Raw genomic sequence first — 70,779 nt, 5'->3', positions numbered from 1 at the left:
CCCCCAGAAACTCATTGTGAAAGGGGATAAATAAAGACCTTCCATCCTAAACCTTGGTTATAAAGAGGGGAGAAATATCCAAAGACTGCCAGGAGGGGATGCCATAAGAAGGCCAGACTTCAACGGAAGGATATCCCAGGAGATTATCTTGTTTGTAATTTATGAGAAGATTCCCTTTGAGCTTCAACTTCCGACCTGAAGTACAAGGAAGAAATGACAAAAATTGGGCTTTCCCACTTTGTCTTATCCTGACTCCTATAGGAAACAGAGCCTGAAGCAAGGATTATGGAGGTAATGATTTATTTGGGAGGTGCAAGCCCAGGTCAATCAGAGTGAGAAAAAAGAATGGAGTCAAGGAAAGATGCAATGCCGTGTGATCTGTGATATTACCACAGCCGGCCATACTTCCCAAGTTGCTAAGGCAAGTGGCTCAGCAAGATCAGTCACTCAGCGTCAGGAGTTTCTCTAGAACAATTGCAGGGAGTGTCTCAGAGAGTCTGGTCCTGGACAGTAAGGACTAAGACATGAACTTTTCCTGGAGAGAGGCCCAGGAAGGAGTTATGCACAGAGAATAATATCCCAGAATATCAGTTCTACCTTCTCAGTTATTCTTCAAAAATAAAGAAATTCCTTGAGCCCAAACTACTACTCCCATGTTGTCCCCATATATTTTTTATTCTGGTTGTCTAAAACATGGAGAAGAAGCCAAAGCTTTCTATCTGTCCAGCCCCATGATGAACCGTCACAACAGCCTTGTTCACTGGCACTTATCACACCTGGACCCTCTGCCTAGTAGTGATTTGCGGGGGCACCCTTCCTGGCAGGAGTGGAGCTTGGCCTCTCTGCCCTGATGATTTCCCCTGAACAAGAGAACCCGAAGGCCCCAAACACAGGAGCATACATCAGCGTCAGAGCACCAGGTCCAAAGAACTGGGATGAAAGGCTAGAAACAGAGTCCATAGGGCTGCAAACCCTCCTCTCTGGTCCAGCCCTGCTTTCTCTCTCAGATCTACTCTCACATTCTCCCCCTTCAGTCTCTATAGACTTCCCTGAAAGGATCCCACTTGGGATCTTCTCCAAATTCAGGCCAGGATCACACACTCCATGTGCAATGCAGCCTAGAGAGAAGGGTTTTCCTGTGTTCTTGTGGGAAAGACAGAAGCATCAATTTTCTTACTAGATGAGGAGTTGGTTAAATGGTTTCTGAGGGTTTTGCACATACTGTTTATTAGACTAAGGAAGTTTCTTCCCATTTTGGTCTGCTAAAAGGATATCTTTGTTATCATGAGTGGATGTTGAATTTTATTAACTGCTTTTCTGTTTATTAAGGTAATGATATGGTTTTTCTCTTAGATCTGTTTGTGTGGCAAATTATGTCAATTTATCTTCCTAAGGTTCAGTGAGATCTGCATTCTCAGTGTAAACCTAACTTGTCTGCTGCATATTAACCTTTTCATATATTGTTGGACTAATTTCAAGAGTTGATACTTGGTGCAGAATTTTTGTGTCTATGAATCATGCATGAGATTGACCTGTAAATTTCCTTATTCTGTTATTTTTATCAAGGCTATGTCAGCCTTATAAAGTGCGATGGGTAATACTCCTTCTTCATCTCCTTCCTGGAAGACTTTGTAGATGAAAAGTTTTCCTTCCTCAAATTTTAGTAAAAATTAATAGTAAAGCCATCTAGGCCTGTTCTCTATGTGGAAAATTGCTGATTGCTGATGCAATTTCTTTGCTAGTTCCAGGATCATCTAAGTTTGCAATATCTTCTTGAATAGGGGTGAGGCAGTGATATTTCTATTTTGTCTGAAATTTAAAATTTGTTAGCATCAAGTTGTTCTATAATAATCTTAGCTTATCTTTTAATGGCCTGCAGCATTTGTAAAAATCCTCCCTTTTTAGTTCATAATATTAAATATTTGTTCCTTCTCTCTTTTATCCTTGACTAGTTTCTCCAGAGGCTTGTCAATTTTATTAGCCTTTTCAAATAATTCGTCTGTGCTTTATTAAACCTCTCTATTGTATGTTTACCCGTTATTTCATTAACTTCTGCTACCTCTTACTACTTCTTCCTCCTACTTCATTGAATTTATTCACTTATTAATTTCTAACGTCTTGAGATATATAATTTCAGTTTTTTGTAATATGTGAGGTTTAAGACTATATCTTTTCCTCCGCTTGCTTTAGCTGCATTCCAAATTATTACAAATTATTACAAATAAGAACGGGTACTGGTACTATTCAATTCAAAACATTTTCTGTTTCTTTTTAAATTTCATTTTGACTTGTGGGTTATTTCAAAGTATGTTTCTTTTTTTCTAATATTGTAAGGATTTTTCTAGTTACCATCTTATTGATTTCTAGCTTAATTTGTTACAGCCAGTAAATAGTCCAAAGATTTATGGTTTTGGAATTTCTCAAGATATTCTTTGTGGCCGGTATAGGATCAAATTTGGCAAGTCTGTTCTGCATACTTATAAAAATATATATTCTGCACTGGGTGGGTACACTGCTCTGAATGTGTCTATTATGTCCAATTTGGTCATTGTTTTGTTTCTTTTTTTTTTTAAGATTTTATTTATTTGACAGAGAGAGACACAGCGAGAGAGGGAACACAAGCAGGGGGAGTGGGAAAGGGAGAATCAGGCCTCCCGCAGAGCAGGGAGCCCGATGTGGGGCTCGATCCCAGGACCCTGGGATCATGACCCAAGCCGAAGGCAGACGCTTAACGGCTGAGCCACCCAGGTGCCCCAGTCATTGTTTTGTTTCAATCATCCTTACTGATTTTTTTTTTTATCTACTTACTGTACAAGTCCTGAGACTATTTATTCTCCTTGGAGTTCTTTCAATTTTTGTTTTATATATTTTCTAGTCATAGAATGAGGTGCATTAAAATTTTAAATCACTTTGTCTTTCTGATGAATTTAACATTTTCATTGATGAACTTTTTGATGAAAAGGCCCTATTTATTTTTACAGATGCTTTTGACTTAAAGTCGGTTTTGTCGGGTACGAATACACCTATAATGGTTTCCTATGGTTACTGTAAATGGTGTATCCATTTCCTTTCTTTTCCTTTCAACTTTTAAAACCTATTTTTTGCACAGAATATATATTTATGTTTCATTTTCATAGCCGATCTGATATTCTTTGACTTGACTGGAGCATTCCATATGTTTATATTTAATATAGTTATTGATATATTGCTTTTAAATATACTCTTACTGATGCTTTTTATTTGTCCCCAACTATTCTATGGTTTTTTCCCTCTTCTTTCTTACCTTTTCTAGGATGGATTATTTTTTACCTTTCCTTTTTTCCCTTCTGCTGATCTGAAAGATAAACATTGTTTATATTATTTTAGTGGTTACATAAAAGTACAGCATGTTTCCTTAACTTACCAAAGACTAAACTTAACCCGGTTAACCCTCCTCCCTGAAAACAAAAGAAATGCAGGACCTTTAATCTCATTTACCTCCTCCCAACATTTTTGCATTTTCATTCTACCCTATTTCTTTTTTTTTTTAAGATTTTATTTATTTATTTGACAGAGAGAGAGTGTGTGTGTGTACAAGCAGGGGGAGCAGGAGAGAGAGGGAGAGGGAGAAGCAGGCTCCCCGTGAGCAGGGAGCCTGATGTGGGACTCGATTATCATTTTATATAGACAATGTTCATTTTCCTTTAATAGTTTCTAGTAACTAGATTAGTTTTGGGTTTTTCTGTATTGTACTCCAATAATTTCTTCTGCTATTTCTTCCAGCTAGTAATTCTCTTTCTGTGGTCTTCAGTCTGCAATCAAAACCATCCACTGAATTTTTAATTTTATTGCTTTTTTTTTATTTTTGGAAGTCCTGTTTAGTTCCTCATCAAATTTTTTATGAAACTTCATATTTTCCAGTTCCCTACAGTTACTTTTAAGTTTGTATTATGTTATGTGCCAGATAACACCAACATCTCAAGTGCTCGCTGACCTGCTCCTGCTAAGTGTTATTTCTGCTGACTCATTCACAGTGTCATGTTTTCTTGTGTTCTTTTGGTATTTTGATTATGTGCAGCTTGTTACTTTTAAAAAAGATGTTGGGGGAGTGTGGGGGATGGCAGGATTTCCAAGGCCTAGAATAAAAATATCTCTTTCAGAGAGAATTTGCAATTGCTTCTGCATGGCACTCTTCTAAAATGCCCCCTCCTAAACCATCAGAAAGTCAAGACCACTGCTTTAGACCTGGTCTGTCCAGTCAATGAGAACCTAGGCTGTAAATCTTCAGGAAGTTTGGCCCTTGGTCACAACTTCTCAGGGTCTGGTTATTTTTCCCTTTTTTATGTTTTCCCACTTTATTCAGTACCAAGGCTGTCTTCTCTGGTGAGGACAGATTTAGTTCTGCTTTACCTTTATGCCACAGGACAGCCCACGGGGGCCCCAGATTACAGTAAGGGAGTTTCATACTTGACCCTCCATATCATTTGGACCCAGGACCTTGACGTTTATCCCTCTTGCCCCAAGAAATCACCAGAACTGAGGGCCAAATTGTGTAGATGGCAAATACCTTTAGGGCAAAAAATGCTTGGGTTGTTTTGATTTCTGCTTGCCTTAATGGATTTCAGAATTACATCCAAAGTTTAACCTGAGAGTTCTCCACTATCTTACCAGTTCATCAGTGCTTTAGAAAGCTTTTTCTTCCCTGGTTTTTTTCCCTAAATTTTTTTCATTCAGAGGGTTGGACTAACTAGCCTGCCTGCTTAAACTACAGATACACATCAGCATATTCCTTTTTTATTTACCCAAGCAACCTGATTCAGTTTCTCCTTTGAGGGACATAACTAGGACTATTTTCCCTAGCCTTTGCCCTGTCTTTTTGGCAGTTATTCTTTACCTCACAAAATCCCAGAAAATAGTTCAATGACTACATTTTAGTGAGCTCCTGTCCTGGTAACATGTAGAAAAACTGTTTCATTTCAGTGAGAAATATCCAAATTTTTCACAGGTTGGTTTTCTTCAGGGGAAGTTTCTTATAAAAAGTTAATCCAATGTGGTGTATAAACTCCTTCCTGATATCTTCTTCCTGAATTTTAAAACTCCCCTTTTCCACATTTAAGGGAATCTTGTGGCACTTAGAGGAATGTAGGGGCATCCAACAGATCATTGTTTGAAAGTCACACCAGAGAATAATGGAAAAAGGAAAGGGAAGGACCTGAGAAACCAGCTAAGGGAGATGTTCTGACCCAGCAGACATGGGACCAAGGCTGGAGCAAAAGAAGGGATGAAAAAACCCCACCCACCCCCTGATCCTCACAAGGAGAGTTTAGCCTCTTATTCCTCCTCCTAAATTGCTAGCACCTGATGGGTACCCTGGCCTTATGTAGTGGTGTAAAGATAAGACCCTAGGGATGAGAGACACAATGATGAAACGGTACTGCACTGGGGTAATGACCATGGCAAGCCAGGAAGCAGGGAGTGCTTGACGAGCCAGGATCCTGGATGTCTTCTTTCTTAGTAGGTTTCCCAGCAACAAAGAGAAACAGTTCAGTGTTTCAATATCATTTTTTAGAATGTTTATTTGCTATGACATAATCATTCTACCACTGGGAATATATCCTAAAAAACAGAACCCAAAACACCACACACACACACACACACACACACACACACAGAGGCTGCAATAAACAATAAACTTTGAGCATAAAGACGTTCATCTCAGTTTTATTTAATATTGCCAGAAATTAGAAATGGCCTAAATAACAAAGTGGGAAGGATTAACTATGGGAATATCCATATAATGGAGTATGATATAAACATAAATAGGATTTTTAAGAGCCCTACAGAAAACCAAGCTAAAAACATTAACTGGCTATTTGCATGCTCTCACTCCCCCCACCCTACCCCCCCCAAAAAAAAGCATTAAAACATCAAGATAACACTTTAGTCTTTTTGACTGGCAGGGATTTAAAAGAATGACAATATTAAGTATAGGCATAGGTGTAGAGAACTGCCATAGAGATTTCCTGATATTAAGTATATAAATTTGCACAATCTGGGGCACCTGGATGACTCAGTGGGTTAAGCATCTGCCTTTGGCTCAGGTCACTATCTCAGGGTTTTGGGACTGAGCCCTGCATCAGGCTCCCTGCTCAGCAGGGGATCTGCTTCTCCCTCTCCCTTTGCCCCTTCCCCCTCTGCTTGTGCTCTCTCTCTCTCAAATAAATAAATAAAATTTAAAAAAATAATAATAAAATAAATTTGTACAATCTTTTTAGATAGCAATTACTAATGTGTACAAAAAGTTAAAAAAATACAACTAAGCTTTGAACAAGCAAATCCATCTTTGGAAAATGGGACATGTACATAAAGGTTGTTCATTATTGTGTTGTATATACTAGCAAAAAAGAAAATTGAGAGAAACCTTGGCATAAAACAAAAGGAGAAACATTAAGCAAATTGTCATAAGTTCATATGTCACATGCAAATGACAAAATAGAATAAAATGATGATTAATATTTCCTGGTAGTCACATATGACTAAGTAACAAAAGCAGATTACAAAATCTTATGGGTAGGAGAATGATGTCACCAAGATGGTGACAGAGATTGTTCCTGACTTGGCTTCCCTTCACAAGAAGAAAAATCAATAACTACTCATGGACAAGACACCACTGAGAAAATCCTAGAGCACGAAGCACCTCCCTCCACCACAGAGACCAAGACAGATCACATTAGAAGGATAATGTATGTTAGCTAAGCTTATTTTTGGTAATCATTTCACAACATATATAAGTCAAGTCGTTATGCTATTCACCTTAAACTTATATAGTGCTGTATGTCAATTATACCTCAATAAAACTGGGGGGAAATCTTATGTGTAGCATTATCCGTTTTTCATTTTGCTAAGTATGCCTATTTGCATAGGAAAAAAAACTATTAAAATATACACCAAATCATTGGTGGTTGTGACTAGGTGGTGAATATCATGTGGTATTTTTTCCTAACTTGACTTATTTGTAGCTCCTTTAATTATATTTTTATATATTTTGAAGATGGAGGAAGGGGCCATGAACAAAGGAATGTACTCTTGAAACTGGAAGAAGGAAGAAATAGATTCCCCTAGGCCCTCCAGAGGGGACACAACCCTGCTGACACCTTGACATCAGCCCCACAAAACTGATGTTTCTGGACTTGTGGCCTCCAGAACTGTGAGAGAATATATTTCTATTGTTTTAAGCCATCAGATTGGTGATCATTTGTTGCAGTGGCCATAGGAAACTAATACAGCACTTTATCTGGAAGTGTGCATTTGAAAATCACATCCCCTGAGCTAGATGCATCAGAAAAAGCTAGCTCCTCTGAGAGGAGTAAATAGAGACAGACACCTTCGTAGGACTGTCATTGGTGTGGCTACACTGGTGTGCCTTTTGTGAGAAAATGGGCCATTTCTCCAGGGCTCTGCAGCCCCAAGCCAGGGATTCTCCTAGGAGAGCCAAGTTCTGGCTCACAGCTGTGTGAGAGCATGGCCTGCCCAAGCCCAGGCAGCTGTTCTGCAGTTATTACCACAACAAAGCTCTGTGGGCAGAGGCTAGGCCTGGATCAAGCTGGGAGAACATTCAAGGCCAGGGCTGGGCCCCACGACTGTTTCTGATCCCTCACACAGCCCCCTAACAGAGACCACCCACCCCAGGCCAGCTGGTAAGGCAGGACGAGGAGAAAGCCGGGTCAATCCTTCCTCCCTCTGCCCACAGGAGGCTCCAGAGGCCCCTTGCATGTAACAACGAAGCCCAGGGCATTGTCTCCTTTGGATGAAAAATGGACCACCTCCAGGTATTCAAGATCCTGAGCTTCCTGCCCTGGAAAAAGAGATCAGTCAAAGCAAGGACTCAACAAAGCCCCCTCTGTGACTGACCATTGTCCTTAGGGAAGAGTCCAGACCTCCCTGTATGGAGGCTGCCATGGCATTAATAAATATCTGTTTCTCAAATTCAATGATTGATTTGTCCTTTATTTATTTAACAGTCACTGGGTAGCAGCTATGGGCCAAGTCTGCCTTGTGCCCTCTGCTCACATTTCTCCCCTGTTTTCTGCATCTTTCTCTCTTCTACCCCTCACCACCTCCTCACAAAGCCTTGCCATGTTATGACCTGCTTGACTCTTTTGCACACCTCTTCTGTGGCTGAGCCCCTCACATCCAGTCCCACATCCTCCAAGGGATCAAAATTCACTCATAAGCTATTCACTCACAGCTTTGGCCCCTTTCAGCTGTCTTTTGATCACCCATGGTAACCTGGCTTCTGGTCTAAGACCTTGGCTGCCCATCTGTTGAGCAAAGGAGAGAGTCTCTGCAGCAGAAATGGACAGCACTGCTTTTGCTATCAATCAGCAAATAACAGATACTAAGCACCTGTTATGTGCCAGGCACTGGAGGCTCAGAAGTGAGCATGGCAGACACTGTCCATGCCCTCATGAAACTTAAGGCCAAAGGACATTCACCAGAATTTCCCCAAGTCTCCTTCCTTGTTCAGGCTGGTCAGATTGGCCTGAATCTGTGTCGGAAATCCACCCAAATGAAAATCATCTTGTTCAAGATGAATATTCATTTGTCTTACAACGTGCAGTTTCCGTGTATGTTGTCACATTTGTCCCTAGGATTGAAGTTTATACTTCTGGTGTCAATGAAGACCTACCTCTGGATGCAGGAGAGATGTAGGACGAAAAATTATAACCAGGGCAGCCATTTCTTCATGGTTTACATTTAGGGTACTCTATGGGGTATGAAGTTCAATATGAACTCTGACATGGAAGAGATACCACATTTCCCTTATCTTCCTTAAATCAGATTAGAGAGGCACACATGGGGCCAGAAAAATGGACAACAGCCTCCAAACCTCAGACCATCATGGTCACTGCAACTCACTGAGTTTCCAAGCCTACGGTGACCCTTCAAAGTCATTCAGCTCTTAGCTGGGAGACCACACATGTGGTATGAGACTCTTTTTTGGCCCTGTGCTTGGTCAGTCTAGCCAGGCATGCCCAGCAGCCATCCCCTCCCAGGTCTTGATGCCAATCGGGGATGCTGCTTTGGGGTTAACTTCAGTCACAATTGTGGATCACTATTCTTCAACCAAATAGCACACACCACTAATACCATACTCATTTTCACATAGAGGAAGTATCTCCCTCTGGGTTCCCGTCACCCTCAGAGTCATGTCTTCTCACATCTGGTTGCCCACAAAGATCTCTGTAGCAGAATATCTTAATGATCTTGACCACTTTCATGATGACGGGAAAATAGTTGACTTCACACAGCTTCTGTTTGAATGCTGAAAATCCTCCCGAAACAAAAGTATACCAAAATCATGCCCAGAAAGAAAAAATGAACGGATCCAAACAAACAAAAACATACAGCATATACATATACAACTATATACACAAGCACATATAAATATATCCTAGGCACTAGACCGCCAGGGAAATGTAAGCACACATAAATGTATATGTACATATCTGATGACATTTATAGAGCTGTGGATAAGATCACAGACTTTAGAATCAGATCCCAGCTATGGGAATGGGCATACATGTACAGAGGTGTAATTTGTGACAATAACAACATGAAGTGGGCGTTTGAGCTGAACAGAAGTTAATAAAATGAATTCAACAAATTGCGGGGTGTAAGATCAGTTGTTTCTTTTTTGTATTTTTAAAATTTGTATTAAACAATCTTTTTACTTTGGGGCTCCTGAGTGGCTCAGTCAGTTAAAAGTATGCCTTCGGCTCAGGTCAGGATCCCAGAGTCCTGTAATCCAGCCCCATGTCTGGCTCCCTGCTCAACGGGAGACTGCTTCTCCCTTTCCTCCCCGCTTGTGCTCTCTCTTGCTATCTCTGTCACTCTCTCTCTCTTTCTCAAATAAATAAATAAAATCTTTTAAAAATATATTTAAAAAACAACCTTTTAAAATATATTTTGAGATAATTGTGGATTCACATGTAGTTGTAGAAAATAATACAGCAATATCTCATAGACACTTTATCTGGTTAATCCAATGGTAACATCTTGCACAACTATAGTACAATATCATAACTGGTTATTGATACATAACACTGATACAGGCAAAGCACAGAACAGTTCTATCATCACAAGGATTCCTCCTGTTGCACTTTTATAGCTACACCCACCTACCTCCCTTACCCTCACATCCCTGACAACTGGCAACCACTAAAATGTTCTCCATCACGATAATGTTGATATTTCAAGACTGCCAAAACAATTCAGTTATGTTAATCTTAAACAGAAGGTAAGCCCTGTACATGTTTGGAGAGATTTATATCACAGTATTTCTCTTTTCTTGAGCTGTTCTAAGTGGTATTGTTTTTGTTTTTGTTTTTTGAGATTTGTTTATTTATTTTTTTATTTATGTAATGTATTTATGTATTTATTTTTACATTTATGTAAAGTGTAAAAATATATTTTTATTTGAGAGAGAAAGTAGGGGAGGGACAGAGGCAGAGGAAGAGGGAGAGAGAATCTCAAGCAGATTCCCCACTGAGCACGGAGCCTAGCATGGGGCTCAACGTCAGGACCCTGAGATCATGACCTGAGCCAAAATCAAAAGTTGAACACTTAATCAACTGAGCCACCCAGGTGCCCCAGTGGTATTGTATTTTAAATTTTAAATTTTAATTTTCTGTGCCAACATGTCCATGTTTCATAGCCTAAGAAATCTTGAGAAAGAAGAATAAATTGTTTCTATACACCAGCAATGAACAATCAATAAGGAAATTTTAAAAACAGTTCCATTTACAGTAGAATCCAAAAGAATAAAATACCTAGGATTAAATTCAATTTCACCAAGGAGGTGAATAAATTATACACTGAAAACTACAAAGCATTGTTAAAAGTAGTTAAAGAAGAACTACTTAAATGGAAAGACTCCCATATTCATGAACTGGAAGGCATATATTGTTAAGATGGCAATGCTCCCCAAAGTCATCTACAGAGTCAAAGCAATCTTTGTCAAAATTCCAGTGACATTTTCTGCTGAAATGGAAGAGCCAATTCTAAAATTCATATGGAAATGCAAGGGGCCCCAAATAGTTAAAACAACATTAAAAAAAGAAAAACTAAGTGGGAGGACTCACACTTCTTGGTTTCAGAACTTATTACGAAGCTACAGCAATCAAAACTAGTGTGGTACCAGCTTAAGGATGGACATATAGATGAATGGAATAGAATTGAGAGCCCAGAAATAAACCCAAACGTCTATGGCCAATTGATTTTTGACAAGGGTGCAAAGGCCATTTGGTGGAGAAAGAATAATATCTTCAATGAATGTTGCTGGACAACCAGATAACATGAAAACAATGTAGTTGAACCCCTACCTCACTCCTACACAACAATCAGTTCAAAATGGATCAACAGCCTAAATATAAGAGCTAAACCATAAAACTCTTAGAAGAAAACACAGGGTAAGTCTTCATGACCTCTGATCTGACACTGGATTCTTACATTTGACACCAAAAGCACCACCAACAAAAGACAAAATTGATCAATTGGATTTAATAAAAATTTTAAAACTTGTACACTAAAGAATAGTATCAAGAAAGTGAAAATACAATCTACAGAATGGGAGAAAATATTTGCAAATTATATATCTGATAGAAGTGTAGTATCTAGAATATATAAAGAACTCTTACAACTCAACAACAAAAAGACAAGCAAGTAGGGCGCCTGGGTGGCTCAGTCAATCAAGCATCTGCCTTCGACTCAGGTCATGATCCAAGTCCTGGGATTAAGTCCCACACTGAGATCTCTGCTGAGTGGGGAGCCTGCTTCTTTGTCCATCCCCTGGCTCATTCTTTCTCTCTCTCTCAGTCTCTCAAAGAAATAAATAAAATCTTAAAAAAAAAAAAAAGACAATTAAGGAATGGGTAAAGACCTTGAAATGACATTCCTCCAAAGAAGATATGCAATGACCAGCAAACATAGGTAAAGATGCTAAACGTAATTAGTCATTAAGGAAATGTAAATCAAAACCACAAGATACCACTCCACACACTATGATGGCTATAATAAAAAAATGAAAAATAACAAGTATTGACGAGGATGTGCAGAAATAGGAACTCTTGTAAAGAAGCCAGGTCACATATTGCATAAACCTTTTATATGAAGTAATCAAAATATGCTAATCCATGGAGACAGAAAGAAGATTAGTGGTTGCCAATGGACCAGGCAGGGGTGGGGAAGGGAGAATGGAAGGTTATTAAGTACCCATTAAGTTGTGGATGGGATGGATGGATGTCCTGGGGTGAGGAAAAAATTTGTAACTAGAAAGAGGTGGTAGTCCCACAACATTTGGAATGTACTAAATGCCACTGGATTGTACACTTTAATGAATTATGGGTTATGTGAAATTCACCTCAATTGTTATGTGGGTCATAGCCTTATGTTTAGCATAATCCTCTTTGAATTTTAAATAATGCAGATATATGTGAGAGAAAAATATGTTAGATCACACTTTAGGGCATTAAAGATGATTATCAAGGAATGATGAGAAATCAGATCATTTTTTTAAGTAGGTTCCACACCCAGCCTAGAGCCCAATGTGGGGCTTGAACTCATGACCCTGAGATCAAGACCTGAGCTGAGATCAAGACCTTAGCTGATATTAAGCCAGCTTAACTAACTGAGCCACCCAGGCACCCCAGAAATCAGATAATTTTAGGGACACTTGTGTGGCACAGTCAGTTAAGCATGGATTCTTAGTTTTGGCTCAGGTAGTGATCTGAGGGTTGTGAGATCAAGCCCCATACAGCTCTGCACTCAGCATGGAGTCTGCTTAAGTCTCTCTTTCCCTCTCCCTCTGCCCCTCCCCTCTGCTCTCTCTCTAAAAAAAAGTATAAAATAAGTCTTTAAAAAAAAGAAATCAGATAATTTTAATTTTCTCTTTGCTTAAATTATTTTCCAAATTTCCCAACAATTTTAGAAAATAATTGCTTGCTAAATTTTTTAATAACTAGGAAAGAGAAGCTAATAGTCATTAAGAGCATGAAGAAAATACTTCAGTTATGGGGTAAAGTGAGGATAAAACAAAATTACATTGTATGTATAGTATGATTCCAGGTATTTAAAATGCATTACTGGGGCTCCTGCGTGGCTCAGATGGTTGAGATTCGGGCTCTTGGTTTTGGCTCAGGTTGTGATCTTGAGATCTTGGGATCAAGCCCCATGATGGGCTCCATGTTCAGCTTGGAGACTGCTTGGGATTCTTTCTCCCTCCCCCTCTGCTCCTCCCCCTGCTTGGTCACTCTCTCTCTCTCATAAATTAATAAATAAATAAATCTTTTAAAAAATAAAATTCATTGGTTAGGTAACAGTTTGTAGGAGATAAGCAAATAAGTGACATTTTTCCTTTCTACTTTCCAAATTTTCTCAATGGACATATATTACCACTATAATCAGAAAGATACTTTTATTTTTTAAATGTCCACAACTGGGCAAGCTAAGTTCAAAAAAGTAGAGGTTTAATAAATGTACTTGATTTGATAAGGAAGATATTTATGCCAGAATTATATATTTTGATAGATAATATTCCTCACAGAAAAACTGTAAAGGACAGAAAATGTAGTGATGGAAACTTAAATCACCAGACTCTACCCACTCAGAGATACTAAGTTGTTCCTTAAACAGAACTGGGCTTAGGGGTTTAAAAACAATGGCCCCTCACATCCAATGGTAGTAAGATCAACAGCAGAGTTTACTTAGCAAAAGTGAATCTATTATGTGGCAACCCTGCTATCTCAAAAGTGTGGCTCTCTGGACAGAGGACAGAGAATGCTAAAAGGACAACTCTTGGTCTTTGCTTGCCCGGCATACTTTCCCACTTCACATGGTATTAGCAATCTAGTAATTTGAACTTCTTTTGGGGAACCAACCTTTTACCAGTCTTAGTTCATGTGGTTTGGGTGGCTTGGGCAAGACTGACCCCAGTCTACCCAAAGGAGGAATGACCTAGGCTTCAGTCAATCAGTGGATTCAATGTCTAAGGTCAAGGTGGTTCATTAACTTAAGCTAGGTGTCAAGTGCAAGCCATTTGTTAAAAACATCGACAAAATAGGTGGACTCTATGACTCTGAGCATTTGTGATTTAAAAACAGATATTAAAATCCCTAGAAAAGAAGCTGGGGTGATGAATGGGTTGCCCTATGGATTTAGTAGCTAATGGTCACACTCTCTTACTGTCTTGTGCATCCCTCTACCATGGTGTTGACCATGCTGGAACCTGGTCACTGCTGTTTCTGTCTCCTCCACCAGAGAGCCTGTTCTCTAAGAGACGGAGACACATCTCCGTATGTTGGGTCATTCAGACAGGGGGCCTAAACACACAGCTGCTGAAGAAATTACCCTGATGGGCTTAGCAGCATGGAGCTGAGGCAGTGGTCGCCCTATCACTGGGGATTCGGGTTTCTGGGCTCTAGAACCCATCCAGGTTGATACCACATCCTCCAGTCCCCACCTTGTACGCTCCCTGTCCCATTGTGGGCTGGAACGAGTGGTCTGTTCTGAGTCAACTGGGGTGGGTTCTGATGTGGTCACAGCACGATTCTCACACAACCACCCAGAGAACGTCATCTGACAGAGGGGTGGGGGCAGGGAAGCTTTCATAGAAAGCCTTCTAGGTCGAAGCACCACAAAACCAGAGGGGAGTTCAAGGTCAGTGAGCCCATCTGCATACCCTTCCTCTCCTGGGAGCGAAAAGACAGCACAGAGGAAGCACCAGCCGCCCCAACCTGGGCAGCCTCCTGGGAAAGATGCAGCCGCTCCTGCACCTGCTCCTGCTGGCCTTTGGCCTGCCTTCCGGGGCCAAGGCAGGTGAGTAACCACCCCCGACCTCAGAGCCCCGACCCCGTCCCACAGTGGGCACAGCTCTCCTGTCCCTTCTGCACACCCCCGATCCACGTAGCCACCAGGAACATGCTGCACCCTGACTTCATCCTGCCTCCCACTCTCAAGTGGGATGCTACACAAGCTGCCAGCAGGAATGGCAGGGCAGAAGGCTGGGCTCCAGAAGAGCCAGTGGGCACTGCCCCCTCCCCATTTGCCATCTGGAAATGGAACGTTCTTTCTTACAAGTGCACAGCAGAGGGTGAGAAACTGGAAAAGAGAACCTCATAAATCCCCCTGCAGAGGGCAGAGCAGGCCTGGTTTTCCAGTGGGATGAGCCAGATGCTTCCCACAGCATCTGCTTGGGAGAGAAACCCGGGGCTCAGCTGACCCCACACTTGGACAGACCTCGGTCCCCAGAAGACTGCTGTTGCCTTGGCCCTGTCCCAAGGCTCCTCATCCCTCTCTCCAACTCTGCTTTTCTTCCCAGGCTGTTAGCGGCTCTCCTCTTTCTTTCTTTCTTTTTTTTTTTTTTTTAAAGATTTTATTTATTTATTTGAGAGAGAGAATGAGAGAGAGAGAGCATGAGAGGGGGGAGGGTCAGAGAGAGAGGCAGACTCCCCGCTGAGCAGGGAGCCCGATGTGGGACTCGATCCCGGGACTCCAGGATCATGACCTGAGCCGAAGGCAGTCGCTTAACCAACTGAGCCACCCAGGCGCCCAGTGGCTCTCCTCTTTCAAACATGACCTTGGCAGACCTAAACTTCTCTGCTTTCCAGAATCCTAGCAGCAGGGGCCCTACCAACCTTCATCTGGAGGCTCCCTGGGGAGCCTTGCCTTCATGCAGCCAAACAGCACTCCCTAGGCACTTACTACGTGTCAGGCCACGGAAATAGGCCAGGTCAGACAACACCTACCTAACGAAACTTAGGTCCTAGCCACTGGCAAAGACTTCACAGGATGACAGGGGCCTTGGAAACTTGCTTGAACCAAAGCAAAGTCAGGAGAGGGATTGTTCAGGAGGCTCGAGGACGTCACTATCCCTACGACAGGTAGGCTCCCCTCCGGTTATGTGTAGAAGACAGGTACACAGACCGAGACCCTGCCCTTCCCCCTCCCAGAGGAGGGAGTGGAGGCCCCCTCCCATGCCCTCCCAAATCCAGGCCGTGCCTGCCCGGTGCATTCGGTGGGTACACAGGAGCAGAACAGAATTTTCCCTCAGGAGAGATCATCGGGGGACATGAGGCCAAGCCCCACTCCCGGCCCTATATGGCATATCTTAGCATCCAGAAAAATAATAGGCAGATTCAGTGTGGTGGGTTCCTGATACACAAGAAGTTCGTGCTGACTGCCGCTCACTGCTACGGAAGGTGAGGAGGGACCAGCAACCTGCACCTCCCTGAAAACCCTGGCCCGGAGCCCTGCTTTCTTCCCCGGGAGCACTGAGGAACACGTGATCCAGGAGGGCTCTTGAAAGGGGGTGAGGGAGGGCAGGTAGGTGGTGGGGAGAGGGGAGGCCGGGGCCAGGTGCATTGCAGGAGTAAGAGAAGAGCTGGGACATGCTTTGGCATCAGAATGCAAACTCATGCCATTTCACAAGTTTCTCTGGGTAACTGACCCCTGAGAACCCCTGACACAGTTACCGATAGCTCCAGAATCCTACCCCAGCTGCTGAGAAGCAGAAGGCACAGACAGCTCAAACCTGGGCCCTCCTGTTGCCTCAGTTTCCCCATCAACTCCAGGCCTGCCCACCCCAACTGCCACTTGCCCTTCACAGCCCCTGGGGCTGTATCCCATGAATTCCACACCCCCACACCCCACTCTGCTCTCTCTGCAGCTCCATCAAGGTCACCCTGGGAGCCCACAACATCAAGAAACAGGAGAGGACCCAGCAGGTCATCCCTGTGAAAACAGCCATCCCCTACCCAGACTATAATCCAAACAACCACTCCAACGACATCATGTTACTGCAGGTAAGGAAACCTCCCTGCTGCCCTTGCTCTCCTGGGTCCATACTGTTTCCTCCTCCCACTGGGACCTGTCCCCTCCGTCCTTCCCACCCTGGCCGCCTGACCAGTCCCCGTGGCTCAGGGCAGAGAGAAGACGGTGCAGCCTCATCGGGGTGTCCAGGCCCAGAGGCCACTGGCTGAGCTGGACTCTCTTGCCTCTTTCCATCAGCTGGAGAGAGAGGCCAAGCAGACTGCAGTGGTGAGGCCCCTCCGCCTGCCCACCGGCAAGACCCGGGTGCGGCCAGGACAGGTGTGCAGTGTGGCCGGCTGGGGGCGGGTCAACGCCAAGATACACAGGTACCCAGATACTCTGCAAGTAGTGAGGCTGGCAGTGCAGGAGGATCAGGAGTGCAAATCCCGCTTTCCCAGTTTTTACGACCGCACCATTCAGCTGTGCGTGGGGAACCCAATGGAAGAAAAGTCTTCCTTTCAGGTGAGACTGGGGGTCTGCTTAACATGGCTCTGGGACAGGGGTATTTGGGGAAGACCTGGGATCTGGAGACCTGAGAAGTGACCTTTTTCCTGAGGAAGAGGGGGGGAGCAGCCAGAGATGGGGGCACCCAGGCCCGCTGCAAGCCTGCCCAAGGCCTAGGATGAATCTAAACGAGGCGCTCCTGCAGAAGGATGAATTTACAGCACTCTGCCCCGTGCCCGGCCCCCCGATGGGAGCACTCTGCTCCCTGGACATGCAGTGGTGAAAACCAGGTGGCTCCTCAGAGCTGGCCCCCACATGGGTCTCGGGCTCGTCCTCCATGCTGAGTGTCAGCCCCACCCACCTGCTTCTGGGGTCCCCTAAACAGCAGAGTGAAGCCAGCAGTCCTGCAGCAGAGGATCTGGGACCTGGGGGAGGAGAGGGAGCTGCCACCTGGGGTGAAGCGAAGCAGTGACAAGGTCCAGCCCTGTCCTGCCCTCCCATCTCCCATGGTGGCCATGCAAGGCAGCCTTCTCAGAGGGGCTGGGGAGGGCGGGGGCAGCAGGATAGCTGACTCACTTCTTCCCTATCTCTGTCCACAGGGGGACTCTGGGGGCCCTCTCGTGTGTAACAATGTGGCCCAGGGCATTGTCTCCTTTGGACCCAAAAATGGGGCACCTCCACGGGTCTACACCAAAATCTCAACTTTCCTGCCCTGGATAAAGAAAACCATGAAAAGCCTCTACCTGCAGGAACCAGACTATTTGCTCTAGAGCTGATCCAGAATCACGCTGGGAAGGGTGGCAGGAAAGGTGCCAGCAATCTAATAAATGTCTCTTACCTGAGTATCGGCCACCAAATAAATGTCTCTTAACTGGCTGTGAAGGGCTGGTTCGTTTATTCATTGACCATACACCGGCATCAACTCTGCGCTTACAAGGCCAATGACACAATTCTGCTGTTTTCTGCTTCCTCTTCTTCATCCACCCCCCAACTCCATGCAAAATTCCTTCCAGCTCCTTTTTAGCTACACCTGTCTCTCAGAGCCTGCCCTTCTGCCAGGGCTGAAGCTGAGCACCACCAGGAGAAACCATGAACCTCTCTGGGCCTGGGGCTCTGGGTGAACTTCTTACCTCCTCCCCCTGTGTTCTCTGGCAGAGAGGAAGGGGGTAACACTGTGGGTCCTGGACACCAAGCTGGCACAGTCTAGGGCTACAGCTCAAGGACACAGCCCTACCCCATTGGGAAGTGACAGGGACCTTCTCAAGCAGGACATTTCTCTCCCACAGCCAAGGAAGCTAGCACGGAGTGGGGCTGGGCCTCTTGAGTAGCTCTGGAGTCTCACCTCAACTGAGTTCCCTTCCCTGACCCCTTCTGAGCTCAGGGACCAGCTCGGGCTCCAGTCTCCTAGCTGTCCTTTCTTCTCCATCCCCGTTTACCACTGAGAGTGTTCAGTGGCCACCAACTCCTGTCCCCTCCAGACAACACTGATCTGAGCTGGCCCCTGCCTCCTATCCCTTCCACCTACAACACCCAAGCTCTGGCAGGGCCTCACCACTGAGATGCCAGCCCAGCTCATGCCCTGACAGAGAGGGGCATCCGTGGCACCAGCCCTGAGAGCACCAAATAGCATCCTTGGAGGACAGGGCTGATAGGGTGGCTTTCCAGAACCCTTGGCCTTACCTATCACCTGGCTGGGCCAGCTCAACCCCTCCCATCCAGCCCAGTGTCTCCCTATGTGTTGGGGTCCACTGGTGGCCTGGTCACTCAGTAGCCTGAGTCCCTCTCAACCTGTCCCTCTGGTCACTGCCAACCTCTAGGCTGAGACTCCCTGCTGGCCACCTTGGGCTATATCAGCCTTTAGACTTAAAAAGGAATCCTCTGTGCAGTAGGACTGGAAAGGACAATTTTTTCCATCAACCAACCAGCAAATACTAATTGAGCACCTACTAAGTGTCAGGCATTGATTGGACTGAATGCAAACTCTATCACCTGAGCCCAGGTGAACCTGACACTGTTGATTTTCACCTAAATTTCTAACCCCTTCTCCCTCCTCCACACGAGTCCATGTGGCCTACGTCTCTGTGGGAAATCCACAGGAAGCAAGTATTTGTAGTTATTTTTATTGCTGGTTACAGTCTGTATGAATATTATCTCATGTGACTCTAGAACAGCAGTGTATGGGATTTGGAAATGACTTTAGTCATTTAGTTTCTGGATGTGAAGTTACCAAACTGTTTACTGGAGCATCCTCTTCACCTAGGGGACAGGGCAACCTTATTTTCATTTGCTTCAAAAGTAAAAGGTATAAGGGGCGCCTGGGTGGCTCAGTCGGTTAAGCATCTGCCTTCAGCTCAGGTCATGATCTGAGGATCCTGGGATGGAGCTCTGCATGGGCTCCCTGCTCAGCGGGGAATCTGCTTCTCCCTCTCCCTCTGCCCTTACCCCCCTACCCATGCTCACTCACAAACGTGACTCTCTCTCCCACACAAATAAATACATAAAGGCTTTTTTAAAAATAAAAATAAATAAAACAAATTTTAAGAAGTAGCAGGTATGAATGTCATTATACAGATTCAAATGGTAGGAAAAACTACAATATTCAATTGCCTGAAGGCAATCTAAGATTGACTCTAAACACCCATCCAATCCGAGGAGCCAGAAACAACCTTTGTCATGACTGCAAGCTCCCACCTGTGCAGACTCAAACTAGAATCAGAGAGGCTCACATAGTCTAGAAAAATGGAGAATTGCTTCTGTTCTTCAGGCCACCACGGTTCCTGCTGCATGCACAAAGCCCAAGATTTTCTAGACTCTTCAACACTCAAAAGTCCTGGCTTGGAGGCCACACATGGAGGATGTGATTTCTTGCTAAACACGGATCTCCCTCTGTTGGGCTCGCCTCACAAAACACTCCCAGCAGCCACACCTCCAAGTTTTGGCCACTAGTGTGAGCACTGCTTGAAAGCTGAGCCCCAGTTCCAGCTCCGGACTAATGCCTTCCTGCACCAAATACACACAACACCACACTCTTCTGTGACCTGGGGTAAATACTCTGGGGTCACGTAACCCTCAAAGCCATGCCCCTTCACATCTTATGCACAAAGTCTGAAGCAACACCATCTCTCAATGACCTTGGGCACTTTTACAAGGGAAGAGCAATGAGGTCCCACAGCTTCTGACTTGGAGTTGAAAAAAAAAAAAAATCTGGGCATTTAAGGCATACTAAATTCCTTAATTTAAAAAGTTCCTTTTTTCCTTGTTTAAAAGTTTCCTTGATTTAAAGAGACAAAAAGGAAAATGCAGAAAACAAAATTAAAAATACTATTTTTTTAAAGTTACTCAGCCACATACATATTCAGTTTAAGTATAACCTTTACTTCGAGGAAATGGTTCTGTGGTTTAAAACATGTTTGAGAACACTTGCTGCAGTCTCTCATCCTCCTTGGAGAAATGGGGGAGAGACAAAGTCCCAGGAAGGTGTAGTAACTGACTGAAGGTACCAGAGTCAGGACAGAGCCTGGACTGAGCCCAGGCCTCCTGACAGCCAGGCCACCAAGAACCCTTACATGTTTTCTAACACCCACTCTGTGACGAGCTTCTGCTCAGACACCTCCCTGGAGACAAAGCCTCTAGGCTCCTGTGGAAGCCATTCTGTGACAAGTACTCAAAACATCTTCCTTGGCGAGCTGAAGTCTACTCCTGGGCACATTTGGATGGAGGTAGAGAAGCACATTAAACATGCCAATTCCCTCAAATCTCCTTTGTCTGGGGAAATAGCCCCCACTCCCAGCTTTGAGGAAACAATTCTTCTCTTGCTTAAAAATCTCTGTCATGAAAATTAAGAAATGGGGCACCTGGGTGGCTCAGTTGGTTAAGTGTCTGCCTTCGGCTCAGATCATGATCCAGGGTCCTGGGATCGAGCCCCACATCGGGCTTCTTGCTCAGCGGGCAGCCTGCTTCTCCCTCTGCCTCTGCCTGCCCCACCCCCTGCTTGTGCTCTCTCTCTCTCTCTCTCTGGATAAAATCTTAAAAAAAAAAAAGAAAGAAAATTAAGAAATAAAACAAAATAAAATAGCTCTGTAGTGACCTCAAGGAAATGCCTCTCTTCCCACCAAGATCTACTGCCACCACCCCTCCTTCCCCACAGACTCACTGGAAGAGTCAGGTCACAGTGTGACTGGAGAGAGAAATGCAAAGCCAGCTCCTGGTGGGGATAGACCCGAAGGAATGCCAAATCTTCTCATTAGTTTCAGGAACATGTATTGGGATGGCTCTGCCTTCCAGTACCACTCTTTGTGGACTTAGAGAACTGTAAGTTCTCTAACAAACCCTGTTACCTCTCTGTATCCCACATGACACTGCTTTTGACCATGAAAGAAGTGCAGCTCTCTAGGTTCCTCTTTTTCATAGGCCTGTTGCTACATGACATTTCACACCCACAGAGTCGGGAAGCTCAATGAGCCTCAAGTAGGACAAAGAAAGCCATATCTAAACACACAAGAGTCAAATTGATATTTGATAAAGACAAAAAGTTGAAAGTAGAGGGAAAAGAAGATACATTCATTACTTTAGGGGAAACAACAATAAGAATAGCAATGAAAAAAAAAGTGTTTGACCACTAAAAAAAAAAAGAATAACAACAAGCTACCCACCAGAAACAACAGAATTCAGAAGACAGCCAAATGACATTTTCATTGTGCCCCTTAAATGACATTTTTAAACAGTTGAAAGAAAAAAAGGAATAGGCAACCTATTTTTGGTATTCAACCTGGAATTCTCTATCCAATATTTAAAAGGAAGGCAAAATGAAGACACTTTCAGAAAAACAAAGATAAGAGAATTGTTGCCATCAGAAAGGCATTGCAAAAAATACTAAAAGCAGTTCTTTAGGCTAAAAGGAATTGATCCCTGTTGAAAGTAGGAAAAGAAAAAGAGAAATAAATGTGTAAAATGTGACTAAATATAAAATACTTTATGTAAATTTTGTTCAAAGATTATTGATTATTTAAGGCAAAAAATGCTTTTGGAATTATGATATACAGTAAAATGTAGGACAAAAATAACTCAAAATGTGGGAGGAAAGTTAAATGGAAAGTTAAACTCATGACAAGTTTCCTATATGAAGTGGTATAACATTAATTCAAAGTACACTGTGATATGTGAGGAGTTGTACAGTAATACTACAGTAAATGCTAAAATAATATATACAGGTATAAATAAAAGCCAATAAAGGAGACAAAATGGGACACAACAAAAGAGGGCAGGAAAAGAAGGACAAAAGAACAAAGACAAAATCACACAAATACAAATCAAATCCCAATAAGACATTCTTCAACCAACCCTATCAGCAGCTCCATTAAACATAAACAGTTTAAACACTCTAATTAAAGGGCAGAAATTATTAGTCTAGATAAGAAATGCAAGAACGAATTTTGTGCTGTTTACAAGAGAGACATGTTAAATATAAAGACATAGATAAGATGAAAGTAAAGTTATAATGGAAAATATATATATCCTGCAACACCAATCAAAATTTTTTTTAATTTTTAAAAATTAAAAATAAAAAAATAGCCTCGTCCATGGAGAATGCTGTTTAACTTTTAAAGGCAGTCCCTTCACGCCAATGTCCACCTCACCCTCCTCAACCTGCTCCGATAAATTGCACCGACTGCCCACTCAGTGGAGGTCCCTGTCTCCCTACTTGAGCTCTGATACCAACTACCAGGCCAGTCCCTTATATGAACATCCTCCTCACATCGCTTGGGTGTCCACGTCCTGAGCTAGGCTGCCCTCCTCATCTCACATTTATTCTGCCATCCCAAGCTGGGCTGCCCAGGCCTGGGCATCCAAGCCCATGTGGGATAAGGAGAGTGTCCACATAGGAAGCCTGGTGTAGGCAACTTCCTCACCTCACACAGGCTTGGATGCCATGCTCTGGCTTACTGTGGCTCCCCACCCTGCCAAAGTTGCTATTGGCTTCATTGCTTCTTAAAGACAATTGGGATCAAGATGTTTAGAAGTGACAATATTTTCGATTCCATGACTCCCCTCTTTATCCATTATGGGGAGATGATCAGAATAACTTGTTTAGCAAATGGTCCACGGATATGAGAAATATAGTTCTCCAGACAGTGGTGTGAGGCTACAGTTCTAGCTCCCCGGCATCCATTCCCACTTCACATGGTATCAGTAGCTCATTAAAGAGAGTAACATTTTAGAGAAAGCCAAACCTCTTCCATTCTCAATACATTTGGTTTGGACAGAGCAGACCCCAACATATCCACAGGCTATGACCTCAGCTTAAATCAATCACTGGTTTCAAGTCCTCTGACCAACTCTACCTGCACCTAAAGCAGTATGGCAGATTGTCCTCTGCTATGGTTGTCATTGTATGTCTCCTATCCCACAGGCTCTACCTACATGACTGAAACACTCCTCCCACTCAGAAGGGTGTCTATGCCCCTTCCTTTTTAATCTGGGTGGAGGCTTTTGATTGCTCCAAGCAGTGGAATATGGTAGAATGCAATGCCATATGACTTCAAAGTCTAGGTAATAAAAAGAACACAGCTTCTGCCTGGCTCTATGTTGGGGAGATGCTCGCTCTGGGGAAGCGAACCATCATGTTGCAAGAAAGACTGAACAATCCCATGCAGAGACTACATGAGAGGACCTCATAGAGAGGAACTGACGGGCCCAGTAGACAACCAACACCAACCACTGGGCATGGGTGAGTGAGACTTCAGGTGATTCCAGTCTCCAGGCTTCAAGCCTCCCCTGACACCAAGGGAAGCAGAGGAGAGCTAACCACACTAAACCTTGACAACTTGCGGATTCATGGGAAAGATAAATAGTGGTGATGGTGGTGTCATTGTTGTTGTTTTAAACTATGCAATTCTTCAGTAAGAGGAGCAAGCCCTCTTCAACATTATTCCCACACCATTCATTCAGTCCATCCCTCTATCTGTGGCCCTCACCATCCTTATCAGATCACTAATGATTTTGACTCCTCCACCAGAAGCAAGGGATCTCACCTCCAGTACCCCTGAGTTTCAACAAAACGGGGCTCAATGAAGGATCATCCTGATAGTCTAAAGAGAGCTAAGGAAAAGAAGACGTTTTTGGATGTATCAAGAGGCTCAGTTTTCTGCAGCCCAGAGCCCTGCTACTCATGGATGCGATGTCTTTAACCACCCCACCCATAGCCTGTGGTTCCTGTTCTCAGCTCGTGTGGTCAAGAGCTACCAGTGCTGATGTGGTGACTGATAAGTTATTTCACTCAGGCCAGGATTTGATCAGGCAGTGGTAGGAGGCACTCAGAGGGAGCCTTATGTGATAAAGACTACAAAACCGGAGAGGAACGTGGGGGTTAGAAGACTTGGAGGAAGTGCTGGCAACTCCAACCTGGGCAGCCTTCCTGGGGCCATGCAGCTGCTCCTGCTCCTGGTGGCCTTTCTTTTGGCCCCTGAGATTGAGACAGGTGAGTGACTGCCTCCCCCAACAGAGGCCCAGTCCCATCCCACTGTGGCACAGCCTTGCTCAGGTGCTACACTCAGGCACACCCTGGCCCTGCTGCGTTTTGATCCCACATCAGATCTGCCAACCTCGCTCAAAGATGGGCAAATCTGAAGCAGGATAAACACTCAGCATGAATGGCAGCGCAGAAGAAGGCTGTTACCCAGGGGGAGCCATAGGTCCTATCCCTTCCCCAGGTCCTACCCTTGTCGTCTGGAAATTGGGTTCTTATACAAAGGCATCTAGAAGAATGTTGGAGGGTGGGAATGAGAAATAATTAATCCCCCAGGAATTGGCAGTTTGGAGAAAAGGGCTGGCTTCTGTAGTCAAAGCAAGGCCCACTAAATTTCTAACTCAATGTCTTAAGATCTATCCTCAATCTCCACCCAGTTCTTCAAGCTTTGTCATTCTTACGCTGCCGAAGAAAGAAGCCAAGGACCCAGTTGGTCCCAGAGTTGGTGGCATCCTGGTCCCTTTAATACTTATGTTTGGTAATTTTTCAGCCACAATGGGCACAATGGCTTTGGCAGGCCCCATATTCCCTGGTACTTAGAACCGCAACCAATGCTCATTCAGAAGCTAAATGGGAGCCGTTTCTTCATGCAACTAAGACATTTACTGGGCACCTAGTATGTGTCAGGCTCTAGCGAAAGTCAAACACAACCACAACACAAACATGAGCATTTTGAGCTCATGTTCCAAACATTACAAATAAGGAGCAGCTCAGTGAGGTCTAGAAAACAAGAGGGGAGAAAGAACCCAGATACTATCGGGGAAAGGATTTTCCAGGATCTGTGGGGACTTCACTGCTTGTTTCAAACGTAAATTCCATTTGCCACCATATGTGTCCACTGCAGGAATTAAGGAACAAGGACTGTTCTCTCTGTTAGAGGTAGAATCTGAGTCTTGTGGGTCATTTGGCAAGTCAGGAATGCTGTCTGAGGAACCCTTCTTGGTTGCTACTGGTTACTCCAGACCCTGCTCTCTGCCGCCCCAACTCCTTCCCTCCTGCTTCAGTTCATCCCCATTTCCCCTTCTCCAGCCTTTGGTTCCATGAGCACAGCAGTCGGGGTAAACTGTTTCTTTCAGGGAAAATAATCGGGGGCCACGAAACCAAGCCTCATTCTCGTCCCTTCATGGCATTTCTCCGGATCCAGAATCCAAATAAAACCTGTGCAGGTTTCCTTGCACGTGAGGACTTTTGTGCTAACTGCAGCTCACTGCAAAGGAAGGTGAGAAGCAGCACCTGCAACTCCACCCTTCTGTTAACTCCACATGGGGATCCCTCTTCCAAGAACTGTCACCCAGCCTGGCTGCCAAGAAGCAGAGGGTACAGAGCTTGGCCCCATCCATCCCCTAGAATTCCTCTCCATCCCAGTCGTGCCCTGACCTGAGCTGTCCCGTTTCGTCCATGGCTTTTGGACTGTATGTCCTGTGACCGCACTTCCCACTCACTCTCTGTGCAGCTCCATCAACGTCATCCTGAGGGCCCACAACATCAAGAAGCAGGAGAGGACCCAGCAGGTCATTCTGTGAGAAAAGCCATCCACCACCCAGACTATAATCCTAAATACGTCTTCAACGACATCATGTTACTGCAGGTAGGGCCCTCGGTCCGCTGGTTCTTGCACACTTTATTCCTGGGGATTTTGCATCCCCCGTGGCCTCATTCCTGTCCCTCCTTCCCACTATGACATTTTCACTTATCCCAGGGCTATGAGGAGGGCAACCCCATGACTGTCGCTAGAGTCTTTGTGAGCCATCGGTAGATTAGAACTCCTTTCCTCTGCATTCAGCTGGAAAAGAAGGCCCACCTGACTGCCCCTGTGAGCCCCCTCAGACTGCCCAAGAGGAGTGCACAGGTGTGGCCAGGAACGCTGTGCAGTGTGGCCGGCTGGGGGCTCCTCAGCGTGAACAGCACCTCTGGGGCAGGGAAACTGCGTGAGGTAGAGCTTGAAGTCCAAAGGGACAAGCAATGCATCTCATGCTATAAAAACCTCTATGACAGCACAACCCAGATGTGTGTGGGGAACCCAAAAAAGAAGTCTTCTTTTAAGGTGAGATCCCCAGCATTGTCCATGCCCAGCCCTGGGACAGCCAAGCTTTGAGAAGAAGGGACAGTGAGAACTAGCCGTATTTCTATGCCCTCAGCCTTTCTATCCAATCCAGTCTCTGGTCCTGTCTCCCTGGCGGGGGCGGGGGCAGGGAGGGACTGTCCCACAGCTACTTATGGGCAGAGGCTTTCTGAGGGAGAAAGGGGGGGGATTATCGGGGCCAGGCTGGAGCTCAAGGACCAAGGAAGGCCACAAGGCCTGCCCTGGCCTTGATCTCACCCACAGCCCCCTAACAGAGACCATCGACCCCCAGGGGCAGCAGGGAGGACAGGACTGAGAGAAAGCCCAACTCAGTCCTTCCTCCCTCTGCCCACAGGGAGGCTCCAGGGGCCCCCTTGTGTGTAACAATGTGGCCCAGGGCATTGTCTCCTTTGGAAAAGCAGAGGGGAAACCTCCACGTGTCTACACCAGGATCTCAAGCTTTTTGTGCTGGATAGAAAGAATAATGAGATGCTTCAACCTGCAGGGACCAGACTGAGATGTCCCCAGGATCAATCTGTCCATCTTTTCTGGGGCAGAGGCCAGAACTGCACTGGGAAAGGGGATGGAGAGGAGGCTGCCAGGGCTTAATAAACTTCCATCTCTTGAGTGGAAATTAGATTCCTCCTTTATTCACCAAAACATTTGTTAGTTACCTACTGCGTGTCCAGCCACCATCTGTTCACATTTCTCTAGAATAAAAAGTCATGTTGCTTTGATACCCAGCTCCTTCCAAATACATCTCCCAGCAGCACCTCCCCCTGACAGGCTGAATGTGAGCTCCATCAGGAAAAGGGAGACACTGCCCCAAGAAAAATGACCTTCTCCTAGAGGACCCTCTTATCTCATCCATATTGCCCTCCTACCTCATCCCACACCTACACCCCCAACCCATCCTATCCCAATACAACAACATAAAGGAATCCACATTTGGAAGGAGAACCACCTAAGAAACTCTGGGATAGGGGGCCACTTCATCTTAATAGAAATAAGTGGGAAGATTCTGCAGCACTCCCTTCCCAAACCAGAGTGGCAGCTTGGGAGCCTCAGAGTTTCGGGAGGGCCTTTCGCTACTCCCAGGCCTAGCCCAAGTGCTGGTCACAGCCTTGCCGTGGTCCCAGAGCCCAGCACTGCCTCTGGTGTCCTGGTGCCCATCTTCCCGCAGCCCCAGATGACATTGATGGTGCTCTTCCATCTTGGTCTGATCCAGCCTCTTCCCGCCTCACACCATTTCCATGTGTGTATGTGTGTGTGCGTGCACACGTGTGTGTGTGCATGTGTGTGTGTGTGTGTCTCCAAAGGAAACTCATTACAATAAAAATTTGTGTTTCAAAGGTATCCTATGGTTTCAAAGGTGTCCTATAGCCTATAGTTTATTTAGTAAATTTTTTCTTCCGTTTTCAACAATCTCTAAGTCTCCTATACAAGAATGTATTCAGAAAAAGTAATCTCATCTTTAAAACATCCACCTTAGAGAAGGCAGGCTGAACAGAAGAAGTGGTTTGCTGAATGTCTGTCACTGATGAGTGTGCCTCGACTGTGGGAAAACGTACACTCACAACAGATTCTTCGTCTGCTCCAGACGACCATTGGCATCTCAAGGGCAGGAGCTGTGTGTCTCACATCCCTGGACCCAGCTAGCTCAATAATTATTCATGATTTCCTCTGAATGGAAAAAGAGCCAAGAGCCGAGAAATGAAGACATTCTTGAGTCAGTCACTGAGGGGTTTCTCAGGTGGCAACCCGTCTGCTGGCGGGAGCCACAGCCTTCACTTTCTTGTTCTTTCTTCTGGCTTTCCCCTTATGACTCAGCAGTGGGAGTGCAAGTGTGATAGCTGAAGCCAGAGAACTTCAACAAACCACCTTAAATGATGACACCCAGCCGTAGAGGGCCAGAGGGAGAAGAGGCCTAGAAGATCAGTGAGCTACCCTTCTATCACTCCCCTCAGGGCTCTGTATCTGGAAGGAAGGACAACCGACAGCTCTGACCTGAGCAGACCTTCGGGGAAGATGCAGCCACTCCTGCTTTTGTTGGCCCTTCTTCTGCCCCTTGGGGCTGGTACAGGTGAGTGACCATCCCCATTCCAGAGACCTGGGCCCAACCCCCAAAACCCCTTGTACTCTTGACCCTTCTGCCCATCACAGTCAAGGATCATCCTCAATTGGAGCCCAGGAACTTTTTGAACCCCAGCTCCTACCCCAAACCCAGACTAACAGGTCTGATGCTAGACAGATGCTCAACAAAGATGGCCGGCAGGAAGGGCGCTCACTAAGAGGGTTAGTACGGGTTAGCCTCCCTCTTATCACTCGGAAAGTGAGTTGTTTGGAGAAAGGCATTTGGCAGAAGATACGAAGCTACAAAAGACAGGTAATTAAAAGCCCTCACTCCAACCCAGGAAAGGTAAGCTCAGGCAAACCGGCTGTAGTAGTGGGAGGTGTCACTGGCCCCAGCTTGAAGAGCCAGTTAAATTTCTCAGCACTCTCCACCCACTCACTCCTGCCTGGGAGAGGAGCCCGGGGTGCAGTTGATCTTAGCAGCAGCTAGATGACTGCACCCAAAGCTCTGCCCCAGGCCTGGGCAGCCCGTTGTCAGCACCACCTCCCCCTGCCTGCCCCAGGCCCTCGGCTGCTCCACTGTCTTTGGCAGTGCCCTCCCCGATTCCTGTGGCCTTGCATCCCACCAGCACTATCTCCACCCAGCCTCGGCCAAAAGCTCATCGAAGGCCATTCCTTTGTGCAACCTAAAAATGTCTACTGAGACCATGTGCTATCCCCTAGGACATGAGGATTTTAGAAAATCCAACTCCATAAATTCATATATAGTTTATTAGAAAATGGCACCCATCAGGATGCTAGCAGAGGCTCAGAGGGGCCCGAGAGATTCACTGAGAATCAAGGCATCAGGGGAGTCCTGTCCATGATCTTCCGGGACTCCATCGTCTTGAAGATAAATCTTATCTCCTCCATACGTGTGCCTGAAGTGGGATGTGGAGAACAAGGACTGCCCCCTTGTCAGGGGGTTTCTGAGGCTCAAGGTTTAAGAAAGGTCATCCTGCTACAAGAACCTGGGAGGACTGCCCACCCTGGGGTCCGCAGGGCACTGTAGACCCCGCCCTTGATCACCACCTTCCTAAGCCTTCCCTCCTGACCCCAGCTGCCCCCAGACACCCCATCTTCCAGCCTTTTCTTTCAGAGGAGATCATCGGGGGCCATGAGGCCAAGCCCCACTCCCGGCCCTACATGGCATTTGTTCAGTTTCTGGATAAGAGCAAGAAGAAGAGGTGTGGCGGTGTCCTGGTGCACAAATACTTTGTTCTGACGGCTGCTCACTGCCGGGGAAGGTGAGGGGCAGCATCCAGCCTACACATCTGAAACCCCTACAGGGACCCCTGCCCTCTCCCCAGGGGCTACAGCCCAGGGAAGCACCCGGGGCTCCTGATAACTCAAGCCTAGAGAGCTCATCCAAGAAGCCAGCCGAGAGCATGGCTGGGGCAATGAAAGGCTGAGAAGTAGGACAGGTAAGCTTTGGGGTCAGAGGGTCTGATGTGAGAATAAGTGGCACAGTTGAGAAGAGAGGGAGCACACCAGGCAAATTAAGCAACCGTGGAGGATGGAAGCATGCATTAGAGCCAAAATGCAAACTCAAATAATTTCATGATATTGCCTGAAGGCAAAAGAAAGCTCACAGAAGCCCTACCTTCAGTGTCATTGAAAAAAAGAGGATCTAGGACCCATCTGTCATCTCGATTTCCCCCTCGGCTCCAGTCCTGCCTTGCCCTGGCTGCCATGTGCCCTTCACAGCCGCTGGCTGTATCCTGTGACTTCACACCCCCACACCCCACTCTGGTCTCTGTGCAGCTCCATCAGGGTCATCCTGGGGGCCCACAACATCGAGGAACAGGAGAGGACCCAGCAGGTCATCCCCGTGAAAACAGCCATCCCCCACCCAGACTATAATCCAAACAACCACTCCAACGACATCATGTTACTGCAGGTAAGGAAACCTCCCTGCTGCCCTTGCTCTCCTGGGTCCATACTGTTTCCTCCTCCCACTGGGACCTGTCCCCTCCGTTCTTCCCACCCTGGCCGCCTGACCAGTCCCCGTGGCTCAGGGCAGAGAGAAGACGGTGCAGCCTCATCGGGGTGTCCAGGCCCAGAGGCCACTGGCTGAGCTGGACTCTCTTGCCTCTTTCCATCAGCTGGAGAGAGAGGCCAAGCAGACTGCAGCGGTGAGGCCCCTCCGCCTGCCCACCGGCAAGACCTGGGTGCGGCCAGGACAGGTGTGCAGTGTGGCCGGCTGGGGGCGGGTCTCAATGAGCTCTTTAGCAACCACTCTGCAGGAGGCGTCGCTGGAAGTACAGAAGGATAGGGAGTGTGAATTCCTCTTCCGTGGCTATTACAGCAGGGCCACCCAGATTTGTGTAGGAGACCCGAAGAAGATGAAGACCGGCTTCAAGGTCAGGCTTCCAGCATCTACCTAGACAGGCCCCAGGAGAGAGGAACTTGGGGCGGTCCAGGGTGTGGGAGTGGCCATATCTTCTTGCCTCAGCCTGAGAGCTTGGGCAGCTGGGTTCACAAATCCAGTCTTCAGTTTTTCCCCAAATGGGTCGGGATGGAGGGGAGGAAGGATCTGTCATCCCAAGCAGCATCCCTCCCACCCGCCCCCCCTCCACCACCACCCCCGAGGTTCCCTGAGGATTGGAGAGAAAGGTTTGGCCTGGGTAGAGCTGGAGAGAACAGTCAGTGCCAGGCTGGAGCCCAGGGACTGAGAGAGGGGACAAGGCCTGCCCTGAGCCCAATCTCCCATGCAGCCCCCTAACACAGACCACCCATCCCCAGCGCAGCGGGGAGGGCAGGACCACCGGGAGGCCAGCTCAGTCCTTCCTCTCTCTGCCCACAGGGGGACTCCGGAGGCCCCCTCGTGTGTAACAACGTGGTCCAGGGGATTTTCTCCTATGGAAAACCAGATGGGACCCCTCCAGGGGTCTTCATGAAGGTCTCCCACTTCCTGCCCTGGATAAAGAGAACAATGAAGCGCCTCTAACAACAGGCATGAGACTGACCTCCCTCTGTGCTTGGCCATCTTTTCTGGGGCAGAGGCAAGAATCCCTTGGGGCTGGGGGGTGGAGGGTAGGGATGGCAGGGCCATAATAAATGGATCTCTGGAGTGAATATGACTGAGGTCTTATTTATTCACTGAACCACTTCCGGTATGAAGTGACACTGCCCCAGGCAGTCTTCTGCTGCCAACTCTGGGCTTTGCTGCCTCCTTTCTCCCCCAGCCCTCCGCCCTCCCTAACCCCTATGCTGCCTAGCTTCTCATCAATTTCTCAATTACACCTCCTTGGTGCTTAGCCCTCTGCAAAGGTTCAGCCTAAACTCTATCATAGAAGGACAATCCTCTCTCCCCAAAAAGTATCCCCTCTGGGCCTTAGAAATTTCTTCTCTAAGCCAACCACCATCACCAACCCAACAATTTGGTCAGTAAAAAGGGGGTAACTCTAGGGACCCAAGAGGCCAGGGGGCCATGTCACGGACGTCAGTTTCCTGTTTCCAGGGCCTCTCTCTCTGCCACGGGGGACAGCCTGGCCTGGCCTCAGGACCCCAACTCCCCCTGCTGGCAACCTGGGTTACGGCAGCTTTGTGAGCCAGAGGGCTCTGGGCTGCAGACCATCCTGGATCAAATGTTAATCTCTCTCCCCAGGTACATGACTGGCTCTGTCCCTGCCATTGGGAAACTTAATGAGAAATGTCTCCTAAATGCCCCTTCCACCTCCTTCCACCAAGCAGTTCAGGTTTGGCACAAATGGATCTGTATTTAGAATCCACGAGAAAGCCTGTCTTGAAAATAATTAAAATCCCTGAATTATATCTGTATCGCACATTATAGTTTCACATGCATGACTTTGGTTCCAAAAGGGCAATGTGAAATTGGAAGAAAGTTGGAGACCCACAGGTCCTGAGATGTCCAAATCTATGCACGGTAGAGGCCGCGTCCTGAGGTGAGGAAGGGGGGTGGGGGGGTAGGAAGGAGCGGCAGCCTTATTTTTATTTCACAGGTAGAAGGCATGAACTGCAGTCCACAAACCCATGAAATGCCACATTTCAGGTGCAAGATAGTTCACTGTGACCAGATAACCTTATTTGAGGGTGCTGTATCCTTTTTTTTTTTAATATTTATTTATTTTAGAGAGAAAGCGCATGCACCTGTGTGAGCGGAGTGGGGAGGCAGGGGTACAGAGAGAGAGGGAGAGAATCTCAAGCAGACTCCCTGCTGAGCTCGGGGCCTGACCCTGAGATCATGACCTGAGCCGAAATCAAGAGTTTGGATGCTTAACTGACTGAGCCCCCCAGGCGCCCCAGGGTCCTATATCCTTCAAACAACACCACTAGTGAGTTGGACATGACAGAACACAGTAAATTCACAATAGCTGGACAAGTGGATAAACACTGAATCAAGTGGGACCACCATCAAAAAGAGGAAGAATTTCACTGAAAAGAATCACATGGATGTGAAAAAGCAAAATCCAGCACATTGAAGAATAAGGTGAAAAGCACATAAAAGCCAATTTTTCTCATACGACTGCGCCTCCATCCATCTGCCAAGCCTTCCCTGGTGCTCACAGCATAGCAATGACACAGGTGAGAAAAATTTACAAAAATTATAATACCGAGATTCTGTATGGACATGGAGAGATGGCATTTTTGCACCTCGTATACAAAGGTTCTAAAAAAACGCAAGAGAAGAACAAAGGAGTCCTTGACCTACCCATCAACCACACTGAGAAAACTGGGCAAGGTCATTCCTTATAGATTTGTCACACAAGTCAAATCTTAGAAACAATACCAGTGTCCAGGACAAATGTGGGGATTCTTTTTTTAAAAATTATGTACTACTAAACGCTGTGGAAACTTTTAAGTTATGAAACAGAATTACATTTTGCCCCATGGAAGAATGCTCCCAGGTATACCTAAGTCAGAAGCCTGTGAGAGCAGAGTATGCTAGTCTAAAAAAAAAAAAAAAAATCAAATTTTTACTTACACATATATTTTACTTTTAGGCTTTTCTTATTCTTCCTATATATCCACTTTCCTAATTTTTCTGCAACTTTATGTATTATTTAAATAACTTAAAAGCCTCTTTATTAAATATGAATGAGATTTTAAAACAATATTCATTAACAGATATTTAATTAATTCATTAACAGATATTCACTAACAGAGGGAGATTTTTTTTTTAAGATTTACTTATTTATTTGAGAGAGAGAGAGAGCAGGAGCAAGGAGGAGGGGTAAAGGGAGAGGGAGAAAGAGGCTCCCTGCTGAGCAGGGAGCCCGATGTGGGACTCAATCCCAGGACCCTGGGATCATGACCCGGACCGAAGGCAGCTGCTTAACCTACTGAGCCACCCAGGCGCCCCAGAGGGAGATGTTTATGTTGGATAATTTAAACTATAGTATAATCTAAACTATAGGGGTGCCTGGGTGGCTCAGTCTGCTAAGCGTCTGCCTTCGCTCGGGTCATGATCCCAGGACTCCTGGGATTGAGTCCCACATCTGGCTCTCTGCCCAATGGGGCATCTGCTTCTCCCTCTGAACCTCCTCCCTCTCATGCTCTCTCTCTCACGCTCTCTCTCTCTCAAATACCAGAAAAAAGGTAGGCTTAAGTAAGTCGGTACATGTGTTAGTTAAGATAACCCTAATTAACTCTGAAAAACAAACTGAGGGTTCTAGAGGGGAGGGGGGTGGGAGGATGGGTTAGCCTGGTGGTGGGTATTAAGGAGGGCACATTCTGCATGGAGCACTGGGTGTTATGCACAAACAATGAATCATGGAACACTACATCTGAAACTAATGATGTCATGTATGGGGATTAACATAAGAATAAAAAAAAAAAGATAACCCTAACTATTCTACCACATAAACTGCAGCAGTTCAGTGACTAATACAACAGAAACCTATTTCTTGCTCACAAACAGTCCAAAATGAATGTTCCTGGTGAGTAGTGCCCGTTTTACTCTCGAGTGTCCCAGCTGGGACAATAAATTGCATGTGTGCCCATGATTAAGGAGCCCAGACTCAGGCTCCTAAAGATGGCTTCCAAGTGCCCTGTGTTCATCTGGGTCAAACCCAGGTAGGGGAAGAACCTGGATGGTCAGGCACAGGAGCACGTGATAGGCCGGGTCTGGAAGGTACCCACAGACTCTCCACTCACATCCCATTTGCTACAACAGTCCCATTGTCACACCTAACGTCAAGTAAGACTGCACAACAGCGTGCACCCAGTCCTCTGGAAGAAAGGGAAATTGTTTTGCTAGACCACTAGCTCACCTCTACCACAATTCCTTATAGTGTTTGCTGTTCAAACGGATTGCGGGCCCTAAATTTTGTTCTACCTGTAAAACTAATACATAGCCATTATAGAAAAAATTGGCTAATATAACAGGGAAAATAAGAGTCATAAAATGATCGTTCTGGCTGTTGTTCTTTTTTAACAGAATCAGTATCAAATTGTACACATCGTTCCACATTCTACTTTTCCCACTTAATATTAGATGATGGAGTGTGCTCCATGCTACTAAGCAGTCTTTAAAATATGATGCTATTTAATGGCTGGATAGCATTGCACCCCATGAATATATCAGAATTAGCATTACTGATCTCCTATTGTTGAAGAGTCGGATGGTCTGAGCGTTAGGGGAAGAGAGTCTCAGGGAATATGTCCACCTAGAATTTCCTTTGTCACCTGTTCTTTCCTACCGGAGCAGAGCACAGGGCAGTTCTTGCAAAGAAAGTCTCACTCCCAGCAGACGCGCGTGTGTGGGAAGACAACAGCACAGAGAGCTGCTTCTCCCCGCACTGGCACTCCGTAAGACAAGCACAAGCTCATCAGCAGAAACTTCCCAAGGAGTTTCCACTCTGTGCTTCCAAATGTGATGGTAAGGCGGCCCTGAGAATGTCCGGAATGCCTCAGTAGTACACGGGTCTCCTACAATGCCAAGAGCAACCAGATTGGTTTCTGACCAGAGCAGCCTCAAAGGGACAGAGAGGGAAGTGGTCCTGGCCTCAGCGGGCAACTGCCTGCCCAGAGGTTTTGCACTGGGGCAGTAAACGGGGCCTGGGAGGAGGTGGGAAACATCCTACTTTAATGTCCCAACATCCCAGAGGAGAAAACTATTGTAACTGACGGAAATGTAATAAAACAGTCAAAAGTAGATGTAACCAGCTATGAATCTTGTGAAATGTATCACAGTCTTCCTTGTTCCAATATCACAATTTTTATTAAAATAGAAAATAAAAACATATGTGCCCCTATTTGTTCTCCCACATTCCATTCTCTGTTCAAATGTTCCCTCTAATCCCCAACCCTGGCAAACAGACTTTTTAAAAAAAAAATTTTATTGCAAAATATACACACATGAAAAGCACCCAAAACTTAAACAACGATGGCCAAATTTCAGAAACCCCCATGTGTCTTTTCCCGGTAAAAATGCCTTCTCCACGAGCGCTTGGGTGACTCAGTCGTTAAGCGTCTGCCTTCCGCTCAGGTCATGATCCCAGGGTCCTGGGATCGAGGCCCGCATGGGCTTCCTGCTCTGCGGGGAGCCTGCTGCTCCCTCTCCCACTCCCCCTGCTTGTTGTGCCTCTTCCCTATGTCTCTTATCTGCCAAATAAATAAATAAAATCTTTTTTAAAAATGTCTTCTCCGCCCTCCAACCCCAGAATGAACTTAACCATTGTGACTTCTTTTTTTTTTCTTTTTTTCTTTTTTAAAGATTTTATTTATTTATTTGAGAGAGAGAATGAGAAAGAGAGAGAGAGAGCACATGAGAGGTGGGAGGGTCAGAAGGAGAAGCAGACTCCCTGCTGAGCAGGAAGCCCGACGCGGGACTCGATCCTGAGACTCCAGGATCATGACCTGAGCGGAAGGCAGTCGCTCAACCAACTAAGCCACCCAGGCGCCCATGACTTCTTTTTTTTTTTTTAAGATTTACTTATTTTTGAGAGAGAGCACACACGTGCGCACAGCAGGAAGGGGCAGAGAGAGGGAGACAGAAAGTTTAGCAGACACCGAGCTGAGCCCCTCCACCCTCATCCCCCCATGCTCTCTCTCAAATAAAATCTTAAAAAAAAAAAAGCTAGACTAATGTTTTTAAAGCTAAGTGTTGAAAAAGTTAAGTAACAATAAATTAAAATTACCCCTAATGCTAAGGCACTAATAAAGCCGTTATAATGTTTTCTCTTTTTTTTATATATTACTTTTCAGATGCATAAAGAAATTTCATGAGGTTGCAATCATTAAGCATGTATCAGAGAAGGGATTAAGTTCTTTGCAGCTGTGAAAATCATGTGTATTTATATACAGGAAGAGGATCCTTCATTTCCATAATATTTTCAAGTGGGGCTCTCACAGCCGTAAAAGTTTAAGAATTGTATTAATTTTTAATTCTGACATTTTTGCAAAAATTATACCATATTACAGTGTTTTTCTGTGCATCCACAGAATCTTCTAAGTATTTTTAAGGGTACCTGTGTTACTCTGCAGTGATCTGCAATGCCTTACTCCCGATGTGGAGCGCATGTTCTTTATGTATTATAGATGATTCTTTATGGATTGCAGACAGCACAGCAAGCGTGCATTTCCTTCTCAGAAGCCTCTGGCGCAGAGAATGAGGATTAGGTGAATTGGACTCATATCATGGATGAAAAGGATCTTAGTTGCTTTTCTTTCAGCCAGGGTCTTTTCTGTGTGCATGGAACCTTCTGGGACACAAAAGCCCTCACCTTGATTAGGAAGCAGGAAAATAGAAATCTTCAACTGTGTCATAATTTTCACTGAGAGTTTGTTGGGGCTCAAGTGTCCTGAGAAAGTAATTATCAGTGGCAGAGCCTTGTTTTTCCCTTTTCCTTCGCTGGCTGTGCCCTGCACCCACTCAGGAGAGCTCCTCAACCTGCCGTGACAACTTCTAGAAAGAAGTGGGAGCAGCAAAGATATCAGCAGGGGGTCCAGACCCAAAGGGTAAAGACAGGCCGCCTTCCTCCTCCCTCTTTTGCCTCCTCTGACTTACTCTTGGTGTCCTCACCGCATCCCACCACCACCCACACCCGTCTTTCATTCGCCAATGTCCACACCTTACTATGGTATAAATTAAATTAGCAGTTTGGAAATGGGCAGTTGCAGATCACTGGCAGTTGGTGGGCAGGCCTCCTGGGCAGCCTTGGGTGATGAAACCTATCACACCAGCAGGAGAATGGAACTGTTCTTGAGCCCCCCTCCCACCCCCCAGACTTCCTTCCTCTCTCAGGGACTACAAATCTGGCAGGAGAGAGCACCTGCAACACCTAACTGGAGCAACCTTCCCAAGAAGATGCCACTCCTCCTGCTCCTGATGGCCTTTCTCCTACCCCCTGGGGCTGGGGCAGGTGAGTGACTGTCACCAACCTCAGGCCTGACCCCTCTCCTAGACCCTGGAGCCAGACTGCCTAGACACCTCCTAATTTTGTATCGTTGGGCAAGTTATTTGAATTCACAGCTCCTCAGATTCCTCATTTATAAATTAGGAATAATACCAATGCATACTTCCTAAAGTTCTATGAGACTTAAGTTAGTATACATAAAACTCTTGGAATTGCCCCAGCACATAGTACATGTGAGATAAATGCGCTCTCTAAATTCATCCTGCTGCCCACGGGTCCGAGCCCAGGCAATAAGAATGCGCAAGAACTACCATCAGCTCTTGTCTAGATTCTGAAAAACCAGTCCCATGCTGGTCATGAGCGGGCCCTGAGCAGGCCTCAGAGGGACCTGGGAGTCTCCCTGAGGAAGAAAGTTCCAGGGAACTTCCAGAGAGGCTGGGGCTGCTCTCTGGGGAGCTGGGAGGGAGCTGAGGTCTGGGATGGAGAGCCAGCAGTGTTTCCTGCAGAACCCAGGAGCCCTCTCCCAAAGTGGGTGCCCTGCAGACCCATTTCTCACCACCAGCTCCTCCTTCCCCTGCATCATCTCTCCCCGCTCCCCATCTGCCAGGCTTTCTGGAACCACCACCCTGGTGCCCACACTGCTGGTTCAGGCAGCACAGAGATAAGTGCCGAATGTTTCCTTCCAGGGGAGATCATTGGAGGCCAAGAGGCCAGGCCTCATTCCCACCCCTATATGGCATTTCTCCAAATCCAGTCTCAAGAGGGGCGCAAAACTTGCGGGGGTTTCCTGGTGAGAAATGACTTCGTGCTGACGGCAGCCCACTGCTGGGGAAGGTGAGCAGCTGGGGGGCTCCTGGAGGGCCAGGACCGCAGCCCCAGGGGAACGCAGGCCCAGCCATGTGAAAGCAGGGCTCCAGCCACAATGGAGTGAAAAAGAGACCAGTGGGACTTTGGGAGCAGCTGGGGGCAGAACAGGTCAGGGCGACCAAGAAGAAAAAGAGGACATGATCAAAAAGAGCAGGAGGAGATGAAGACACATGCTGGGGCCCAAAATAGGAATTTAAGCTATTTCTCAACTAATCCCAGGGGAAGCAAAACTCAAAGTCACTGCGTCCCGCACCACCCCCAGCTCAGGGCTGAGGAGAAGCACAGAGGGCTGGGCCCCTGAACCCCTCCTGTCCCCTCAGTTCCCTCAGCGGCAATCTTGCCGCCCTGGGCTGTCCACCTGCCGTGCAGAGCGGGTGGCCGGAGCTCCTCAGGCTCACACCTACTTCGAGGCCCCCTCTCCTTTGCAGGACTATCACGGTCATCCTGGGGGCCCACAACATCCGCAGGCAGGAACCGACCCAGCAGCGCACAAAGATGCGCAGAGCCATCCGCCACCCTCGCTATAATCCCCAGACCAACAGGAATGACATCATGTTACTAAAGGTGCGGCCTGCCCGCCCCGCCAGTCCATGCCCAGTGCTGGGGGGCTTCGCCTTGCGGGGACTCGGGGGGAGGAGGCAGGGGCAGAGTCCCGGGGCGGGGATGGAGCGCGCGACGAGCTGCGCAGATGGCCCCTGAGCGCCTGCGCCCCTCCTGGCAGCTGGCACAACCAATGAGACGGACGTCCGCGGTGAGGCCAGTGGCTCTGCCTCGCGGGCGGGCCAGGGTGAGACCCGGGGCCAGGTGCACCGTGGCGGGCTGGGGCCTGCTGGGCCTGAACAAGAGGACAAACAGACTCCACCAGGTGCGGCTAACCGTGCAGAGTGATTCGAGGTGCTCCAATCGCTTCGGTTTCTACGACAGCCAAACGCAAATCTGTGTGGGCAACCCAAGGAAGAGGAAGTCCGCCTTCCTGGTAAGGCCATGAGCGTCTGTCGCCGACACTGCCCGACACGGGGGCCTGGGCAGGCTGGGCAGTAGGAGGAAGCTATATCCCCCACACCTCCCCCCCTTGTCTGGGGGGGTCAGAGCAGAGTGGGGTGGGGGCTTTTCCCATCCATCCTGTCCCGGGGGAACACAACATATACATGTGCAGGATTTTCCTGCCGCAGGGGAAGGTATGTTGACATGGGTTGAGTGAGAGACAGTACCTGTAGCCAGGCCTGAAGCCCAGCCATGGAAAGATCCAGAAGGTTGACTTCCATATCTCCACCGCCCGCCCATCTCACCCACACACCCCTGCTTTCTCTGAGAGCCAGGAGGAGCAGCGGGGAAGCCTGGCTTAGGGTCTCTTTCTCTCCGTGCCCTCAGGGGGACTCCGGGGGCCCCCTGGTGTGTAAAGGCGTGGCCCAGGGCATTGTCTCCTATGGAGATAGGAGGGGCACTCCTCCAGCAGTCTTCACCAAGATTAGGAGCTTCATGCCTTGGGTAAATAGAACAATGAGACGCTTCAAACAGCCTTGCGAGACCTAGCCCCTCCCCCCCCCCGCCTCCCCCCCCTCCCCCGCTGTGACTGGCTCTGCCCTGGGGCGGCTCCAGGGAAGGTGCCAGAGCCTTAATAAATGTCCATGTCTCGAGTGGAAATAACTGATTTCTCATGTGTTCCTTAACCATCCTTCCGTACACAACAAACGCATGCCAGAACAGAGTCTGAGTCCCTCCAGGAAAATGGGGTTCTTCCCCAGGATCAATTAACCTCTCCCACACCATCGCGGGGATCGGGAGGAGCTTCTTCCCTTCTCCAAGCCAGCCGGTCCCCCGTTTCTCCTCCCCCCACCTCCTTGGAGAAGGATGGAAAGTCTTTTCTCTCCCCTGGGCAAAGCTCTGTACTGAAACCGCATACCCGTGCTATGTGTAGGACAGGCAGACCAAAGGGACAGAACTGAAGTTCCATACAAGGCTCAATTTAATATTTGATAAAAGTGGCAAATCGCTGGGAAACAGTGAACTTTTAATAGATGGTATTAGAACAACTAGACAGTTATTTGGGGGGAAAAAGATAAAATTGGACCTAGTCCTCACACTAAAAGCCAAAATAAAACTCAAATAGATATGATACCTACATGCAAAAAAAAATTGGGCGCCTTGGTGGCTCAGTCGGTGGTTAAACGTCTGCCTTCAGCTCGGGTCATGATCTCGGAGTGCTGGGATAGAGCCCCAAGCCCGAGCCCCGGGTTCCTGCTCAGTGAGGAATCTGCTTCTTCCTCTCCCTCTGCCCCTCCCCCTGTTCCATCTCTCTCGCTCTCTCTCGCTCGCTCGCTCTCTCTCAAATAAATAAATAAAATTTTTTTAAAATAAATAAACGCAAAAAAAATGAAACCATACATGTACTAGAAGGAAGAAAAAAGTAAAGATATGCATGTTTAAAAATAGCTACCAAACACTCACGTTCACAGCATCCCTATTCACAATGGCCAAGAGACGCAAGCAACCCAAGCGCCTATCCACAGCTAGTGTTCTTCTCTTAAACCCTTAAGCCACACCAACCCCCACTGGATTACAGACCACTGCTTCATTTTCTTATTTTGATACTCTAAAGTTACACAAAACTCCCCACAAAATGTTAACTAAAATAATGACTTGTACCCAAAAAATTAGCCCATGACTATATCAATATTATATTCAAATAAAAGATTACTAAAGTCACAAAATTTAAACCATACTTTAAATACCTTCTTAAGATAACTGTACAGAATCAGCAGGGAGGTTTTTTTACATCCATCAAAATGCTAATTACTCCTTGCAGTGTGACATTTACCATCTGAACTTTTGCAGTTTCCATAATCTTAAATGGAATAATCACTGAACACATATTTTATCAAGTCTAACTGGCTATATACACAAATACTTTGGTAAATTTAATCATTGTATGGCTATTTTTTTGCCTATAATCATAGAAAGTCATTTGCCTATAATATTCAGTGTAAGCCATGTATCAACAAAATTTTAATCAACATTACGTCTTTGACAATACTCAGGCACTCTCTACACTTGCTACCATCTACCCATAGGAATTATCTATTATTTGCCTGCTCTGGGGGATAACAGTCTCGTTATTAATTGTTTGCATTGGCAAATAGAAAGAATACCTGGTGGTGGGGAAGGGGGAGGGGAGAGCAATGGAAGAGTCCATTCAGCCCTCCCTCTCTGTGACATTTACTTAGAGCCCAGAGCACCACTTTGGACTCAGTGCCAAGGAAACATCAGAGCAGACCCATCTCACCTCCATGTCTTTCTCTGCCAGTCAGCACTTCCAAGGCAGCTCTTTGCCTCCAGCTGCCCTGCTGGAAAGATATCTACAGACCTCACAGTGCTCACCTCCAGAAGACAATTTCCATCATGATCATCCCAGAAGCCAAGCCCTTCCTCCACCCTTCCATAGGTCCGTACCTTTCCCTATTAAGTAAACCTCAGCAGCAGAACTTTGGTAAGAAAGTATTTTGCACACTGAAAACTAGTGCAAACGGACTCAGTTCCTCCCACTTTCTTTCTCCACGTGCAGACTCTGTATTACAGGCCCTCCTGACTTAACCAAAAAGTCAGAAAACCACGACAAGCTCATACACAGAAATCTCACCGGGAACTTCTCTCCCAAACCAATAGTTCCAGCAGACTTGCTGCCTACAGAGACCCAATGCCTCCACCCCCAGGGCAGATCATCAGAGTCAGGAGAAACTAAACACTGGCAATTCACTAACTATAACTAGACATTAACTATAGCAGAGTCGCAGAGGTGAAGGCTGGTGACCTTGATAGTGATGTCTGAGTTTGTCTGGGGAAAGGAGGGTGCCCCAAGAATAAATTGGACAGGTACAGAAAGTAGGAGAATTAAGGATATTGAGGGCTAGGTTTCTTCGAGAAGTGTCTTCTGTCACCTCTGCAGGGGACCACAAGACAGCCCTGACCTTGAGTCAACAGAGATGCTGAAGAAATGGGATCAGAATGCAAAGGACCTGGGACCTCCCAGCCTGGACAGAAAGTACAATTTGCCTCCAGACAGCTGCTCCAAAGAGCAGGGGTGCTGACAGGGAGAGGACACTGAAGATGTGGGCACTAGGGTCACCCCATCTCTGCCCGTCCAAACGGCGCCATTTGCACTTGCACTTCTGCCCTCCCGGCACAGTGTGTTCTGCATCCTTCCCTGTCAACACGATCTTAGGAGAAACATTATGTTGCCCCTCCAAACGGTTACAGAAGGTCAAAATTCACCCCAATGTATTTCTCCCAGTACAAGGGACACTACTTTTTAGAGTGCTAACTGGGTACTTAGCCAAAATAGACAACAAAAAGTAAAACATGATGGGCGCCTGGGTGGCTCAGTCGTTAAGCGTCTGCCTTCGGCTCAGGTCATGATCCCAGGGTCCTGGGATCGAGTCCCACATCGGGCTCCCTGCTCGGCGGGAAGCCTGCTTCTCACTCTCCCACTCCCCCTGCTTGTGTTCCTGCTCTCACTATCTCTCTCTCTGTCAAATAAATAAATAAAATCTTTAAAAAAAAAAAAAAGTAAAACATGATAATATAATATGTAACAAATAATTACACACATCTAAGTTATTTCTCTAAGACTGAGTGTTGACCTAGGTGTTTTGAAATTTTATTTTATTTTTAATTATTTAATTTTCCCTTATCATATGCTATTTTTAAACTATTCCACAATAGGATTATTTACTGTGGCCATTAGTAACTAACTGTAAGACTAATTAAACAATTAACATGTATGGTATACTATCTTATGTTTCTGTAACTTAAACAGCAATTTTTTTCATCTTTTCTTAGAGATTTACATTTTGTTGGATATCTTATTGTGTTGTTTTAATATACAAAAAACTGTATATCATTATGTACATTAACATTCCAAAGAACAATATTAAATACATGAAGATTAAATAGACAGTGCCCATATAATTAAAACAGCAATGCCGTGTTATCTCTGCCTTATGATAGAGTAAAATCTTGTCACATTTCTTGTTCCCTTTTATAATGATATTAGGTGATCTGCCTGCCTCTTGAGAACATCCTTCCCTCTTTGGGGTAGGAACAGAATGCATTATATTCAAACATCCTATTCACTTTGACTTGCAGCTCTGCTAATATCAAGCCCACGTTACACTAATTCCTGGTCTCATCAAGCTAAACATCCTCTTGACAAACACGCTTGAACATGCAATACTGAGGATTTTACTTAGCAACAACAGGCAACTTGACTTGCACGAGTGAGTTTCCAGCTCTCCCAAAGAGTCCAAACATTGCATCTGCAGGATTGTCTGGTGGACAACCTGTCAGTCAATCAGATTCCATCATGTCAAAGTGTTCAAATTATGGTGCTGCCTGAAAGGGAAGGAGGAGAAAGTGACCAGTCCCCACCCCATACCACTTATCAGAGCTACTCATCAGTGTGTGTTTTTTTTTAAGATTTTATTTTATTTATTTGAGACAGAGAGAGAACATGAGTGGGGCAGGGGAGGGACAGAAGGAGAGGAAGAGCAAGAAGCAGACTCCCCACTGAAAAGGGAGCCCAACTCAGGGTTCCATCCCAGGACCATGGGATCATGACCTGAGCTGAAGGCAGATGCTTAACCGACTGAGCCACCCAGGCGCCCCTGCTCATTGGTTTTAAATATTCAACATGGGTCCAAATTTTACTAAGGGAAAATATTCATGGCTTAAGAAAGTCACAATCTTGAAGTACACTGATAGACACTGACCAGCTCCATTAAAAAGGAGGCCTGGAAAGGTAAGGGGCCAGCACAGCCCTGGGGTGAGTTCTCCATAGGCATGGGGACCCTGGTCTCCCAACTCCCAGACAGTTCTTCCAATGAAAAGATGTTGCTCCTCACATTTCTCCTCTCCTAGCCCCTTGGCCGCATAGCCATGCCCCCTGCCGCTCTCATATCTATCTGTATTTTGAGACCAAGTGACCCATCCCATCTCCTTTCTCCAAGATGAAATCTGCCTCCCTGGGGCTTCCAGCAATCCATACAGCTCAGTCAAGTGATAAGTGTTTGACTAACCTGAGCATCTTCTGGAATCCCTGTATTAGTGTGACTAACCAAGTTCCTGAATCCTGTATGAGAGTTAGGGGCAAAGAATGAAGATAAGAAGTCACTTTATATGTTCCACCTGCTGAGTCATCACTGACCCAACAGATAGAAAAGCAGCATAAACGTTATGTCCAGTTTGAGATAAGATTTCAGAAGTCTCCTCTTGGGGCGCCTGGGTGGCTCAGTTGGTTAAGCGACTGCCTTCGGCTCAGGTCATGATCCTGGAGTCCCTGGATCGAGTCCCGCATCGGGCTCCCTGCTCAGCAGGGAGTCTGCTTCTCCCTCTGACCCTCCCCCCTCTCATGTGCTCTCTCTCATTCTCTCTCAAATAAATAAATAAAATCTTTTAAAAATTAAAAAAAATTAAAAAAAAAGAAGTCTCCTCTTATCTGTATGAAATTATAAAAGAATACGGAGAAGTCATCTAAAGTGTCAGGTTGATTGTATTCCATCCAAAAGCAGATAGCCCTCAAGCCCCTGTGTGCCAAGAACAGCAGAGAAACTACACCTGGTTTCTCACCAGACACAGAAGCCTGGGGGTGGGGGGGGTGGGGGTGGGGGGTCAGACGCTTTGATTATGTCATGGTCTTTCCTGGGGCACAAGATTACCTGGGATAGGTGGGACAAGAGTCACCAAGAAACTCAGAATGAGTGGCAAAGCTTTAGTTTCTCCCCTTTTAGTCTCTACCTTTGTGCCACCAACTACTTTGATACTAAGGCCTCTTAAACCTTTGAGATGTCAGGAAGTTGAGAACAACATTAGCTTCATCAGAACAACCTGGGACCACACCATGAACTCGAGTGTGTTGGTCTGTCAAAACCCTCCTCTCAAACTCTCCGACTCTGTCATTACCTTATCTTCCCAGTACTCTTGTCAACACCCCATCTCCACTTAATCCCCAACCTCTGGTCCTCAGCACCAGCCCCAACACTTGGCAGTTTTGCCTGAAACTACCCAGAAGTTGATGGACGACTAGGCTCTTGCCTAGTGTGTTTAGGAGAGGCCGGTGCTTGGTTCTCTTGCATTTATACCCAAAAACAAACAGAAGCCACTCAAACTATCAAAAAATGAAGCTCTACAAAGGGTAGGTTTGGGTAAAGCATGCTATTTTGGGAAGTACACACTTACCTACTCAGAAATCCAAGGCATAAGTAGGTCATATTCATACTCTTGGAGGATCTGACTTAAGGGAAGGGAATACCATTTCTGGCTAATACCAAAGCCCCTTGCTCCATTCAGAGAGTCCAGGGTTTTCTCTTGGTGAATGTGGTCGTGCTATCAACAGGAAATGTGGTTCCTGCAACAACCTCACCACAAAGACCTTTCCGTGTGAGGGGAAGAGGGATATGGTGAAGGTTCATCTCTTGAGAATCAATAGAACCAGGAGGAAATTGGTGGTTACTAAGCCTGCCCCCTTCTACTTCACCTCTAGGACTGAAAAGCCTAGAAAAAGAAAACACACACCACTACAGACCCATTCAGCCTTTCAAGAAGATGCCACTGCTCCTGTTCTTGTTGGCCGATCCTGTTCTGGTAACCCTCCAAGAGGTAAGTGACCAGCCTGTTAAAAAGAAAACCACAGGCCCACGATGACTTCATTTAGATCGAGTCCCCAAACCAGGGGCTTGATACCTAATCTAATTGCAGTTTCAACCTCCCCCTGGAAATGTAGTCTTTTTTTTTTTTTTTTAAGATTTTTATTTATGGGGCGCCTGGGTGGCTCAGATGGTTAAGCGTCTGCCTTCGGCTCAGGTCATGATCCTGGAGTCCCTGGATCGAGTCCCGCATCGGGCTCCCTGCTCAGCGGGGAGCCTGCTTCTCCCTCTCCCTCTGCCTCTCTCCCTGCTCATGCTCTCTCTCTCTCTCTCTCTCTCTCTCTCTGTATCTCTGTGTCTCAAATGAATAAATTAAAAAATCTTTAAAAAAAAGGAAAAAAAAGATTTTTATTTATTTGCGAGAGAGAGAATGAGAGACAGAGAGCATGAGAGGAAGGAGGGTCAGAGGGAGAAGCAGACTCCCTGCTGTGCAGGGAGCCCAATGCGGGACTCGATCCCGGGACTCCAGGATCATGACCTGAGCCGAAGGCAGTCGCTTAACCAACTGAGCCACCCAGGCACCCTGGAAATGTAGTCTTAAATGGTCAGTCAGGATGGGCGCCTGGGTGGCTCAGATGGTTAAGCGTCTGCTTTCGGCTCAGGTCATGATCCCGGGGTCCTGGGATCGAGTCCCGCATCGGGCTCCCTGCTCCTTGGGAGCCTGCTTCTCCCTCTGCTTCTCTCTCTCTCTCTCTCTCTCTCTCTCTGTCTCTGTCTCTCATGGATAAATAAATAAAATCTTTTTTAAAAAAATGGTCAGTCAGGAATTTTTCAGTCAACACCAATGAATCTGCCACGTGGGCTCTCTCCATGCCCCTAAGGAAGATGAGGTAATCTGTATAAGACCCCTTGCTTTTTCCCTAAGGAAAAGCCACTTGCCTGAAACAATCCTCTTCTTTTGCTTCATTGCCCTACCCTCCTTCTAGAAAAACCCTCCATTTTGTGCATCTCCTCAGAACAACCCTCTGTTTTCTAGATGGGATGCTACCTGATTCATGAATCATTTAGTCAAGCCCATTAAATCTTTAAAATTTACTCAGCTGAATGTTTGTTATGTAACAATCCCTATCCTCAGAGGCCTGGCTTAGCCGTGACATCTCCACAGTGTCCCAGTGAGGCTATCGCTATGATCCTTTATTGCCTCAGTCCACCCCCATCAATGTGCCAAACCCCGGATCTATTGCTGGATATATAGAGTATAGAAATTACAGAGCAGAAAACTGCTCCCAAAGAGACCTGATGGGTCCTCTCCCCTCCATGGGTCACTCCCCGTTACCCAAAAAGTGACTTATTATTAGGATGCCACAGGATCCTGGTGGCAGAGGAAAGCTAAAAATGGGGGCTGGAACCTCCCACTCTCCAAAGCTGAAAGTGGTTATCTATCCCAGGAGCTATTGTCAGAAAGCCCTTGAATTGGAAACAAGTAACCCAAAAACGTCATAAAATCTTGGAAAAGACAAAACTGGTTTTGACAATATGAACGTGGTCAAAGAGGGATCATTTGGATATGGGGCCACAAAACCCCAGGGTCTCACAGCATTGATCTGGCAACATCCAATCCAACTTAACACAACTAGCCTAAAGTTAAGAGTCCCTGAGAAGATCTTCACAGAGCGGCTCTCAGCCCTGGCTACACATCATAACTACCTAAGGAGCTTATAAAATTCCCAGTGTTGGGACTTCCAGCTGCCAGTTCTGCATGTAAGGAGCTTGGAAGTTGACAAACCTTCAAAACGACAAGTAAAAAGCTGAACAGACTAAAAAAATCAACTTTTTGATTGAGTTGATTGGGGGGACACAGGGCAAATCACTACCCCCGTGATTAGGGAGACTGACAGGCAAATACAGGGAGTGACGGCTCACTGGAGCAGAGACTCGGGAGCAGAAACCACTATGGGAACCAGTGCTGGTGTAGATAAACTTGAGCTGTATTTGAGTAATTCCTGGAGGCTCAGTGTAGACAGCATGAGAGTTAAAAACTCCAGGAGGACCCGTCATAAGGGGACCCCATACTTTTGTGAGATTTACCTCCTAGAGCTTAACCAGGTTTTCACAGTAAATACTGGAGAAAACTACCCTCATGCTTCTGGCAGAGAGAGGAGGAAAAGGATCCATTCTGAAATAAAACAGAACACTCTGTTCTTCTTAACAAGCCCTGCCCTCCATAGGGGCGCCTGGGTGGCTCAATCGGTTAAGCGTCTGCCTTCTGCTCAGGTCATGATCTCAGGGTCCTGCAGTCGAGCCCCACTTCAGGATCCCTGCTCAGCGTGGAGTCTGCTTCTCCCTTTCTCTCTGCCCCTCCCCCTGCTTGTGCTCTCTCTCTCTCTCAGTCTCTTTGTTTCAAATAAATAAAATCTTAAAAAATAAATAAATAATAAAAGTAAATGGATGGAGAAAAATATACTATAGTAATACTAATCAAAAGAAATACTAATCCTGTATTAATTTCAGGAGACCAAACTGAAAAGCAAGGAAAGTTATCAGAGATAAAGAAGGGTATTACATAATGATAAAGGGGCTAATCCTCCATGAAGATATAACAGTCCTTAAGATGCATGTGCCTATCCACAAGAGCATCACACTATATGAAGCAAAAACTAATAGAATTGCAAAAAGAAACAGGTGAATCCACCATCATACCTGGACACCTCAACACCTCTCAGAAATGGACAGAGCCAGAGGCAGAAAATCTCAGTAAGGACATAGTTGAACTCAACAGCACCATCAGTCAACTTGATACAAGGGAAATCTCTAGACTTATTATCCAACAGCAGCAGAATGCATATTCTTCTCATGATCACATGGAACATTCACCAAGATAAACCACATTCTAGGCATAAAACAGACCTTAACAAATTTAAAAGAGTAGAAATCATACAATATCTTCTCTTGCACCACAATGAAATTTAACTAGAAATCAGTAAGACAAAGGTAAATGAAAAAAATCACAAAATATATGGAGATTAAACTTCTAAATAATGCATGGGTCAAAGAAGAAATCTCAAGAAAAATTTTTAAATATTTCGAACTAGGGGTGCCTGGGTGGCTCAGTCGTTAAGCGTCTGCCTTCGGCTCAGGTCGTGATCCCAGGGTCCTGGGATCGAGCCCCCTGTCGGGCTCCCTGCTCCGCGGGAAGGCTGCTTCTCCCTCTTCCACTCGCCCTGCTTGTGTTCCCTCTTTCGCTGTGTCTCTCTCTGTCAAATAAATAAACAAAATCTTTTTTAAAAAAATTTTCAAACTAAATGAAAACACGACTTACCTAAATTAGTGAGATGTAACAAAAGCAGTGCTTAAAGGGAAGTTTATAGCAGTCAGTGCCTATATTATTAGAAAAGAAGAAATCTCTAAAATCAATCATCTAAGTTTCCAACTTAGGAAACTAGGAAAAAAGAAAAAACTTAATTAAAGTAAGCAGAAGAAAAGAAATAATAGAATTAGAGGAAGCACTAGTAAATTCTACCAAACATTTAAGGAAGAAATTATGTCAATTCTCTGCAATCTCTTTCAGAGGATAGAAACAGGAAATATTTCCTAACTCATTCTATGGGGCCAGCTATACCCAAATGCCAAAACCAGACAAAGACAGTACAAGAAGAGAAACTACAGACCAATAACTCTCATGAACATAGATGCAAAAATCCTCAACAAAACATTATCAAATTGAATGCAGTAATGTTTTATTTTTTTATTTTTTTTAAGATTTTAAAATCTTAAATGAAGTAATGAAGTAATACAAGAAAGGGCAGGGAAAATGTTTACAGATTGGGAAGAAAGAAAAAAAATCTGTATAATTGTTTATATAGAGAATCTAAAAAGAATTAACAAAAAAAAAAAGCCTCGGTTGAAACTAATAAGCAATTAAAACAAGGTTGCACGTACAAGAGTAATAAACAAAAATCAATCACTTTTCTATATACCAGCAATGAACACGTGGAATTTGAAATTAAAAACACAATATCATTTACATTAGCACCAAAAAAATGAAATAAAGTATAAACCAAATACGTGTATGATCTATATAAGTAAAACTACAAAATTCTGATGAGTGACATCGAAGAAAAACTAAATAAAAGAAGAAGTATTCCATGATCATGGGTAGAAAGACTCAAAATTGTCATGATATCAGTTCTTTAGCTTATTGGTCCTAGAAATACATTCTATTGGCACTAGAATGGAAGGTTGTCTGTGTATTTATCATCTTTTTTTTTTTTTTTTAAAGATTTTATTTATTTACTTGACAGAGAAAGACACAGCGAGAGAGGGAACACAAACGGGGAGCGGGAGAGGGAGAAGCAGACTCCCCGCCGAGCAGGGAGCCCGATGCGGGACTCGATCCCGGGACTCCAGGATCATGACCTGAGGCGAAGGCAGTCGCTTAACCAACTGAGCCACCCAGGCGCCCTGTGTATTTATCATCTTGTTCCATGGCTTTTAAACTGCTCTGTGAAGCCCCTGGAAATGGAAAGAAAGGTAATGAATGAAATAATTTCAGGTCCCCAGTCCCTGACTTCAATCAGAAGAGCATATCTCTAGCTCTTTCAGATTTTCCTTCATAAAAGATATACCTGGCCTTAAAAAATTAAAAAAAAATTTTTAAAGATTTTATTTATTTATTTGACAGAGACACACCAAGAGAGGGAACACAAGCAGGGGGAACAGGAGAGGGAGAAGCAGGCCTCCCGCTGAGCAGGGAGCCTGATGCGGGGCTCGATCCCAGGACCCTGGGATCATGACCTGAGCCAAAGGCAGACGCCTAACGACTGAGCCACCCAGGCACCCAAAAAAATTAAAATTTTTGAAACCCACCAATATAGAACAACTTCCTCCTGTGGAATATGAGGAAACTGAGGCACAGAAAGGGGAGTGGCCACATGAGGACGTTCGGGGAGTTATCCCCAGAGCCAGAATGGGAAGCTTGGTGTCCCGACTGCCAGGCCAGTACTCTCCAAGATGTAACCACTTTGAGCAGCAAGAGGGCTTTAGTTCACCTAGCCACCTCCTTCCCCACCAGCCTGCATCCCAGGCTCTCCCATCTGGCTATTCAGACAACAACCTGGTGAGAAAGTATCTGGAATTCAACCTCTGCCCTATTCCACCCTATGTATGAAACCATAGGTACAAACAAAACACATACCATATGACAGTCCATATAATGCTTCCAGACAGCTGCCACACACACTTGCCCCACCCCAACCCAGGCAAGTTCACTCCGTTCTGAGTTAAACACCCTCACCTTCTAACCCCAACAGTTCTTCATTTGTTCCCCATGAGATGGCAGGGAGCACATTCACCACACAAGACCCTCTCTGTAAAATCTCTCAGAGCCTAGAGCTGGAATGTTCCCAGGACCAAGTTCTCCTGAATTCCATCCAGCTAATATTGAGATGACCTGACAGGCAAAGCAAAGAAGCTCAATGGGAGAAGGGCCCATCCTGTGTCCCAGAGGGAAGCTTTAGTAAGTCTCAGGCCCAAGAGTAAACTAAAGGACCCATCTTCCTAAAGCAGTCACCATTCTCCATAGGCAGTAACCTTCGAAAAAAGGGTAGATGAAGGAGTCACAGGCCTAGGGTGTCACCCTTATCTTAAGACTGCTTAATGTTGGGGCGCCTGGGTGGCTCAGATGGTTAGGCGTCTGCCTTCGGCTCAGGTCATGATCCCAGGGTCCTGGGATCGAGTCCCACATCGGGCTCCCTGCTCCTTGGGAGCCTGCTTCTCCCTCTGCCTCTCTCTCTCTCTCTCTCTGTCTCTCATGAATGAATAAATAAAATCTTTAAAAAAAAAAAAAAGACTGCTTAATGTTTCCTTTGGGGAAAAATGTGACTTCCTTTATCAGCTTTCTGAAAAGCGACAGATAGGATAAAGAAATAAATACTTTCATGCAAGTCAGAACTTTCCATGATCTTGATGAGGCTCATGATGCGGAAGTTATGAACTTGAGAAAACCAACATCGTCATCTGGTTTTCATTTCATTCTGTTACTCCCAGGATTCCCCCCAATTCAAGAAGCAGTCTGGAGAAAGCTGGTCACTCCACCCTGCAATTTGTTAAAGGCAAATCATGACATTGGTTAGGACTTCCCCAATCTCCACTAGGACCAGCAATTCCCCCAAAAGTTCACAATAATAAATGCTGACATACTCACCCCCTTCCCCAGGCTACTCTGCCCAGGAGAAAATGCTTAAAGGACATTTCATTTTCCTGCTGAGGGCCCAAAAGCAAAAAAAAAAGAGAGAGAGAGAGAGAAGGAGGAAAGAAGTTAAGTTACCGCCCATCCCAACTTGACTTGGGTTGGGCAGACCTCTTTTTCCCGAGTCCTGGTATGCTCAGGGTCCCTGAAGTGTAGGACCCCTGCCTGTTTCTTGAGTATGTCATCATCTGTCCACCTTCCCTAGAAGATTCTGAACACTCTTTTGGAGCACCAGGGCCTGGTTTCTAAACCCTTGCCATATCCCTACTGCCTTACCCTGTCTTCCCCACCCTGATGCTATTTCAGTTTCTTCCTAAGTTTGGCATCACTCCACATTTTGCAGACATTAAAAATATTTTTAAGTTGAAAATAGAGCTACCATATGATCCAGCAATTGCGCTACTGGGTATTTACCCCAAAGATACAAAAGTAGGGATCCGAAAGGGTACGTGCACCCCAATGTTTATAGCAGCAATGTCCACAATAGCCAAACTGTGGAAAGAGCCAAGATGTCCATCGACAGATGAATGGATAAAGAAGAGGTGGTATATATATACAATGGAATATTATGCAGCCATCAAAAGGAATGAGATCTTGCCATTTGCAACGACGTGGATGGAACTGGAGGGTATTATGTTGAGTGAAATAAGTCAAACAGAGAAAGACATGTATCATATGATCTCACTGATATGAGGAATTCTTAATCGCAGGAAACAAACTGAGGGTTGCTGGAGTGGGGGGTGGGGTGGGAGGGATGGGGTGACTGGGTGATAGACACTGGGGAGGGTATGTGCTCTGGTAAGCGCTGTGAATTGTGCAAGACTGTTGAATCTCAGATCTGTACCTCTGAAACAAATAATGTAATATATGTTAAGAAAAAAAAAAGAAGAAGAAGAAGAAGGTAGCAGGAGGAGAAGAATGAAGCGGGGGAAATCGGAGGGGTAGACGAACCATGAGAGACGATGGACTCTGAAAAACAAACTGAGGGTTCTAGAGGGGAGGGGGGTGGGAGGATGGGGTAGCCTGGTGGTGGGTATTGAGGAGGGCACATTCTGCATGGAGCACTGGGTGTTATGCACAAACAATGAATCATGGAACACTACATCTAAAACTAATGATGTAATGTATGGGGATTAATATAAGAATAAAAAATATATATTTTTAATTATAATATAATGATTATAATATAACTTTATGATAATTAATTTGAAAATCTTGATTAGAAATTTGATTGATTCTTAGAAAAACATAACTCACCAAAACTGACACAAGAAAATTTGAAAATATAAGTAGCCCAATGTCTTAAAGAGATAGAATCTGACTTAAAATCTTCTCACAAAGGGGGCACCTGTTGGCTATGTTCTATTTTTTAATCTAGGCAATAGTTACATGAGCACCTGCTCTATAATTGTTCACTAAGATGTACATGTAAATTATAAACCCTACATGTATGGGTGATCAATTTCACAATGTAAAGAGAAAAGAACACTCCAACAGGTGGAATCACCTAAATGTCCACTGTAGATGGATAAAGAAAACATGATAACTACACGCAGTGGAATATTAATTATCCCTAAAAAAAGAAGGAAATCCTGTCATATGTTATAACATGATGAACCTTGAGGACAGTATGCTGAGTGAAATAAGCTGGTCTCAAAAAGACAAATACTCCACTTATACGAAGTATCTAAAGTAGTCAAACTCAAGAGACAAATAGATCAGTGATGGCCAGAGGCTGTGGGAAGGAGGAAAGGGTAGCTCTTGTTCAATGGGTATGGAGTTTCTGTTTTGCAAACTGAAAAATTCCTAGTGATTATTGCACAATAATCTGCATATGGTTAACACCACTGTTATGCACACTTAGAAATGGTAGAGATGGTAAATTTTATATTAGTGTGGTTTTGGCCACAATATTTTAACCACTGACATAGGGACAAACTCCACACGTTTGCAGCAGATGAGCCATTCCTAAACTGGCTCCTCTCCAGCCTCCTCTTCCACCATTCTCGCCCTTTCTCCATTAACTATGCTTCAGTAACACTGAGTGACTTGTAATTCCCCCAGTCACCCACCCTTTCTCTGGCCCTTTTTGGATACGTTGCTACCTCTGTTCAGAAAACATGTCTCAATTTGTCCAATGACAAAATGCAACCCATCCTTGAGATCTCAGATGGAATGAAGCTGTCGCTGCCTTCCCAGGGCAGACTTGGGAGCTTCTCTTCCCATACCACAATATTTCTACATCTCTCCCTTGCAGCACTTTGCTCTTTGTGCTGTGGTTATAAGAATACAGACTCATCTTTTTGTATCACCAGAGTCTGGCATCTACTAAATGCCCATCAAACCATTTTTTGACTGATAAAGTGAGTAATGAGTAGCATTTTATCCAGAAACCCAGAGCCTGAGAGGAATAGAGAATTTTGATATCCAGACTGACACAAATATCATCACTGAAAGAACTCATATCTTAGTAAGAGAAAATGAATGGAAGGTTGAGATGAGGGAGATAGTGCCAATCATGTGTCATGTGATTATCAAGGGATTAAGACTGGATAGAAAAGGCCATGAAATCAGGAAGGAGTTGAGCAACCTGAAGAATCCACAGGGGGGCGCCTGGGTGGCTCAGTCAGTAAGCGTCTGCCCTCTGCTCAGGTCATGATCCCAGGGTCCTGGGATCCCCACATAGGGCTCCCTGCTCTGCGGGAAGCCTGCTTCTCCCCCTCCCTCTCCCACTCCCCTTGCTTGTGTTCCTTCTCTTGCTGTGTCTCTCTGTCAAATAAATAAATAAAATCTTTTAAAAATAATCCACAGAAATATGTCCTTCACAGTGTGATTTTTGCATTTAAATGAGAGATGTTTGCCCTAGGAAATGCACTCCTTTCTTCTCCTTATGACAATCCTCTTAGCAGCACTAAAAAAATCAGTCCTTCACAGGAGATGTTGTTGCTTAGGTCCCTCCACCATGGCCATATCAATATACCAGCCAAATGTTCAAAATTGTATCAATCAAATATGCCACCTAGGGGAGGAACAAAGTTATTCCTGGATGGCTCTGTAAAGAGATAAGGAAATGCAAGAAGAAGGAGCAACCAAAGGGAAGAATGATTACATGGGAAAACATCCTGGAAGGTTAAATGAAGAGTCCTGAGTAGCACCCCATCAGTTAATCGAACCCACACATCGGAGAGCATAAAACACACCTTGAGGCTATGCCTCTGTCCCTTGTTGCTGTGCTGGCTCAGAACAGTTGCCGTACCCCATTCTTGGCAGCAACCACAAATCAAACAAACTTCAAGAAGGCACGTGAAAAGGACAGTTGGTACAAACAGGCCTCCTCCAACAGCCCACCAGATAAGAGAAGATCGCCGTTGATAGAATTGATTCTAAGATGCAGAGAGCTATCTCTTGCCAGCCTGGCCAATGCTGATTGCTGATAGACCGCAGCATCACAAGGTTTATGAAAGAAGCATCCCAGATTTCAGGGACTACCCAAACCCTTGGGAAGGGGATGGCTTGAAGACTGTCTAGCATAACTACTGGATAAATTTGGAGGCTATTGAAAGGAGATGAGACAGGGCAGAAAACAACACAAAGCCAACTGTTCTCAGGTCTGCGGTGAGCCTGCAACAGAAGTGAGAAAGTAAAACAAGAGGCTCTCCTGTCATCTCTCACCCTAGAGGGAGTTCTCCCCCAAGACATTAGAATCCACCTCCCGCTCAGCCTTTTACTTCCCTGAACACTTTGTCCTCTAACACCTTCAAACACCAGCACAATTAAAAAAAACAAAATCAGGAGTTCTTCAGGCATAAGACAGAGAGCCCAGAAGTCCTATAACTAAAGACTAAATAGGCCCAACACCTACACCAATGCCTTAATACCCATTCCATTCATGTTTCTCTTGATACAAACAGGTGATCTGAATAGAGATGTGGTAAGAATCATCACTCCTGCATCCTTCTATAATTTGGCGATTGCACTAATACCTGAATGTCTCTATGAATATAATATTGCTCTTAGTTCACTATTTTTGTAGGTAGAGGCCATTCTGGTGTCTCCACTTGGTCTTTTCTACCATAATAGCCCTCACTTCAGGAGTCAGGCAACCATGATGGAGATTCTGCCACTTTGTAATACATCCATCCTACCTCTGCATTCTGGAGCTTGGGAAATAGTCAAAGGTTGATTTGGGAACCACTGGGACCACTGTGAGATGAATGCATGCCAAAACTTTGTTGATCAGTCCATAAGCCCCTCCTCTGACTGGTGATTCCCATGGGCATTTTGGGTCTTTGGGAATTCATATCGGTTCAGATCCAGGGCCCAGTAACAAAAAACAAACAAACAAAGGCATGATTATGTCTCTGATTTTTTTCTCTATTTCATAGTCACTCTGGTAAATGGCCATAGGTAGCTTTGAAGAAGGCAAAGAGGAAGATGTACAGAACAATTTTTTGGCTATGTAGCAAGGACCTTCCTCAAAGGCAGTTCACCCTTTTCATTCAAGGAGCTCTGGGTCAGTGAGCTGGTTCAAGTCTGGGAACTAGTTCATGTGCCTTGTGATATTTAAGACCTCTGTTCACCAGACCCAGAATGCTTCTACTTATCCAAATCAACTAAGGCCTTAGTAGTCTATCTATTTCAGCTCAGGGACACCACGATCAACTAGTCAAAGTCATGGACCACTATCTTAATGTCTGCTTCAACTCTGATACTCATTAGAGTAACCAAGCCCACTGCACCTCTGATAGCCTGGCTTCTCCCACCCTGAGACCCACCACCACCTTGGTACTCAGGGATCCAGGTCCAGTAGCAGCAGACCCCATGGTCACTCCACACTTGTAGCCAATAGCCACTACAGCACTCTCCAAAAATGCCAGTGCTCCCTCTCCCTAATGTATTTTTCACAGCTTTGGTGGAAAGAATGTTCTCTGTGCTCTCCTAGGACACTGGGGTGAGTAAACCAGTCTCACAATAATAAATCTTCTCTACCTTCTGATTTCCCCAAAGCATAGAATACCTTTCTCTATATCAAAGAAGTCTGGCATCTCAACTTCACTTAGTATAGGCCACCTTTGGATCCATATGTCAATCCAGTCAACTAGTCAAATAGTTAGAGCCACCTCGACATGGCTTGATCTAATATGCTGACATTGGCATCTGTATTTAATGCAACCCATCAATAAAGTCAGCCTGGCCCAACACCTACACCAATGCCTTTAAGACCCATTCCATTCATGTTTCTCTTGATACAAATTAGCAAAAATCTTGTTTTGTTGTACATTGCAATTCCTTTTGGGTCACATGTCTGGGATCTACTGGGAGTTGAATCTGGTTATAGATCCAGAAGTGATAAAGGTAGTAGGAGGGGGCAGCCAGCAGTCTGCTGCAAAGTAACTACCTCAGGGAATCTCATTACAGATTCTTCAAACAAGGGAAGACTAACCTCCTCAGACCGGAAAAGATGGGCTGCTGTTATGGACAAAGGAGGATTGAAGGAATTAGGGGTTCAAGATCCCAGCTTCATGAGAATATGCCCACATATATTCCCATTCCAATTTTCAGAGTCTCAATGCTTTAATTTCATCTAAGAAACCCTGCCAGTTTGGTGATTCAGGATATGTTCAAACCACCCACAGGATAAGACATTGGTTTGATTTTTAGAAATCTTAGACAGGAAGTTACATGAGAGAAGGGTTTCTTTTATGGCAGAGAAGATTTCTGGACCCTCACTTAGATCATAAGCTTGGAATTGAAAGCCCAAAGCTCATCATGTATTTTTCTTAGGTTCTTTAGTGCACCTAGAAGCAACCATCAACCCCATAATACTCCTTGTTTCCATTAATATGTTCTATGTCACCAATTACTTAATCACCTAAAGTCTACTTTTGATTACAGATATCTACAGATGATAATTTAATAGGTTTGCTTTGTATGCCATAATGGTTACTTACAACTTACAACTAATATGCTTTACCATTTACAACAGTGCCTTTAAACATATTCAGATAAGAGAACCTGCAATAGATAACCCAAGCCAAGTTACAGAACCTAAGTGTAGGTTCTTCTGAACTCACTTCCAGTGCCAATATCTCTATTATTTATTTTTTTAAAGATTTCATTTATTTATTTGACAGAGAGAGAGACAGTGAGAGAGGGAACACAAGCAAGGGGAGTGGGAGTGGGAGAGGGAGAAGCAGGCTTCCTGCTGAGCAGGAGCCCAACGCGGGGCTCGATCCCAGGACCCTGGGATCATGAACTGTGCTGAAGGCAGACGCTTAACGACTGAGCCACCCAGGTGCCCCAATATCTCTATTATTTAGAGTTCAATCAAGGAAAGCAGAACCACTATGAGTAATGTAAAATAAGGGACTTCTTATAAGGATTGCGTCTTATAAAATTGTGGGAACTGGTAGAGTAATCCTCTCTAGATTCTTGTTGTTGTTGTTTTGTTTTTACAGTCTAGGAAAGCAGGGTGATATGTGGAAAGATTATGTGATTGAAGTCAAACAGGTATGTGTTTGACACCTAGTTCTGATATTTATTGGCTTTGAAATCTTGTCAAGGGACTCAAATTCTGTGAGCCTCAGTTTCCTCGTCTGTAAAATGAAAACAATAATAGCTCTCAAGGCTGATATGAGAGTGAATGAGATACTTGCAATATATCATATTTCATTGATTCCAAAATGCACAACATTTTACATTTTAACCCTTTTACAACAGGAAAGAATCTTGTAATCGATGGCATGTTATTGTTTAGTCAAAAACAACTTTTCCTGGGGCTCCTGGGTGACTCAGTCGGTTAAGCGTCTGCCTTCGGCCCATGTCATGATCCCAGGCTCCTGGGATCAGCCTGGGTCAGGCTCCCTGCTCAGCGGGGAACCTGCTTCTCCCTCTTCTTCTGCCCCTCCCCCTGCTCCTCGTGTGCTTACTCACTCTCAAATAAATGAAATAAAATCTTTAAAAAAAAAAAAAAGAACAACTTTTTCCTTTCTCAGTGCACATAAACGAATGAGAGCCCAGAGTAATATCTCAAATAATGACAAGTGCAGATATCATATGGTTATCAAACTAAGTGTGACTCTCAATGCACAAGTGGAAAACCCCAACACCCCCTAGAGAACACAACTGTTCTCCTTTATACATTCCATTCCTTTCTCTGTTTATTGGACTAACCTCATCCCACATCCCTTGTTATTCAGATTAGTGGAATGGAAAAAGTATAAGTTTCAGAATCTGACATATTAAATTTGGATCTTGCTGCTATGTGACATCCTGAGCTTCGCTTGAGTGCTCCATAATTGTGTATAATAATACTTACCCAAAAGGACTATTACAAATGAGATGATGCATGTAAAGTTCTATCAGCACCAAACATATTGTGGGTAGTCAGTAAATTCTCCATTTTTCCTTCTTTCTCTCACTGCCACATTCTGTTCTTCTACTGATTATTTGGATTGAAGAAAGGGCTGATCTTCTAGATCAGGGGTTGGCAAACTATGGCCCTCAAGCCATATCGGCCCACCACCTGTTTTTAAAATAAAGTTTTATTGGAACACAGTCACACCTATTTGTTTACATCTTATCTATGGCTGCTTTTGTACTACAATAGAGGTGAATAGTTGCCACAGAGACAGTATGACTTGTAAAGCTGAAAACACTCACTAGGTGGCTATTTACAGAAAAAGTTTACTGATTCCTATTCTAGATTCTTACATCACCTAAACCAACGCCCCTCTGTCAGCAAGGATATGGAGAAAAGGGAACCCTCATGTGCTGTTGGTAGGAATGTAAACCACTGTGGAGAAGAGTATGGAGTTTTCTCAGAAAATTAAAAATAGAAATACCATATGATCCAGTAATTCCAGGACTGGGTATTTACCCAAAGAAAATGAAAACACTAATTCAGAAAGATATATGTGCCCTTACATTTATTGCAGCATTATTTACAATAGCTAAGATATGGAAGCAACTCAACTGTCCATTGATAGATGAATGGATAAAGAAGATACAGTACACACACACATACACGTGTGCATGTGCAATGGAATATTACACATCCATTAAAAAGGAATGACATCTTGCCATTTGCAACAACATGGATGAACCTAGAGGGTGTTATGCTAAGTGAAATAAGTAATACAGATATAAACAAATACCGTATGATTTCACTTATGTGTGAAATCTAAAAAACAAACCAAAAAAATGAACAAACAAATAAACAAACGAAAAACAGACTCTGAAATACAGAGAACAAACTGGTGGTAGCCAGAAGGGCAGTGGGTGGGGGAATGGGCAAAACAGGTGAAGGGGATTAAGAAGTACAAACTCCTTATTTATAAAATTTATATTTATATTTTATAGATATATTTTATTTATACATCCCTATATTTTATAAATACTTTCTATTTATACATCCTTATATTTCATAAGTATATTTTACATATATTTATATATTCTTATTCATATTTTATAAAATAAGTAAATAATGGAAATAGAAAGTAGAGCATGGGGAATATGGTAAATAATATTGTAATAACATTGTATGGTGATGGATGGTGAGTACCCTTATCATGGGAAGCACTAAGTAACATATAGAACTGCTGAATCACTACGTTGGACACCTGAAACTAATAGAAGATGATATGTCAACTATACTTCAATAATAAAAAATAAAGGGGCACTTGGGTGGCTCAGTTGGTTGAGGACTCTTGATTTCAACTCAGATCATGATCTTGGGGTCCTGGGATCAAGCCCTGCCTCAGGCTCCGCACTCAGCGGGGAGTCTGCTTGAGATTCTCTCTCTCCTTCTCCCTCTGCCATCCCCCCACTCACATGTTTGCTTGCTTTTTCTCTCTCAAATAAATAAATAAATCTTTTTTAAAAATAAAAAATAAAATTTTAATCTACCCCCCATCTGTGTTACTCTTCTGCCTCAAGAGAGCTATGTTAGATGGGAAAGGTGCATGCCTCATCCTAGAAAACAGGACTCTTAGGCTCTGACCACAGCCTCAACACCAGCAGAGAGGAGAAGAGGGTTGTAAGAATTTCTGATGAGGAAGATAGCCAGGCCAAAGTGAAAAACAAAAATGTGACTAGGTTGTTTCTGTGGTTTCCAGTCCTCCCCTTTCTTCTACTGCTGGGATTATAAAAGCAGGGGCAAGGGAGGGCAGGAACAGAGGAAGCTCACCATGGACACCATCACTGGGAAAATGCAGGCTCTATTTCTTTTGTTGGCCATTCTCTTCCCTCCTGAAGCTGGAGCTGGTGAGTCTAGGGTGTAACTCCCTGTCAAAGAAGACCTCAAAAGAGGCTACAAGATCCCACTGCAAGTATTCTAGGGGGAAATCTCCAGCTGGAAGAGTCAGACTCTTTCCCTGCAGCTGATGACAGTTTCCCTGAGATGAGAAGTCTTGGGTGGAGAAAGAATCAGAAAACTGGCTTTGACTCCTCCTAAACTGCTTTCTTCAAAATAGCCACCATTCTCATTCCCAGTTCTTGGTGCTTGCTGTCATGCAGAGGAGGTCAGGATAGAGACATGAAGAAATGTTTAGGGGCACATGGGTGGCTCTGTCAGTTAAGCGTCTGTCTGCTTTTGGCTCACTGAGGTCATGATCTCAGGGTCCTGGGATGAGCCCACGTCCATCCGGCTCCCCACTCAGCAGGGAGTTGGCTTGTCCCTCTCCCTCTGCCCCTCTCCCTGCTCATGCACAGCTCTCTCTCATTCTCTCTCTCTTAAATAAATAAATAAAATCTTGAAAAGAAAAGAAGTGTTTAAATGACAGCTCAGAATCAAGACTAACAATCAAGTTCTGAAAGTAGGCTGAGGGTTGGTTGACAGGGCGGATTGGGGTCAAGAAAGTGAACAATAAGGACACATGGAGGGCTGAGCTCCATAAGAAGTAAGATGGAAGCTCTGCGGGCCCTCAGCTTCCACCTCCTTTTCCTCACCCAGTGCTGTCTGAAAGCAAGTGAGCCTCTGTTTAGGGGTTCTCTGTTTGAGAGGAAATTATCAGTGGCGTTGAGTCCAAGCCACGCTCCCACCCCTAAATGGCCCTTCTGGAAATGGTCACTGACGAGGGGTATGTTGCCAGCTGTGGTGGGTTTCTCCTAAGTCAAGAGTTCGTGATGATAGCTGCTCATTGTAAAGGAAGGTAAGAAAACTTTAACTTACTCTCTTTTCATGCAAGGAGCTGTAGGAACCAGAGTTACACACAGCTTCAAAGTGGCCTGAGGAGAGATTCTTGTGCCCTGCTCATCTCAAGATGGTCAGTGACGTATACTGCAAGGAACCAGCCCATTTTCATTTGCCATCTCCACCTCCAGAGGCCATCGCCCTCTTCAGGGCAGCTGGGTCACAGCAGGCCAACGCTGGCCCTCTCATCCTGCTGCCGCCTGAGTCTCTCAGTCCCCTGTAGCTGCCAGGGCCTGGCCCTTCCTGAACTGGCTATGATCCCAGGTGGGCACTTCGGTCCCGAGTAAGACATGAGTTCCTCAGATGGCCCTGCACTGGGGAAGAAGAGAGCCTACTGTCTCCTTGCTCAGAAGGGGACCCTTTCTAGGGTACCAGCGCCTTCTCCTGTTTCTCTCCTCCTTCTCAAGTGGAAAATTACTGTCACTCTGGGAGCTCATGAGATAAAACAGGAAGAATCCACATGGCAGAAGCTAGAAGTCTCAGAACAAATCATTCACCCAAATTACAACTCGTTCACCAAACTCAATGACATCATGTTACTGAAGGTGCCATTAGCTTTCCAGCCCATCTCCATCCCCCCTTCTTGAACCTGTCTCCTGACCTGTGCATTTCTCATTCTCTCTTCCAAACCATTTCCTTGGAGCCCACCCTCCCACTTCGTGTCATCACCACCCCCTTGGGGAACAACTCTTGGCCCTGCCCAGGGAGCCCCTACCTCAGCACACCCCCCACTTTCCCTGGGACCGGAGGTCCATCTCCTCTCCCTCCCTCACAACTACAAACGAAAGCCAAGCTGACCCATGCCGTAGGGACAATCTCCCTGCTCACCTGGTCTACCTTTATTTCACCTGGGAGAATGTGCAGGGCTGCAGGCTGGGGAAGAACGGGAGTGATGGAGCTGGTGTCAGACACTCTGAGGGAGGTGAAGTTGAGACTCATGGACGCCAGGGCCTGCAACCACTATTTCTTTCACGACCATAACTTACAAATCTGTGTGGGCAATCCCAGGAAGATAAGATCAGCATACAAGGTGACCATACACCTCCACTTCCTCCTCACAACGTAGTCCCTGGGAGACAGCATCCTCCTGGGAGGGGGTGGGGTCAGGAAGTCCCCTAGTACAGTGACTAGTGTCTGAGTCTGTGGGTTTTAGCAACCCGGGAACTGGAATCCTCCCTCGGGGTTCCATCCTCACATACTCAAGCCCTGCTTCTAACCCTCCCTTCTAGTCTCCTGAACAGGACTCCAGGAGAGAAAGGAAGAAATGGAAGGGACAGGACCTAGGGTTGTGGCTCCATGCCAGAGAGGAATAAGACATTAATCTCCTGGGCGCCTGGGTGGCTCAGTTGGTTAAGCGACTGCCTTCGGCTCAGGTCATGGTCCCAGGGTCCTGGGATCGAGTCCCGCATCAGGCTCCCTGCTCGGCGGGGAGTCTGCTTCTCCCTCTCCCACTCCCACTCCCCCTGCTTGTGTTCCTGCTCTCGCTGTCTCTGTCTCTGTCAAATAAATAAATAAAATCTTTAAAAAAAAAAAAAAGACATTAATCTCCTAACTTAGGATTCCTTGAGGAACCAGGATCCTGATCTGACTCTGGGGTATCTAGGAGCTGGCTAGGATGTTGATAGAACCAGGATGAGGAGACAGTAGGAAGAGAAGGACATTCCCTGCTCACGATCTGCTTTCTCTAACCCACAGGGGGATTCTGGGGGGCCCCTGTTGTGTGCAGGTGTGGCCCAACATATTGTGTTTTACAGACGTGGAGATGCAAAGCCTTTTTCTGTCTTCACTCGAATCTCCCCATATATGCCCTGGATTAATAAAATCTTAAAGAACATATAGTCATGGAAGCCTGGTCAGCCCGTGTGAGAGTCCCAAAGCCAGAGGCCTCCCTGGGCCGACCCAGGTTCCACAGGGCCTGGCCCCAGCCTGAGCCCCAGGGAGGCACACAAAGCCCCTGCTGACTGTACCCCCAATGAACTTCAATAAACATGCTACCTTCAGCATGTGCGTGTGACCCTTCTCTCCCACGGAGCTGGTCTGCTCTGACGGAGGAGTCCAGATAGTCCTCTCTAGCTTAAATGAATTGTTCTGGGCTCCTTTCTTGCCAGATTAATAATCGTGCCTCCTGGGCGCCTGGGTGGCTCAGTTGGTTAAGCGACTGCCTTCGGCTCAGGTCATGATCCTGGAGTCCCGGGATCGAGTCCCGCATCGGGCTCCCTGCTCGGCAGGGAGTCTGCTTCTCCCTCTGACCCTCCTCCCTCTCATGCTCTCTCTCATTCTCTCTCTCGCAAATAAAAAAAGATAATAATAATCGTGCCTCCTAATTACCCTGTACATTGTGTGGTATTATGGATTATTGAAGAAAATATTTTGATCTGCACATAGGATTTAACATCCAGAGTGATGTTGCACTAATTTACCTTCTTCCCCCTCTATTCTTCCTCCTCCTCCTCCTCTCAATTTTCCTCTTTCCTCAAAACCCGTGTCCCAGCCACTGCGGTTCAGGGCATAGATGCACCAGAGCCAACTCCCCATGACTGTTTCTAGAAATGGCCCCAGGCAGGACTTCTACCTCATCATTATCATCCACTTCTACCACTTCGACCTCATCATTATCATCCCCCTCAATACTGGCTCTGCAGCCGGGGGAGCCTGTGCCAAGGGGGAGGGAAGAAAACTTCCCAAGCAGCAGAGCTCAGGAGGGAGGGGGAGGGATGACCCCTAGGAGTCCTCAGGATGGGTCTGTCTGGCTCAGCAGTCAGAACAGAGCCTTATGTGGGGCAGGGCCATTCTAGCTGAGGGGAGAGCCCCAAGAATATCAGTGTCAGCCTAGTCTGTGAACTACATCACAGCCACCCAAATTCAACTGTCATTTTCCTCCAGAAATGACACCGTGTCTCAGGTCTTCCAGAAGAAGAATATCTGACTTAGGCCAAGTTCTCCAAAGTTGCCTCCTCCAAGGGACCTGCAACACTCTGAACCCTACGCCACCATCGTCTGAGCGGGGAGAGTACACCACAGCCGCGCCTGCCCGAACGCGGGGAAACAGGGCTTGAACTCCAACTCACTCGCAGGAGCCTGCAATCCAAGGACGTCCAAACATGTCCCACCACAGCCCCTAAGGCCTAAGAAGATAGGCCTGGCCCCAGGCAGGAAAGAGCTACCATGGCTGGACACAGGGAACCCAGCCTCTCCACCTTCCCCACTGCCCACCAGCCCACAGAGCGGGGTTTCCAGCTTTGCCACTGATGAGTACAGATGTAAAATAAAGCAAGCATAATATACAAGACTGATAATAAACTAACTCTCTGTGTACAACAGGCCTAAGTGGGTAAATTGGTGCAGCCACTGTGGAAAACAATAGAGGTGCTTCAGAAAATTAAAAATAGAAATACCCTATGAACCAGTAAATCCACCACTGGGTATTTACCCCCCAAAATGAAAACACTAATATGAAAAGACACATGCACCCCTACGTTTATTGCAGCATTATTTACAGTAGCCAAGATATGGAAACAGCCCAAGTGTCCATCGGTAGATGGATAAATAAAAGAAGATATAGTACACACACACACACACACACACAGAATATTACTCACCCATAAAAAAGAATGAGATCTTGCGACCTGCGACAATATGGATAGACCTAGAGTGTATTATGCTAAGTGTAATAAGTCAGACAGAGAAAGACAAATCCCATCTGATTTCACTTACATGTAGAATCTAAAAGGCAAAATGAACAAACAAACCAAAAAAAGCAGACACAGACCCATAAATACAGAAAGCAAACTGACGGTTGCCAGAGGGGAGTTTGGTGGGGGGATGGGCAAAAGGGGTGAAGGGGAGAAGAGATCCAGGCTCCCAGTCATGGAATGAATAAGTCACGAGGATGAAAGGCACAGCACAGGGAATAAGGGTATTGTAATCACCTTGCCTGGAGACAGATGGCAGCTACACTTGTGAACTTAGCATAATGTATAAACTTGGCAGTTCACTCTGTTGTACATCTGAAATTAATGTAGCATTATGTGTCAACTACACTTCAATTTTTTAAAAAATTCATAAATACAAAAAAAGAGAAAAGTTAGATGGAGCCCCTCAGGCTGAAACGAAAGGACAATAGAGAGAAACTTGAAGACATATGATGACAAAAAAGGACTGGGGAAAAGCACTCTAAATACATAAATATAAAAGCAACAGCAAATATTATAGTTTTTATAATTTAAAAGAAAAATTCATAAAAATAATAATAGATCTATGTTAATGGTCACACAATGTATAAAATATAATTTGTGATATATATGTGGTATGAATAAAACATGACTGTGAAAAAAATTTTAATTACCTTTTAAAAAAAGAAAAAAAACAGGGGTGCCTGGGTGGCTTGGTCGATTAAGTGGCCGACTTTCAATTTCAACTCAGGTCATGGTTTCAGGGTCTTGAGATCGAGCCCCGCGTCAGGCTCCTAGAGGAGTCTGCTTGAGATTCTCTCTCTCCCTCTCCCTCAGCCCCTCCCCCGGCACGCTCGCGTGTTCTCTCTCTCTATCTCAAATAAATAAATAAAACCTTTAAAAAAGGAAAGAAAAGAAAAGAGAAAACCTGGAAAGATCTCAAAAATAAAAGAACTTATGCTGGAAATAGTAATTGAAAGATGTGTTTTGGGGGCACCTGGGTGGCTCAGTCGTTAAGCATCTGCCTTCGGCTCAGGTCATGGTCCCAGGGTCCTGGGATTGAGCCCCACATGGACCCCAGCATCGGGCTCCCTGCTCAGCAGGAAGCCTGCTTCTCCCTCTCCCACTCCCCCTGCTTGTGTTCCCTCTCTCGCTGTGTCTCTCTCTGTCAAATAAATAAATCTTAAAAAAAAAAAAAAAAAAGATGTGCTTTTTCAGGGCACCTGGATGTCTCAGTCAGTCAAGTGTCTGACTCTTGATTTCAGCTCAGGTCATGATCTCAAGGTCATGAGATCGAGCCCGTCCCTCCCCCCTCCCCAGTGGTCCTTGTTGGGCTTGGAGCTCAGCACAGAGTCCACTTGAGATTCTCTCTCTCCCTCTGCCCCTCCCCACCTCTTATACGCACTCTCTCTTTCTCGCTCTCTAAATTAAAAAAATGTGTTTTTTCTTTTACCCCCAAATCTCCTTTTATATTTGTATAATTAAATAATAGTTATAAAATATGAAAGACAAGGAACAGGGACGTTATGCATAATGTTTGCTTAGGAGACCAGAGCACTCGCTGAATTGCTGCTAAGGCCCCACCCACTTCTGACCCCTTGCCACAGCACGTTTTCAGGGCAGCTTTCCTTCCCAGAAAGCTGGACAACTGGAGACGTGGAGGGAGTGGTCAGGCTACCCTGCCAGCCTGGCCTCCTAGAAGTCTGCAGCCTCTGGAGACCACAGGGAGCTGGACTGAGTCTGCACGCTGAATTGGACCCCAAGGGGTTGACGGGCACTGACTCCAAGCATGGCCACCGATGCCAACCAAACAAGCATGCCATGGACCCACGCCGTGGAAAGAGCACTTTGTGGCCCAGCCACACAGAGAAGTTAAGCACAGCATCATCCCTACAGCGTTAGTTTCGCAGGAGGGACAAAAGGGCCCACGGAATGAGCCTGCCTGACTGGCACTGAGAGCAACAGGAGAGTCTCAGCACCACAGGGTCAGCAGGAGAAACCATCCGGATAAAATGGCTTTGCCCAAACAGAAGGGCTCTGGACAGCTGAGGGTGGTGCACAGGGGAACGCTGAGGAACCAGCTCCTCCAGAGCCAGGGTTGTGGGAGCCTGGGTCAAAAAGCCCAACAGGAAGATAACTGCCCCTCTGACTCCCCCCCCAAGTGTGAGGCCCTCCCCCGAGAACCTGGGAATTGTCCCTCCTACCCACAGTTCTTCCGGCACCTTCCCCCCTCACACGGTCCTGCGCTGTGTAGGGGATTGGCATGGGCCCACACTGTAGCAGTTGTCACCCTGAAGAGGGTGGTCATGCAGAAGTCAAGTGAGCCCTTAATCCAATATGGCCCGAGTCCTCATAGCGGGAAAGACACACACACAGGGAGAAGGCGGGGTGAAAACACACACTGAATGATGCATCTGTGGGCCAAGGAACGCCAAGGATTGCCAGCTATCCCCAAAGCTAGGGAGAGGCACAGGGCGGAGTGCTCCTCACAGCCCTCACAAGAAATCCACACTGCCCACAACTTCATCTCAGACTTCTAGCCTCCAGAACTGTGAGCAGATACATTTCTACTGTTTTAAGCCACCTACTTGGTGGTACTTTGTCATGGTAACTCTAGAATACAGGAGTTAAGGCAGAGTTTTAGGAATTTAAAATTTTCTCCAAAAATCACCATTTACTTTATTTTTTAATTTTTTATTTAAATTCAATTTAATTGACATATAATGTATTATTAGTTTAGAGGTAGAATTTAGTGATTCATCAGTTGCATATAACACCCAGAGCTCGTTACTTCAAGTGACCTCCTTAATGCCCATCACCCAGTTACCCCATCCTCCCACTCACCTCCCCACTATTTACTTTAATAAATCTTTTATATTAGGAGTGGGCATTAAATTCATAAAAAGCTTTACTATTCCAACATATCAAGGAAAGAATCCGCAGTGAGTGCGATAAAGAGCATATTAAAACATTTTACCATTTAGCATATTAATACCATTTACAGAGTGTAGCTCCAGCCTGCTTCAGAAAATTCTTTTGTTCTTTTTTTATTTTTTTACAGTAATTAGAATAACAGGTCCAGGGTTTCACTCCCACCTTGTACTCACAATCTACTGTTCGCTGCTCCTGAGCCCACCCTATGGGCTGCCCTATCTTTCAGGTTCACTGCTGCCACCCTGCAGGAGACCCACCTCAGAGTGAGGCAAGAAAGCCAACGCCATCTGGGTGCAAAATTTAAGGAGACAGTCGCTTAGGGAGGCTCTTGCAGGACCCTGAGAGCGAGCATCTCCTCAACAGTGTGTCCTATGTGCCTCTCTTGCTGTGCCCTAGTCCCAGCCCTGGCTACCACATTTGAGAGCCTCCTCTCAGTCTCTAGATAGTTCAACTGAATTTTTACTCAAGGTCACTGTCATAAAGGACATTTTTTTCTTAAGATTTTATTTATTTATTTGAGAGAAAGAGAAAGAGCACAAGCAGAGGGAGGGGCAGAGGGAGAAGCAGACTCCCTGTTGAGTGGGGAGCCCAATGCGGGGCTCAACCCCAGAGCCCCAAGATCATGACCTGAGCTGAAGTTAGACGCTTAACCGACTGAGCCAACCAGGTGCCCCAAGGACATTTCTATTCCTCAATACCAGAGTGAGAGCCAGGGTTACAGATGGAGGAAAATTTAGATCCCAAGGAAATACATTTATAAAAAGCTGACCATGGGTGAAGTTGATAATCATTCTGTGGACTTGTAATTCACCCAAAAGATCCGAAAGAAATGTAAGGTGAGTTATACCTCTGCCCTTATAGGTCTGCATGCTCTAGGAGTCAGCATCATATCCATGAAGAGGTCATTTACCCCAAGGCCA

The 70,779-nt window shown here is 45.5% G+C and overlaps 5 protein-coding genes across 5 annotated transcripts; all 5 read left to right on the top strand.

The window, feature by feature from the left end:
- The first annotated feature begins 14,668 nt into the window (after positions 1-14,668).
- Positions 14,669-18,159, top strand: LOC123862399 (granzyme B-like). Its single transcript, XM_064569696.1, has 5 exons — positions 14,669-14,853; positions 16,088-16,235; positions 16,703-16,838; positions 17,044-17,307; positions 17,889-18,159. The coding sequence occupies exons 1-5, from the start codon at positions 14,793-14,795 to the stop codon at positions 18,057-18,059; spliced, it is 780 nt and encodes a 259-aa protein (XP_064425766.1). The 5' UTR covers positions 14,669-14,792; the 3' UTR covers positions 18,060-18,159.
- Positions 18,160-24,711: 6,552 nt separating this feature from the next.
- Positions 24,712-27,393, top strand: LOC123841026 (mast cell protease 1A-like). Its single transcript, XM_045870721.2, is given in 7 exon segments — positions 24,712-24,766; positions 25,891-26,000; positions 26,002-26,033; positions 26,268-26,329; positions 26,332-26,402; positions 26,598-26,858; positions 27,232-27,393. Coding segments are annotated over 7 exon segments (753 nt in total).
- A 1,410-nt stretch (positions 27,394-28,803) lies between these two features.
- On the top strand, positions 28,804-32,141 carry LOC123841025 (granzyme H-like). The gene is made up of 5 exons (XM_064569695.1): positions 28,804-28,959; positions 30,088-30,235; positions 30,753-30,888; positions 31,094-31,351; positions 31,795-32,141. Exons 1-5 carry the CDS (start codon positions 28,905-28,907, stop codon positions 31,936-31,938), a joined length of 741 nt encoding a protein of 246 aa, XP_064425765.1. The 5' UTR covers positions 28,804-28,904; the 3' UTR covers positions 31,939-32,141.
- Positions 32,142-38,262: 6,121 nt separating this feature from the next.
- LOC123862157 (cathepsin G-like) lies at positions 38,263-40,711 on the top strand. The gene is made up of 5 exons (XM_045901781.1): positions 38,263-38,317; positions 38,998-39,145; positions 39,607-39,742; positions 39,900-40,154; positions 40,550-40,711. The coding sequence occupies exons 1-5, from the start codon at positions 38,263-38,265 to the stop codon at positions 40,709-40,711; spliced, it is 756 nt and encodes a 251-aa protein (XP_045757737.1).
- A 21,560-nt stretch (positions 40,712-62,271) lies between these two features.
- On the top strand, positions 62,272-65,093 carry LOC123862156 (mast cell protease 4-like). Its single transcript, XM_045901780.1, is given in 5 exon segments — positions 62,272-62,326; positions 63,063-63,212; positions 63,663-63,797; positions 64,028-64,284; positions 64,950-65,093. Coding segments are annotated over 5 exon segments (741 nt in total).
- Positions 65,094-70,779: the final 5,686 nt, after the last annotated feature.

This window comes from Mirounga angustirostris, unplaced genomic scaffold (assembly GCF_029215605.1).
Source record: "Mirounga angustirostris isolate CCGP_5_RB_7025 unplaced genomic scaffold, mMirAng1.0.hap1 SCAF_9, whole genome shotgun sequence".
In the NCBI taxonomy this organism is placed as follows: Eukaryota; Metazoa; Chordata; class Mammalia; order Carnivora; family Phocidae; genus Mirounga; species Mirounga angustirostris.
This window is presented reverse-complemented; position numbering and strand designations above follow the sequence as displayed.

Bases quoted from the DNA above. Each gene is read 5' to 3' on its own strand.
- LOC123862399 (XM_064569696.1), top strand. From the start codon at position 14,793: ATGCAGCCGCTCCTGCACCTGCTCCTGCTGGCCTTTGGCCTGCCTTCC. The intron at 16,236-16,702 runs GTGAGGAGGGAC...CTCTCTCTGCAG, and splicing joins GCCGCTCACTGCTACGGAAG to CTCCATCAAGGTCACCCTGG. The intron at 16,839-17,043 runs GTAAGGAAACCT...TCTTTCCATCAG, and splicing joins ACGACATCATGTTACTGCAG to CTGGAGAGAGAGGCCAAGCA.
- LOC123841025 (XM_064569695.1), top strand. From the start codon at position 28,905: ATGCAGCCACTCCTGCTTTTGTTGGCCCTTCTTCTGCCCCTTGGGGCT. The intron at 28,960-30,087 runs GTGAGTGACCAT...CTTTTCTTTCAG, and splicing joins GCCCCTTGGGGCTGGTACAG to AGGAGATCATCGGGGGCCAT. The intron at 30,236-30,752 runs GTGAGGGGCAGC...GTCTCTGTGCAG, and splicing joins GCTGCTCACTGCCGGGGAAG to CTCCATCAGGGTCATCCTGG.
- LOC123862157 (XM_045901781.1), top strand. From the start codon at position 38,263: ATGCCACTCCTCCTGCTCCTGATGGCCTTTCTCCTACCCCCTGGGGCT. The intron at 39,146-39,606 runs GTGAGCAGCTGG...TCTCCTTTGCAG, and splicing joins GCAGCCCACTGCTGGGGAAG to GACTATCACGGTCATCCTGG. The intron at 40,155-40,549 runs GTAAGGCCATGA...CCGTGCCCTCAG, and splicing joins AGAGGAAGTCCGCCTTCCTG to GGGGACTCCGGGGGCCCCCT.